At 37.3% G+C, this 72,089-nt stretch overlaps 1 protein-coding gene and 1 long non-coding RNA gene across 2 annotated transcripts; both read left to right on the top strand.

The window, feature by feature from the left end:
• Positions 1-41,080: 41,080 nt before the first annotated feature.
• LOC101178681 lies at positions 41,081-57,269 on the top strand. Its single transcript, XR_004030594.1, has 4 exons — positions 41,081-41,147; positions 51,981-52,095; positions 56,687-56,783; positions 56,918-57,269. It is a non-coding gene; the product is annotated as an uncharacterized LOC101178681 (long non-coding RNA).
• LOC115830366 (E3 ubiquitin-protein ligase Topors-like) lies at positions 46,094-48,207 on the top strand. Its single transcript, XM_030814981.1, is given in 3 exon segments — positions 46,094-46,732; positions 46,734-47,504; positions 47,506-48,207. Coding segments are annotated over 3 exon segments (2,112 nt in total).
• Positions 57,270-72,089: the final 14,820 nt, after the last annotated feature.

Genomic DNA, 72,089 nt, shown 5'->3' with positions numbered 1-72,089 from the left:
AGGACAGGAAAAATGCCAAAAACCTCACATTGTAATTCTCAGAAAATTTTGCACAAAGTATGCATTCCAGAAGTGTACCTGTAACCTCAGACACACTCCTACGATGTATACTTCCTACGCCTGTATTGTTACCAGTATACTAGTGGGGCCAATGGCAGATAGATGTCAACAACAACAAAAATCAGCTTTTCTATATTGTGTACAGCTTTACTTGACTATGATTTTTGTCCTGGAATTTAAAAATACCCAATTCCAATCTATTCAAAATTAACAATTATGTGTATGTGACAGAAACACTGGTCTGAATGCTGTCATGGCTGTGCTATATTCCACCTTCTTCAGAGGCAGTCAGTTAAATAGATTCTCGATTAGGATTCCCTCTGGAATTAACCACCACAGTCTAGTTAATTGGTAAATAACTTAACATCCATCTTGCTCAGAACTCATATAGTAGATTTTCCAAGTTGCTACCAGTTGCTAAATGGTCTCTGGTAATTAAAAATCCTAGAAGAGACCAGCACTGTTTTATAACCGCATGCCTTTATTCATGGTGTGTTACTTAAACCTGGAATGTCTTTCTCCCTTTCTTTACCTGTCTATATTCTGCTGGTCCTTCAAGACTCTTCCCAGAGATCACATCCTCTAAAGCACCTTGCCAGAACCTCCTTCCAGTCTAGGTTAACTGTTGTTTTTGTTACTTATTTCTACTCTACCATGTCACATAAAAATAATCTACAACATGTTTGTTCCACCCAGTTTTTCAGGGCTAGGATTTTGTATCTCCAGGAAAAATCACACTCCATTCCTAATAGGTTCAGCATGTATTTTTGTACTATTATGTTCCATTTTGTTTAGATAATGCACAACAAACTGCAGTGGAAACTTCCTTGTAACTAGATATCCTTATTCACAGAGGAGACGTTTTACCATTCATTCAACAAACATTTATTCATCACCTACTTTGTGGTAAGCATTATAAAATGATTTGGGGACATCAACAATAAGTTAGCAGGTCTGATCCCTGCTGACTCAGTGTTCACAGCATATAGAAGCTAGGGACTGGACTCCTGTGCATACTGTGGGTAGAACTGTTACCAGAAAGGCTAATACTATGGCCCTGTTAGAGCTCTCCTTTAATCTCTATATACCTACATACGGCTTGAAGCCCACAGAACATTAAAGATCATTTCAACTGGGGTGTCAGCCAAAACTATGCTAGTTGTAGTGGTTAATATGTGTTATTTGCTTCATATAGGATATATATGTGTAGAAGCTGAGCACAAATTGGAAAATTCTAGAGATTATGAGTTCTCTTTTATACAATTTTGAACCGAGACCTGGGAGGGTACATAAGTTGTCTGAGGTCACAAGACAGGTTAGTGTACGAGCCAGAGGGTATCCCAGTTCTTTTTGGTTATCATTGTTATTTTTGGAACATTGCTTATGAATCATATTTGCCAGCTTACTTTTTTGTAAGAATAACTGGCTTTTGAAAAAAAAAATTGTCTTTCTTCTAGTATGGAAACGTGAACATCTTAAAACTTTCCAAAACACTTGTTCAATAAACAAGAGTATTAGCTATGAGTAAAACATAGATGGCACTAAATGTTTTACTTGCTGTCCAGGTTGTAGCTTAGGGTTTCCCAATTTCATCTACAAATTCATTCACCAATTATCATAATTAGTCAGATTTTAATTCTAAAGTGCTTACAAGGATAACTTTTACACCCAAAACTGAATAAACTGACGTTGCACCTCTCCATCTTGAGTCAGAATGAATTGCCTAAATAGAGAAAGTCCTAAAAGGTGGCTGTAATAGAAAGGTATACCATAAACAATATGTTTAGGATCAAATGATGAACAAGAAAAAAAGTAGTTGATAAAATGCAGAGATGAAACATTATGGGAAGCCAAGGTTATCTATTCTGAAACAAAAGCTCGTCACTTTAATGGTACATGAAATCTGAAGCTTTAGTCTCTAAGAGAGTAACTTTTATTAAGAACCTATTTTATGCCAGGCACTGCATGAAGCACTTTAATTCCAGCGCCATGTTTAATCCTCATGACAGCACTACGGTGCTAACATTTTTATTGCCATGCCTTGCCATGTAGGTTAGAGATCCACAAATTGAAGGGCTCAAAGAAACTGCACAACTTGTTCAGCTTATACAGCTAGCTGAAACCAGGCTTCAACCCAGGTTTGCTTGTCTCTAAAGCCTACCCTCTCCAATTTGAATCCTTGCATTTCTCATCAGAGAGATAGCCCTATTTCAGAAAAATATATAAGCCACTAAAAACAATGAAAACAAGCTTTCCACTTGGATACATACAAACACACACATATAGATGGACATGTATTATGGACATGTGTGCGTGCACACACACACACATACATACACACATATCTATGTGAAACCTTGAATCCTAATAACCAAAACAATTCCTACATAATTAATTATTTTCAACACTAAAATTTATTAGGAGAAATAATTCCTATGTAATTATATCTTGGAAATTATGGAGAAGCATAGCTTTATGAAACATAGTGACTTAATGTTACCAAATTGTAACTCATTTTCTCATTTCATTTGAAAAATAAAAATCTATTTATATTGGGTTGAGGACTTAGAAATTCATTTGTTTAAAGTTTGATAGAACTAAATTATTTTTCAGCAAGACAAATAACCTCTGTTAGAGAGTGATATTTGTTGCTGTACCGTGTTCTTTTTAAAAATATATATAGATTTTGATATTTGCCCCAAAAGTAGATATTGCCTTTAAGGAAAGGATGTTAAGACCCAGTGAAAAAGAAAGAATTGCACCAAAAGAAAAACTTAGCAACATGAGAAATTTATGTAGAAGGACGTCATTTTCCCCTAGAAGCTTTGATGATGTGATGTGCAAATGACAGTCTTTGACCATCATTGGCAGGAGAAGTCTGTCCTTCCTGAAAACCACCTAAGAGTGCTAAGTGGATATTTGCCTGCACAAAGGGAAGTGACCACGTAAAATTATTTCTTTTTCAATCTGTGTCACCTGTGTGCTACATGAGGCTCTCATAAAAACAGATGAAAGATATTAAGCTATAATGTACAAGAGTAGATATTTACTCATTTCAGCTCAGATGTGCTAAAGAATGTATTTTTAGTTGTTTTCCATAACTTAACTAATCACTAACTAGAACTGTTGTTCAATCTGATGACTTTAGGACAGGAGTGTAGGACCAAATGAGAGGTAAGACTCTAAGAGAAGATTTCAGTGCCATTAGCACTCATGCATTTTGGATTTAAACAGTCTATTTCTTGGTGAAGAGAGTAAATAATCAGTCAGCTCAAAGTGCAAACTCCCTACTAGGGATACACTCTTCTCCTATCTGAGCAAGAATGGACTCTGACTCCTTCATGCAATGAAGGTGTGGTTGTCTCTTCTGTGTGGGCTCCTAGTTGATTTAGTTCATCCTTTGTATCTCTGGCACTGGCCTCTTTTCCTATAGCATTTGGGGATAGTAAAACTGGTAGTGCCTAGCATATGGGCATGTGCTAGCGCCAGTGCATGGTGCTGCCATTGCCTTGGTTTGTAGGGTCTGTATTGCTGCATCTGGTCATCTCAACCACAGGAATCCTCAGATTCACCTGCTGCTCAGCACTCTTGAACCTCCCTAGTGTCCCCTGGATTTCCTTCTTGGATATTCTGCATGCTTCACAGCCTATGAGCAACTGAAAATACTATCTTTGCCATCAATCTAAATATGTCCCTCTGCATGTGCCATCGTAATTCCCCTACCACACTGAATCAATTACGACATGGGATGCAGGGCTTTTCTGGAAGGCTGGCAGTTCCCTCCCCAAACTAGGTCCCAGAGATGTCCGACACTTTCTCTAATCACTCCACCGTCCTTACCACCCTGTGCCACCACGTTGAGTAGTGAGGGATCGAGTTACTTAATGTTCTTTCTACTTCATTTTCTCTAAAATACAAATTTTAAAAATGCTACATCTAGATCTGTCACAGTGACTCACACCTGTAATCCCAGCACCTTGGGAGGCTGAGGCAGGAGGATCACTTGAAGCCAGGAGTTTGAGACCAGCCTGGGCAACATAGCAAGACTCCATGTCTATAATATGTATTATTACATATTTGCTACATAATAATACGTATTATAACTGCTACAGATTTTATTAGCAATCATTTTTATACTTTCTTGTAATTTGCGCACCTTCCTTTTTGAATCTACATTTTATTTTATATATAAGATATAACATAAACTACTTCATATCAGATAAATTATATTTCAAATAATATTCATAGTTTATAAAGTACACAATGATATCTGAGCCTCTATTTGTAAAAGGGACATTATAAGAAAAGGAAAATGGGGAGGAAAGATAAAAAAACTTCAGAGAGAGTGAATAGAATTATTTTCAGTATTTTAGAATAAGAAAATTGGATGCTATTTCACTCTAATAGTTTATATTGGTGGAATATCATCTATACTATCTTAGCATGAGTAAATGTCCCACCCAACAATCTGTTTTATTTTGTCTCTCTTGTACATATTGTAATTTTTATTAGGTTAAGTTTGTATGAGACCTTCAGGTTAAATCTGAGAATAAAAGAAAAATTAATTGAATGTGGCTATTTATGGAACATAATCAAGAGCTTGTTGAATCTGAAAAGATAAACAGTACACTCATAATTTCTAGAACAGCTACATCTTTCACGTAGCAACAATTGTCTCTCATAAATTGGTTTAATTGTGAAGGGTAGCTGGAAAGTTAAATGATAAAGCTAAATAGAATTCCAAGTGCTATTATTGATCACCAAATTAACACCAGATCCAATTTCTTCAAAAAGTTGTAATTAATCTTATTGCATTTAATTGCTGTCTTTTATTCATTATTAATCACTTGTAGTAAACCTGCCTTCACAAATGGGGAAGGCTGCACCTTAATTCTACTAAGCAGCAGCAGAAAGGCACACTCATTGCCTGGGTCTCCAAACTAAAGCAAATAATTTTATCACGTGAATCAGGATCCAGATACACTATAAACAGGGCAAACTAGGGTTCCTTTACTGCTAATTACATACAGCTCTTTAATTCTCGTAAATACCTTGGGGAATATATGCAAAGTGCACACATATTTTGGACAGGGGCACAATATCATCTGTGGTTTGAGGCAGAAAGAGAGGTGATGTTAAGAGGTACTGGAATTGACATATCACCGGAGTTAGCCTCTGGATGCAACCTAGGTGCACGTTGTTTTAATAAATGACACGTTAAGAAGTGAATAAAGTATGATTGTGAACACTTGTTTCTTTCAGGTAATCTAATGCCACCTTTGAGAAATAAGTGTTTTGTTGCTGTGGTTGAAAAGCAGATACTTAATAACAAAGAGTTATACATTGAGCAAATGTAGCAGCTCTGGCAAGATGGTAGACTCAGATAATATGAAAAAAACTTGCTAGTAACATCTAAAAATGCTGTATAAAACATAACTTTAAAAGAGATGAATTGCTGAGCTCAAAACAAAAAGAAAGAAGGGGTTGCTAGTTGACAGAAAAGAAGAGGAACTGAAAATCAGAATGTTAAGTGCACGGGCTGAACCACTGCATGGGGGCATGGGTATTAATGGCTAAACGGGATCAGGAGAGCCTCTGCGGCCAGCCAGGTAAAGAGTTAAAATTTCACTCTAATAGAATTGATAAGCAAGGTAATATGGGATTTTAAACTACAGTCTATTAATTCTGAGGGATACCACGTACATTTAGTGGCTCTTGTGTAAAAAGAAGAATTTAGAGAGGTGTTGACATGAAGCTGATCCTTGAAAGATTAAACAGGACTTCTATAAGAAAATAAAGGAAAAAAGACAATCTGAGGCGAAAAAATTCTACCCATAAGCAAAGAGGCATCAGTCAATTGCCAAAAAGAAAACTCTTAGAGATGAAAGATTTCTAAGGTGCTAATGGTTCTGACATTCTGGGGCACTATAATTTAATGCTGAAATTATGGGTTTCTAATGGTGTTATGAGAACTATGAGGCTTCCGCTATTTTTCCATGCTCTCATCGTGAATACCTGAATAGCTCCTTATCATTTCAAACAAATAGAACAATTTCCATTCAGGGAGTACGTTTTGTTTTTATTCCCTCAATTTCCTTTTGCTTGTGTTTACTATGTACCATTTCAGAGGTATTAAAACATTTAATGCTTGTATGAGCTTCATGTGTATGTGCATGTTGTCATCCTGTTTTAGAGATGAGTAAACTGTAGCTCAACTACAAAGTGGTTTGTTGTCATTTTCAGCTCTGCTGGCAGCTGATGGATCTTGCAATTCTAGAAAATAATTATTCCTTCCTGATATATTCAGTGGCGCCATGGTATCCATGGGGGATTGGTTCCAGGGCTCCCACGAAAACCAAAATCCTCATATGCTCAAATCCTTTACATAAAATGGTGTAGTATTTACATATATCCTGTGCATATCCTCTCATATACTTTAAATCATCTCCAGGTTAATTATAATTCCCAATACAATGTAAATGCTATGTAAATAATTGTTACACTGTGTTTTCAAAATGTGTATTCTATTGTTATTTTTTATTGTTTGGGGTTTTTTCCAAATATTTTTGATCCATAATTGATTGAATCCACAAATGTAGAACCCTGCAGATACTGAGGGCTGACTGTAGTGAGATATTTTATGGATGTCTTTTATTTATTATTATTATTTTTTTTTTACTTTTTTTGAGACGGAGTCTCGCTCTGTCGCCCAGGCTGGAGTACAGTGGCACGATCTCCGCTCACTGCAAGCTCTGCCTCCCAGGTTCACACCATTCTCCTGCCTCGGCCTCCTGAGTAGCTGGGACTACAGGCGCCTGCCACCACGCCTGGCAATTTTTTTGTATTTTTAGTAGAGATGGGATTTCACCGTGTTAGCCAGGATGGTCTCGATCTCCTGACCTTGTGATCCGCCTGCCTTGGCCTCCCAAAGTGCTGGGATTACAGGCATGAGCCACTGCACCCGGCCGATATTTTATTGATGTCTTATTGAGAATGAAATGGATTCTTACCTCTGTAAGTTGACACAAAGCTCCTATGAATACTTTGACCTTACAAGCCTGCACAATAACTACTGAAAGCCTTTCTAGAGCCATATGCTGCCATCACCAACTCTACCGATGGAGGGAATGTGTGTGGAGAAGAAACAGCATTAATTACCATTTTTGCCAAGTGCAAGCAATAATTGCTAGCATGCAGAGATAAACAATCATACAAAATAATAATTCAGAGTTACCGTCCTGATCCCAGCCTGCATATTCAGAACCTCCTTGCTCAACTCTTGCAATCCTGTTTCCACAAATATTTCCAGAAGAAATATTTGCCTATCAACATTCTATTCGTTGTAGTTACAGGCTGATATCCACCATGCTACTCTCTTGCTGTAGTTCCAGTTACTTTTTCTACTTCATTGATTATATTTCTTTTTAACAGGAATAATAACTAACATGTTTAGCACTGTGAAGTAAATACTCATATTTCTATTTTCAGATGAGTGTACTAAGGTACAAAATGCTTCAGTTTAATGGCCAAAGTCACTGATTTATTAAGAAAAATACTAAATTTTGAAATTAGGTTTTCTCACTCCAAATTGCACTACAAAATACAACTTTTGTGGAAGTAACAACGTAAACATTTACTTCTTGCTCAGCATTGCCTTATGCAGAAAAAGAAAAGAAAGAATCTAGCCCTGTTTCTTTTGTCTTGTTCTTTCACTGGTGTTTTTCTCCTTCTCCTACATAGTAAAAATCTAGCAATTTAATTTCACAAGAGAATACAGCTGATGGATATTTTGGGTCATTTTCACCTGGAAATAATATATACAAAATCACACAATTTTGTTCATGAAGTTTATCATCCAACAACAGACTATATTTACTCATGAGGCAAGTATATAAAACAAGTTCATATACTTGTTTTCTGTGAATGCCATTGATTGCAATAACAGACACAGCCTGATCTCTGTAGGAGATTGTACTAAAGGTTTGTTGGCTCATTCCTGCCTATTAAACCTCCCTTTTTCTGCTCTTACTAAATGGCTATTGTAGGAGTAGACAGATCTTTGAGGTCTTTTCCTTACAGGTACTACATTTGGTTTTCTGTAGTGGACCCCAGCTGATCTGATATGTGCTAGCCCAAGTATACTTTATGAATTAACTCTGAATACTCCGGGGAGAGAACAGCACACAAAAAAGAATGGGCTCCATCCTATAGGGGAATGGTACAGGCTTAAGTGCGTCTTCCCAAAATTCATGTTAAAGCCCTAAGACCCAGTACCCAAGAATGTGACCTTATTTGGAAATTGGGTTGATGCAGATCAGTTAGGATGAGATCATACTGAAATAGAAGGAACCTCTGATCCATTATGATTGTGTTCTTATAAAAGGGGCACATTTGAACATTAGAGACAAATGCTCAGGGAGAATATATGAAGACTGGAGTTTTGCTGCTGCAACCCAAGAAATTTCTAGAAACCAGCAGAGAGACTTAGAACAGATTCTCCTCTAATGCTTTCAAAGGGATCATAGCCCAATCAACATCTTGATTTCAAACTTCTGGCCACCAGAAATGTAGACAATACATTTCTGTTGTTCTAAGCCACCCAGTTTGTGGTACTTTGTCATGGAAACCATAGAAAACAAATATAGGATGTATAAAGGAGTTGATTACTAGAGTTTCTTTCTGGGCATATAGATGGTGCCTGGAAATGTCTCAATTATTCTAATTTGTTTGTAGGCCAGATACATCTCTCTCTCTCTCTCCTTTTTTTTTTTTTAGCTAGAGTTTTGCTCTTGTCGCCCAGGCTGGAGTGTAGTGGTGTGATCTCGGCTCACTGCAACCTCTGCCTCAGGTTCAAGTGATTCTCCTGCCTCAGCCTCCCGAGTAGATGGGATTACAGGTACCCACCACCACGTTTGGCTAATTTTTGTATTTTTAGTAGAGACAGGGTTTCACCATGTTGGCCAGGCTAGTCTTGAACCCCTGACCTCAGGTGATCCGCCCACCTTGGCCTCCCAAAGTGCTAGGATTACAGGCATGAGCCTCCGCACCCAGCCCAAAAGTATTCTTTAAATGAGACTTTTTATGATGATAAAAACATAATGGCTAATAGAATATTGACTTACCCTTGATACAATGATAAAAGTGAACGTTCATTAAGTGTTTTTTGTATGCCAGGCACTATGCGAAGCTCTATATGTGCTATGCCTTTTAACCCTTTCGAGAACTCAGATAAAGTATAAATTTTATTCCTGTTTTAGAAGCAAATAAACATAATTTCTGCTAAAAATTGCTGGCAGTGAATTAAAACCAAGTCTATCTGATGCCAAAGTTTATGCTCTTAACAACTTTACTAGAATTGATATGAATCACAAAATGTTTAGCAATAAACATGATAAATATAATTGCAGGCCTGTCCTACGTTAACTTTAATTTTCTCTTCTCTAGAATGTTTATAAAGCTTTAGCCATAATTGGCCAGCTTGAGATCACTTTGTGATCCATTTTCCAGTTTATACCATGTGCTAATCCATGGCATCTAGCACAAGGCCTAGCTCATGGTAAATCTCAAAATACGGTAAATGAATTAAGATTTAGATGAAGTATTATAACCGTTTTATATACATCTACAGAGACAGTGAAAAGGAATATTTATTCAGCACTTCCTGTATGTTAGTTACAGTACTGAAGATGTAAAGAGAAGAAATAGTCACTGCTGTCATTGTGCTTCATTTTGGAGCTGCATTGACCATTATAATAATCAGTAGCTACATGTGGCTATCGAGTACTTGAAAAGTGGCTGCCTCAAATTGAGATGTGCTCTAAGTGCAAAATGCACACTGGTTTCAAAGACTTCGTTTTATTAAAAAAAATAAAATATTCCAATAATTTATTATGTTAACAACAGGTTAAATAATATTTTGGACAAGCTGGATTAAATAAAATTTATTATTAAAATTATTACATTTTATTATGAAAATTAATTTTACCTGTTTCTTTTTTACTTTTTTTGACATGGCTACCAGAAAATGTAAATTTTACATATGGCTTATATTGTATTTCTATTGGGCAGTGATGTTCTAGAGGACAGGAGAGACACATTAATGGATAATTGTAATCAAGGCTAAAATTTCTGATTCAGATATGCAAAGATCCTATGGGAACACAAAAGAAGGACTTCCAAATCAGAAAGCAGGGTTCAGTAGGACTCCCCATAGAAAATAACATTTGCTACAAAATTAGCCAGGGCTTGCTGGAGAGCAGCTGTAATCCCAGCTACTCAGGGGGCTGAGGCAGGAGAATCTCTTGAAATCAATTGCAGGAGGAATTGGGAGGAAAGGGAGGAAAGGGAGGAAAGGGAGGAAGAAAGGAAGAAAAAAGAAAGTGATACTTGCATTTTTGTCTTCTTTCCTTCCTGCTTTCTTGCTTTCTCTCGTTTCCGTTTGTTCCTTATACATTATACCAGCTTTTTCCCCCATAAACCTTCCTATTTAAGTACAAATATGTACATAAAATTGAACAAATCATAACACCACTGCTGATAAATTCCTTCAAAGGGCCTATACCTCTGTAACCAGCACCTAGACCAAGAAATGGAAAACATAGTGTCCTAGAAGTTCCTCATGCTTCCCAGTGTCCACACCACCAAAAGTAAACAATTTCATTGACTTCTCACATCAGAGATTAGTCTGGCATATCAATAAAATTGTGCATTATGTATAACCCTCTTTTTTTTGACAGTGGTCCAGCCGTTGGACATCAGCTATACCATCCTTTTGTTTAAATAAAAGTGAACAACCAAGAATCACTAACATATATGAGAGAGAAAGAGAGCAGTACTAAGGAGAAAAGACAAACAAAAGTTTTTAAGGGAACAAAATAATTTAGGGAAAAGATAAGAGATGTAATGATCTCATATTCCACTAATAGAATTACCATAAGGAGAAAACAAGGAAAACTAAGAGGAGGAAATTATCAAAAACATAATGGAAGAAAATTTCCCAGAAGTAGAGGACATGAGTCTTAAGACTGAAAAGGCCCATCAAGTGTTCAGTCCAATAAATGAATAAAGATATACACATAGCCTTAACTTTTTAAAACTGTAGGCTATCAAAGATAAAGAGATGACTCTAAAAGCATCCAGAGAAAAATAACAAGTCACTTATAAAGGGATAAGAAACAGTGGCTTCAGTCTGGCATCAGCAAAAGTGGATGTCTACTAGAGAATGATATAATAGTGATGTCTAAAAGTTCTGAAGAAAAGTTATTTTCCACCCAGAGGTGGAAATTATTCAACCAATAATACTTTCAGGCACACAAGGAATTTAAACTTTATCTATCATTAACATTTTGTAGAAGGTTATTTGATTGAATTCCATAAAAGGAGAGAGTAAATCAATGCATTGGAAGATTAGGTAATCCAGGAAAGAGTAAATTCATTATAGGAAAGCAAAGCAAAGAAGTCCCCTATTTGTAGCTTATTAGCAGACCTAGAAGACAAATAATCTAGGCTGTGACAAAATGATGATGCGCTGTTAAGAAAAAAAAAAAAAAAAAAACAAGAAACAAACCTCCCAAAACAGAAACAACGTAATATAATAAAAAGTATGACTAAAAATGGAAAGTAATTAAGAATGGTATAAAGACAAATAATATAAAGATAAAACAAAGTCATCATTCAAATATTAAGCAAATTGAAATTTGATAAGATTTTAAGCAATTATTTGGAGGTAAGAAATAGTAATCCATTGGGTCTGATGCTAGTAACAGTCTCCCATATGTAGTACAGAGGTCATGATATTGGTTTCAAAGAGAAGAAAAGTAATGCTAACACACTCCATGGTCGGATTATACTCAAAAAATTTTAAAATAACTCAGGCGATGTCTTCTAACTTTTAGAGTCAACCTACAAACAAAGCAAAGACGTCTAGGATCTGGTTGCAAAACAGAATATGAATATTAACTGACAATATAAAAATAAAAGTGAAGCTGATGTAAGTTGAGAAGTGATAGCTGGAAGAGGTGTGGGTTGGATGCAAGTGGAGGAAAGAGCAGTGATGTTAATATCTTCCAATTAGAAAGCAAGAAACCAAGGGAGACTGATGAAAATTGATGGAAACAATTACATAGATCATTAATAAAATAATTAAAATAACAACATGATTATCTAGCAGAAAGAAGGAAGGTAGAGGATGGATATAGGGTAATTGACCTAAAATCTCATCATTCATATTGAAAAGGCAGTTGAGTTATTTATATATTAATTCAAATAATAGTAACTAACTCTAGCTGAGTAGCAGAAAGAAGTTTGTTAAGAGTATTAGGAAACAGGCATAATTGAGGAGATAGTAATATAACCAAGTTTGGGATTCCAGGAACAATGTCTAATACCACAAAGCAAAACTAATCTAATGAGGAAATTTCTATCATGGTGACTGCCTCACTGAATACTAAAGAAAACCAGCATTACTGATGCCTTCAAAGCTCCCCACTCCATTCCACTGCTGTGCCAACCCACACAACTGAAAAACTGATGCCCATTTCCTCAAGTCACTTAATTCCAAATCAAGCTCTCATACTGCTGAGTCAGACTGGGTAAAATGAAGTCACATATTTGTCCCCTAGCATGTCCCATGCCTGCAAAGGCTGGGGGACTGAGATTTCTTATTTTTATCTTGTAGGATTCTTATGCCTGGAAGTTCACCAGACATAGTAAGGGTATCAAGGTGTTGCACAATCAGAAAATTGAAAAAATGCAGTCAAAAGTTGATTTTTTTTTTTTTTTTTGAGATGGAGTTTCGCTCTTGTCGCCCAGGCTGGAGTGCAGTGGTGCGATCAATTTCTGCTCACTGCAACCTCCACCTCCCGGGTTCAAGCGGTTCTCCTGCCTCAGCCTCCTGAGTAGCTGGGATTATAGGTGCCCGCCACCATGCCTGGCTAATTTTTTATATTTTTAGTAGAGACAGGGTTTCACCATGTTGGGCAGGCTGGTCTCGAACTCCTGACCTCAGGTGATCCGCCCGCATCAGCCTCCCAAAGTGCTGGGATTACAAGTGTGAGCCACCCACGCCTGGCCAAAAGTTGATAAACTAAAACAAACAAACAAACAAACAAAAAAAAAAAAAAAACAGTATAAGCAGATAAGCTTTGAGATGGGCACCAGGAGAAATAAAAAGCAGACATAATATAAACAGCTTGCATCCAGGATAGTGAAACAGAGGGTAGAAAGGAAAGTAACAGACAACTTTTTATAATAATCTCTTCAACTGAACTTGTCATGATCACCAGACTTGCATTTGATAACAGTAAAAATTGAAAAAAAAAAAAAAAGAAAGAGCAAAGATGAGGACACATGCTTAGACAGTAAACTAGTACATGATGGAGTTGGAAATGAAACCAAGTTTTTCCTTTAAATACTCACGGGGTACGATTTAACTTAATGTGACAGATAAGGTGGACTTTAAGTAGAGCTCTTCAATGCTAAATGATTTCTTAATTTTAGAGAATATTGAGAAAGCCTGCATTTGTGTGAGAGCCTGAAGAAACAATGGTGACAGGGAACGAAGGAGTTTGAAATAAAAACAAAAGGCCAGACATTTTCAGTTTTAAAGAAAATGTCAACTAGGATAAATAAATATAGAGTTCTGAGGAAATTGTCAGTGGAGTATGAACTAAGCAACCTTGTGAAGAAGAGTTTCTACAGCTAGAATTGCTGTCTCTTCTGGCTGGAATTTCTGTCTGTTCTGGAGAGCAGTTGACTCATGGCAGACATTTTGTTTGGTTGAGCCTTCTGATGGGACAAGGTTCAGGATATACTGGTAAGCAGATATTTTGAATACCATCTTCTGTGTTTGGAGTCATTTGCCTTTTAAGTAGCATATTCATATTATAATTATTTATTGATATATAACCTACAGTTAAGGGCAAAAATCTTTGGTACATAGCAATATTAATTTTTACATATATAAACAACCTCATAACCACCATTCACATCAAGATTTTGAATATTTCCAGTATCTCAGAAGTATCCTCATGCTCTTCCCAGTCAGTACCCCTCAAAGGTAACCACTACTCTGACCACTATTACTGTAGATGAGTTTTCTGGCTTTTGAATGTGTAAATGCAACCATACACCAAAGAACTTTTGGTGTCTGACTTCATTCACTCATCACATCTGTGAGATTAATTAGTGTTATTGCATGTATTAGTAGTTCATTCTTTTTTATTGCTGTGTAATAGTCCATTGTCTGGGTATACCTGAATCAATTTACCTATTGTTGATGGATATTTGGATGGTTTCCAGTTTTTGCCTATTATAAACAAAACTGTTATGAACATTCTTGTACAAGCCTTATTGTGCTGGATATTTATCCAGGGGTAGAATTTCTGTGTCACAGGGTATATGTATGTTTAGATTTGATAGTCACATGTACATATATTGTGTCACTGCCTTCTTCAAAACAATATACCCCTTTCTCACTGATATTCTCTTTTCTAGGCTCACATCAAATTAATAAACTTTCTTATGTTATCATCCACATAGAACTTTCTTTTTATATATTTGGCACTCTATTCCCCTTTCCCCCTTTTGCTTTCCCCTCCACTCTTTAACTTCTATTTTTTCCAACATCCATGTTTTCTTGCTATGAAAAAGTAAAAATAATCATTTTCTGCCTTTTTGCCCTATTTTTACAATGAGGCAAGTTTTTCAGTGATGAGTTCAACTATTACTCAAATGGTTGAATGTCTGGCTAGAACCTTTTATAATTTGTGAATTTTATAATAAAGCAAGGATGTTATTCTGTTGTCAATATTCACCCTTAATGGTAAAGAAAGCCCTTAGGACATAAATTCAAGGTGTAGGATTTCTTTTAGGTAATATTTTTCTATTTACATATTGAAAAACTATAGACATTGGGTTTCGACATTAGAAAATGTATATTTTTTAAAATATTAAAACATAAATATTATTTATTAACTATAAATAATTTTTTAGATTAAAATTGGACATCAAATCCTTAAGCAATTACATCTAGATTGGTATTTATTATTAAAAGGAGCCCTTTCCCAGTGCATTCCTGATCATTATTTTATATATCTAATGGTGGTGGCAGGGAGGTGAAAGGCTAGAAGCATTTTGACAGGTACTAGTGACACTGGGAGGTAGAGTCATAGGATAGATAGAAAGACAAATAACATTCTTTCAAGCCTCCCAGTCCTCTAAGGTGAAATAGGGTTGGAGACTTTGAGTAAGCCAGTAGAGCTCACAGAAAGTTTGGGAGTCTGTTCTGCATGGTTCCATTAGGACTGAGCAGGAAGATATGTTTGTAGATATATTTCTGAGACTATTGCTCTGGGATTCATGTGAAGGTAACACTTAATGGTGCTACATAGCAAATCTTGGGTATACTTTATGATGAGAGATTTCATTTCAGCTCTGGCTACAAGCTGGAAATGGCTCTTCCTGCCTCAAATTATTTAAAGCCATCTCCCCATTATAACAAGTATACATGAGAAAGGACTGCTATGCCAGAGAAGACCAGTAGTTAGGACAATGGTTGATGTCTTCTACAGAGCATGTTGGAGGAAAGCAAATCTCTTTAAAAGTCAACTTGTAAATGTTCAGAATGAAGGAAAACACTACTGTAAGCAAGTACACAGGAAAAAGACTAAGACTAAGAACTCACTTTCATGGGCTTAGAAACAATGCAAATTATGTTGAACAAAGTAAGTTATTGTTACCTCACATACTGTATTAAATGCAAAACAAATTAATGAAAGTACCTCTTTTATTTTGCACTTCTATCAACTGCATTGGTAATTGTTATTTTAGACTGCAGTTTTTGTCTTGCTTTTATGTTGGAATTTGGATCTGTGTCATCTTACATTTGTATCATTAATCTTGCAATTAAAATATGTAATATGAGAACTTTTAAGAAATTGTTTGGTTTGGCTTTCTTGTTTTGGTAATTTGCAATAGAGAATAAACAGTGTTCACCAACCCCAGTAACTGTACCACTAGTTCAGAAGTTCCCTCTGCTTGGCTAATTGCTATCAACATTTTAGAGTTAATACTGAATTTAAATTTTCCTATAATCAGAGTCTATTACTAGACATCATTTTGAAAAATAAAAATGGAGATAATAAATATGAAAATTTTCATTTTTTAATAATTTATTTTATTTTTATAGATTCAAGGGTTTGTCTGCCCAGGTTTGGTACATGAATTTATTGCATAATGGTGAGGTTTGGGCTTCATTCTACCAAAAAGGTAATTTTTCAACCCTCAGCAGCCCCTCCTACCCACCTCACTTTTGGAATCCCCAGTGTCTGTTATTTCCCTCTGTATTTCCATGTGTACTCATTGTTTAGCTGCCACTTATAGATGAGAACATGTGGTATTTGATTTTTTGGTTGTGAGGTTATTTCACTTTGGATAATGGCCTCTAGTTCCATCCATGTTGCTGCAAAAGACATGATTTCATTGTTTTCCATGGCTGTGTAGTATTCCATGGTTTATCTATATGACATTTTCTTTATCTGATCATACATTGATGGACACTTAGGTTGATTCCATATCTTTGCAATTGTGAACAGTGTAGTGATAGACACATGAGTGCAGTGTATTTTTGATATAGTGACTTCTTTGAGTAGATCCCCAGTAGTGTAGTAGAATTGCTAGATTAAATGGTAGATCTACTTTTAGTTATTTGAAAAATCTCCATAATGTTTTCCATCTAGGTTGTACTAATTTACATTCCCACCAACAATGTATAAGCATTCCCTTTTCTCCTCATTCTCACCAACATCTGTTACTTTCTGACTTTTTAATAATAGCCATTCTGCCTGGTGTGAGATGGTATCTCATTGTGGTTTTAATTTGCATCTCCGATGATTAGTGATGTTGAATGCTTTTTATATGTTTGTTGGCTGCTTGTATATCTTCCTTTGAGAAGTGTCTGTTCATGTCTTTTGCCCACTTTTTAATGGGATTATTTGTTTTGTTCTTATTGAGTTGTTTTAGTTCCTTGTAGATTCTGGATATTATTTCTTTGCTGGATGCATAGTTTACAAATACTTTCTCTCATTTTGTAGGTTGTGTGTTTACTTTTGATTATTTCTTGTGCTGTACTGAAGCTCTTTCATTTAATTAAGTCCCATTTATCTTTTTTTGTTTTTACTGCATTTGATTTTGAGGACTTGGTCATAAATTCTTTGCCTAGACCAATGTCCAGAAGAGTTTTCCTTAGGTTTCTTTTGGGACTTTTATAGTTTCAGGTCTTGCATTTAATCCTTTATTCAATCTCGAGTTAATTTTTGTATATGGTGGGAGATAGAGGTCTAGCTTCATTCTTCTGCATATGGCTATCCAATTTTCCCAGCATCCTTTATTAAATAGGGGTGTCATTCCTCCATGGTATATTTTTGTCAGCTTGTTGAAGATCAGTTGGTTGTAGGCATGTGGCTTTATTTCTGGTCTCTATTCTGTTCCATTAATCTATGTGTCTGTTTCTTTCCCAGTACCATGCTGTTTTGGTTACTATAGCTTTGTAGTATAGTTTGAAGTCAAGTAATGTGATACCTCCAGCTTTGTTCTTTTTATTTCAGGATTGCTTTGGCTATTCAGGCCCCCCTTTTTTTTTTTTTTGGTTCTATAAAAGTTTTAGGAAGTTTTTTCTAATTCTGTGAAAACTGACATTGGTAATTTAATAGGAATTTTGTTGAACTGTATATTGCTTTGAGCAATATGGTCATTTTCACAATACTGAGTTTTCAAATCCATGAGCATGGGATTTTTTCAATTTCTTTGTGCTATCAGTGATTTTTTTTTTTAGTGTTTTGTAGGTTCTCCTTGTAGAGAACTTGACTCCTTGGTTAACTGTATTCCTAGATATTTTATTCTTTGTGGTTATTGTAAATGGAATTGAGTTCTTGATTTGGCTGTCAGCTTGAAGAAAGTCATCTTCTTAATGGCAAAATTATTAAGTATTTTCAAAGAATATTCATAGTATTTATTTCAAAAAAATCAGAATACTTTCTCTACGCTATGATTCAATAATGGCTTTTTTTTTTTTTTTCTTTTTTTGGAGATGGAGTCTTGCTCTGTTACCCAGGCTGGAGTGCAGTGGTGCAATCTCAGCTCACTACAACCTCTGCCTCCTGGGTTCAAGTGATTCTCCTGCCTCAGCCTCCAGAGTAGCTGGGATTACAGGCCCACGCCACCACATCCAGCTAATTTTGTATTTTTTGTAGAGACAGGGTTTCACCACGTTGGCCAGGCTGATCTCAAACTTCTGACCTCAGGTGATCTACCTGCCTCGACCTCCAAAGTGCTAGGATTACAAGCATGAGCCACCATGCCCAGCCCAATAACGGCATTTTTAAGAAATCTTCCATTATTAAAAATCACATAAAAAAAGATTCAGGTAAAGAAAAGTTTAGAACTAGAAGTTTTCAGGATTATAATTGCCGGTAGCTTCAGAATAATGCAAGTAATACAAATTTGATTCCTTAATTACATAATCAATATCAAAACTTATTCAAGCTATGAAAACTTGCAGGAGAAATTCCTGTACTTCAAAAAGCATCTGGCCACTCTTCCTTCTCATTCCCTTGCATTCCCATTACTTTGATAGACAGCTAATGAATCTTGCCCAGACCTGTCTTTTACAAAGAACAGAATATAGTAAACTCAATATATTAGCAACATTCTAGGTGTTATATGCATATGAAAGATTTTACTTTTTTGCCTCTATGAGCTGAGACAGGACTAAAACTAATAAGACAATTTATATTTGAAACAGTGAAGTTCTTGGTTTGAGCTTTATATCAGTACAGATCAGAATCCAGGCCTCTCTGGCTTTGTTCAGTAGACTAATAGGGCAGCCCACCAGGAGTCTTTGCATAGGGACCAGAAGGTGCTAGGGTGCAGGAATCAGTTAGGAGAATGAATAAAATGGAATACATTCAAGCAATGGATTATAATTCCAGTTAAAATAAACAATATGTATCAACGTGGATGCATCTCAAAAATCCAACACTGAGCATAAAAAAGCACGTTGAAAAAGAACAGAGCAGAAGTATGATGCTAGTTGTTTAAAATTTAAAAACAAAATACCACATATTGTTTATGGACTTTTCTAAACAATAATACGTGTTGTTTATATTTTTTTAAATTATGGCCTAGTAAATACCCATTTTAAGAGAGTGATTTTCTCTAAGCACAAGTGCAAACTGGATGGGAGGAATGAGATATCAAATGTATCTATAGTTATCCCAGCCATTAGGAAAAAAAAACTGGAAAAAAATCATAGTTTTTTAAAATCACAGATTTAAAGCATAACATTTCCTCAGTGAGTACTAACAACCTTAATAATGTAGGTCTCTAAACAGTCAGGCAAAGTACAATAATTAGGGTCATTGGCTGTTTGGCACAACAGCTTAAAGGTCTAAAGGCAAAGCAAATGCAATGAAAGCAAAATATATGTTTGAAAGGAAAATATCTTGGGCCCTCAAAATCACTAAGGAAAATTCAAGCTGGAAACTGCTTAGGGCAAACCTGCCCCCCATTCTATTCAAAGCTGTCCCTCTGCTCACTGAGATACGTGCATATCTGATTGCCTCCTTTGGAAAGGCTAATCAGAAACTCAAAAGAATACAAGGCTTTTTGTCTCACCCATCTGTGACCTGGAAGCTCCCTCCCTACTTCCAGTCTTCCTGCCTTTGCTTCAGGTTGTCCCACCTTTTCAGACCAAACCAATGTACTTCTTACACATATTGATCCATGTCTCATGTTTCCCTAAAATGTATAAAATCAAGCTGTACCCCAACCACCTTGGGCACCATGTTATCAGGACTTCCTGAGGCTGTGTCACGGGCATGTCCTCAACCTTGGCACAATAAACTTTCTAAATTAACTGGGACCTTTCTCAGTTTTTCTGGTTTCACACATGGGAACCAAAATGTTTTTAACTTTTCTGAACAACTTTGAAAAATACAAAACACTCATTGCCAATATGATTGAATATTGAAGGGTAATTTAAAATTATTGCAGAGAAAGATTAGATAAGATGCCCCTGGGGTTGTTTGTGAATTTTAATAGAATTTAGAGATGAAATAAATGTAGAAATGATCTAGTCCTATGGTGTGCCCTGACACTTAGGAATTTAAAAAGTAAGTAATGGAGATGAGGGTGGGAGAGGAATGGAGCAGTTTATTAATTTTTTGCAACAAACCAAAATGCTGAATGAAATTTTTCACTTGAAACTGCCTTTGCAAAATTATACCAGTGAGATAAATCGAACATAACTTACTTCATGTTGCTTCTAACTTCACAAGTGTAGAAAGTAGAAAAGTTCCTCTTCAAAGCTCATCTTGGTTTAACAATAAAATATCAGAAACTAGGAAAAATAGCTTCTTTCTCTAAAGCCTCCTATCAACTATTAGTTCTTACAGGTTAGCTCAGTTAATTGCTTTGGCTTACTCAGGCATAACTGGACAGGCCCAGGCAAGTCTTAGCTCATAGCTTATGCCCCTTCCTTATTTGGAAATGTTACTGCTTCCTTAAACTTTTTGTAAGCAACTTCCTCTTCTTTTTTGTTCTCCCTTGCATTTACCTATTTAGGAAAGTTTTAGGTTGTTAGCAAATTGGGTAGATTGTGAGGTCCAGCTCCAGCCAACAGATGCAGAACATAGCAGTAAGGACGACCCAAATGCATAAGGGATAAATATGTTTGTTTTTCCTTTGCTCAATGTACTCTTGTGGCAAGACTGCTGGTTAGTGTACCCTTTCTGCAGAAAGTAAAAATGGCCTTGCTGAGAAAATTACATTTATGTTCAAGTGCTATTTCTTTGCGGCACTGGGGAACAAGCATTTTGCATTTCTAACAACAAGCTAATGATCTTTGCTCATTTCTGTGCATAGGCCAAGTTAACTATGGGAAACATTTAACTCACAGTTTATCTGAGGAATTTAGTTTATAGTTTAACTTTAAGCCAAGGTGGATAATACTCATTTTCCAAAGGTAATGCCCTCCCTATTTAGGGACTAAAACTGCCTCTGTAAAACAAATAAAAGCCCACAAGGTTAAAATTATAGTAGTGGCCTGGATGCTGTTAAGATACAGGAATAGTTAAATAGTAACCAGTCATTGTTTCATAGCTTGCTTTAACTTCCCCAATTGTGAAACCTAAGACTCGTCATTACAATATTTTTCAGACTTTGCATTGTGATGAACCGATTCCACTGGGACTGGCGACTTCTACCCAGGAACTGACTTAGTGCATGAAGACAGTTTTGGCATCCCTGTGATTTTATCCCCAGCCCTGCCAATCAGTAGAACCCCTTTCCTAGCCCTCTGCCCACCAAACAATTCTTAAGAACCCAAGTCTCCAAATTCTAGGGGAGGTGGATTTGAGAAATATCTCCTATGTATCTCACTCGCCTGCCTTGCAACTATTAAATTCTTTCTTTGCTGCAACACCTGCTGTCTCCAGGTATTGTTTTTTTCTGAGCAGCAAGAAAGAAAACACCAACTAGTTTGTAACACATTCACCTATGAAAATAAATTTCCACTTTTCTTTGATTTTGCCTGAAATTATAGTAATTCTATGTGGCATTAGTGATTAGCTCATGCTAATTAAAAGATCAATTTATTTATGTTTGATCAATAAACTTTAAGGAAATGATTATTCTATAACACAGTGTCCATGGCAATAAAAATTTTCAAAACATTGATTTATATAAAAAGTAAGAGAAAGGGCTCTTGGTAATAAAAAGGATGAGAAAATGTACATAGTGTAGTAACTTTTCAGAAGCTGGAAATCTAGAAGTTTGAATGGTCAGGTCTCATAGCTGGGGAAGAGGAGACATTAACTGGTTTTCTAGTCCAGGACACTTTGCATGCTAATATATTATTGTCTTTGTTGTTGAAAGAGAAAATGAGACAGAAATTTCCTAGACTGACATGAATTTCAAGTAATAAATAACTGAAAATGCAGTATTTCCAAAAAGAAACAAATTGGTAGAGATGTGGGTACTCTATCAACTGGGAAAGGCTATTAAGATAGTTACAGAGAAAGCAAAATTGAAAGGAAAGTAACATTTATTGAGTACTTACTTTGTATACATGATGATTCTTCTAATACTTCATTTACCTTAACTCTCTCAATTTATTATTATTATTCTCATTTCACAAATGAGAAATATAAAGTTCACCAGGATTAAGTAGTTTGCTTGTTATCATGTGGGAAGTTCTGGGCCAGCATTTGAAGTCAGTTCTCTTTCTAGACCTTCATGGATGGTGAATGAGCCAAGGTTGTTAAGATAACATGGCCTCAATCATTTTTTTTTTTTTAGCTAATTTGTTCCATGGACCCTTTTTGAGCAGTCTGGTGAAGATTACGGAGTCGTTTTCGGAATCATGCTTTTATGTGCATACAATAAGATTATGTTTAGATTACTTTATACATCATTTTGTGCATACATAATTCCTACAAAGGAATGAGTCCCTAGAGGAAAGAAATGAAAGGAATGGTGGTCTCTATGAGACGGTAAGAATCAGAATTTCTCCAAAAGATTTTAAAAATAAAAGTGAGGAAATGTGAAAGGAAAATAAATCTTGGGGCCCCAAAAATCACTAAGCTAAAGGAAAAAGTCAAGCTGGGAACTGCTTAGGACAAACCTGCCTCCCATTCTATTCAAAGTCATGCCTCTGCTCACTAAAATGAACGCACAGCCAACTGGCTCCTTTGGAAAGGCTAATCAGAATCTCAAAAGAATGCAACCATTTGTCTCTCAAATGTCTCTACCTGTGACCTGGAAGCCCCCTCCCTGCTTAAGTTGTCCTGCCTTTCCAGGCGGAACCAATGTACATCTTATACATATTGATTGATGTCTCATATCTTCCTAAAATATATAAAATCAAGCTGTGCCCCAGCCACCTTAGGGCACATTTCGCCAGGACTTTCTGAGGCTGTGTCATGGGTCCATGTTCTCTGTGATACCTTACTTTGTTTTAATATGAACAGACTCTCCCTTAGCTGAGAAAGCCGGACGGACTCCATTTGGCTCCTTCATTTGCAAGACATCAGGGCTCCTTACCCACCCCCTTCCTCAAGGACTTAACTTGTGCAAGCTGACTCCCAGCACATAAAAGAGTGCAATTAACTGATAAGGTACTGTGGCAAGCTACGTCCACAGTTCCCAGGAATTCGCACGGGTGATAGTACCCTAAGCCTCCGCGTTTGTGTCCGGTAGATAGCACCCAGAGCCCCCACACCTATCACCTTGTGATGAATTTAAAGCCCCTGCACCTGGAACTGTTTTCCTGTAACCATTTGTCTTTTTAACTTTTTTGCCTGTTTTTACTTCTGTGAGATTGCTTCAGCTCGATTCCCCCTCCCTTTCCAAACCAAAGTATAAAAGAAAACCTAGCCCCTTCTTTGGGGCCGAGAGAATTTTGAGCGCTAGCCATCTCTCGGTCGCCGGCTAATAAAGGACTCCTGAGTTAGTCTCAAAGTGTGGCGTTTCTCTATAACTCGCTTGGTTACAACTTCTCAATCTTGGCAAAATAAACTTTGTAAATTACCTGAGACCTGTCTCAGATATTCAGGGTTCATCTTTCTCAGTGACAGGATCTGATGGGGAAACTGAAATATCATAAGCCCCAGAAATGTATGCATATGTGCTGCAGTAAATTAAATCTAGAGTAACCCCCATGAGACCTTCACTCAACTCCCCACCAACTGGCTCCTTCAGGTTTCATCCCAGTGTTCTACTTTGGTCCTTTTTTGTATCCTGGACATTTTGCCATCAGAACAGTTAACACTTTATATGGAATCTATTTCTTTAAAAATGTGCCTTTCCCACCAAAATGGGAAACTCTCAAGGGCAAAGATGATTATTGATTTGCCTGTGTATCTGGGTGCCTACCACAGTACTTAACCCATATCAGACACACAATACATATATTTTTAATTAGTCTGTATTTGTTCAGTTTCTTTTTCCATCAAAACAAACTCCCTGAACAATAATCCTTTAATATTGCCTGTTGTATATTTTATACCCACCAAAGGCATTACATTAGGAACCCTCATGGATGGAGTTCAGAGTCTACAAGATCCCTGGGTATATGCACAAAATGTTAGGTGTATACAAAAAGGAAAAATATCTGTTTCAGCAATGCCCCCTTGTGAATAGAGCATTCTGAGCATCTCTTACTCAACTGCTGGTAGGAATGTTACACATATACTTAGACAGTGTTGACAAGATGAAGGTTCAAACTCACATGGAGCAGAATAAAAGATGGCAGCAGTTTATTTTCGAGAAGCAATTGGATATCTTAATCATGTCACTCTTGAATGGCCACAGTTACTTTTTCCATAATAAAATGTCTAATTGCTTTGGGTTCCAGTCTCCATTTTCAAGCTGGTCTGGGGCATTAGTGTCTGCCTCCATTAGCCTTTGCTGGAAGTTATTTGTATGATACTTTTGGTGCCAGCTGCATTACAAAAATGTTCATGGCCAGTATTTTGGCCCGTGATAATTGCATGCTTTCAATGTTAGAACTGCCAAGCTGTTAATTAGCTTGATGTAAGGACTACATATCCACTTTTTATTCTCATTTTGATCTGCCAGCATTATCTTCTTCCTAAGTAGATTTCTGCAAAAGTGTTTGAAAAGTGCTTGTTTTCACAAAATAATCATGCTATATTGAGTTATGAACAGATGCCTGTTAAGAGAGCTGATTTAGTCCATTACTCAAAGCATGAACCAAAACATCATTGGTGCACAGAGAATTTATGGGAAATCCACTTTTGCCACGCTCTGACAACAGCACAGCAAATCAAGGTAGTACTCTGGGATTAAAACAATTCCACTATTCATAGAACTTTGATATCTAATGGTTCCTTGATTAGCAGAGAAAAGCTACACATAACAAAAATCAAGTCTAATAGAGAAAAGGAAGCTAAGCTGCTTACGACCACACTGCAGACTTACTGATTTTTCTTTTGTTTCCATTTGTCTATTTTAAGATGTTGATAGTGTTAGGTAAAAGTTTGACCATACAACCCTGCCTCACGTGGGATTAGGATTTCTAATGCATGTCCGTTCTTTTATCACCCATTTTACTGATAGATTATAAGATTCTGGACTGAGTTTGCCAAGTTGGCTGCTAGGCAAATAATCATTAAAATTGAAAATGGCTCTGACAGAAGAGTCTTTGAGCACATTTGAAACTCAGGGATGGCTGGAGCTCCACATGGTATGATAGCCTCTATTCTGAAGGAGACAATCTATACAGCATAATGCCTAAAGTAGGTAACAATGAATGCTATATATTATATTTTATAATATAATCCTCATCAATGATTATGAAAATAGAAATAACAATGATAATATGATTGTCGCTGATAAAAAAAAGAGAGTGTAATGCCTGATTCTCAGATTTAATTATTGTTAGATTTCATGGCAGAGAGCATTGTACAGTATAGTCAAGTGGGTTTGGACATAAAGGATGTCAGTAGTCTTGAGTTCTAGACCTGTTTATCACACTCATTTCTATGGCCACAAGAAAGTCAAATAATTTCTGTGTGTCAGTTTTGTCAATCACAAAACAGGGATAGGAATGAGGATTAACTGTAACTGGACACAAGGAAGCTTACGGAGGCCGGGCGCGGTGGCTCACGCTTGTAATCCCGGCACTTTGGGAGGCCGAGGCGGGCGGATCACGAGGTCAGGAGATCGAGACCACGGTGAAACCCCGTCTCTACTAAAAAATACAAAAAATTAGCCGGGCGTGGTGGCGGGCGCCTATAGTCCCAGCTACTCGGAGAGGCTGAGGCAGGAGAATGGCGTGAACCCGGGAGGCGGAGCTTGCAGTGAGCCAAGATTGCGCCACTGCACTCCAGCCTGGGCGATAGAGCGAGACTCCGTCTCAATAAAAAAAAAAAAAAAGAAATGCTCTAAAAGTGAATTGTGGTCATCATTGTGCAACTTGGTCCATTTACTAAAATGTATTGAATTATACACTTCAAATGGGTAAAATTTTATGGCATGTAAATTATCTCAGTGAATTTGTTAAAAAGATGAAGGTGTTTGTTCATTCTTTCACCAAAGGTAGGACATATTCTATTATCAAAAAGCTCACAATCTGAAATAGCAGATAAACAAATCAATTTGCAGTTATTATTAAACAAATAAATTTGCAATTATTATTTCTTTCCCCATAATATAACATTAATTTGGTGCCAGGCACATTTCTTTGTTTGGCCAACTCTTCATTCTTAAGCATGTATTTCTAGCTCCTTTGAAAGTCCTTTCCTGAACGTTTGAGGTTGTTGCCTGCCTTTCCTCTGTAACTATCATTAACACCTTGTGTTTTTATGCACATTACCATTGAGAAGCCTCTGATTATCTGCACACCTTCTACGACAAGGGAAATAGATCATCAGAGGTCACATATCCATTAAGTGGTGGAGCTGAGGTTCAGACCAAAGCCTTTTGGGCTCCAGAGTATGTGTCTTCATAGCCAGTATCCCAGCATCTTCGCATTTATTAATTATGTTTTATATCATCTCTGCTTTATCAATTCACCTGTCTTTTTGGTTCCTATTTCAGGATCATTTGCTTTTACTTTTATTTCACCTTTGTTTCTGTATTTTTGTTGTGCACTTTTCTTAAATTCTTATATTTAAAAAATATTAATTCCTTAATTCACTTTTTTTCTGATTTGGCAATTAAAGCTTGTAAGGCAATTTACTTATCTTTCAGTGTAGTTTGGCCACAATTTTAAGTTTTAATATAGAGTTAATTGTGATTAATTTGATGAGTAGTATCCACAGTGAGATATACACATATTTTTAATTTAATTCTTGATTATAGTCACAACTCTCCATTTCTATCTTTTATTGGCATCATGAGCAGATTTTATATTGTTTTGTATTATTAAAATTCAGTTCAGTTATATATATATTAGGTCATTCTAATGGAAACTTGGTAGGAAGAAGAGTAAAATACATCAACTCAAATAATGATTTTGTGAAAGCGACAGGACATATCAACATAAGAAGAACCTTTCATGGAAAAGGGCATGCAAAACTATTCAAAATATACTGTGTTTAGTATGTTCTAGCTTGCTGTATGAAATTGATAGGAGTATCCATTAAATAAGATGTTTTTGAGGGAAAACATGCAAGTTATTCAAAATAAATTCTGATCACATTCTAGATCAGTGTTCTGCAGGTGTTTTCTGCAAAGAGACAAATTGTGAATATTTTCAACTTTGCGAGCCATATGGTCTCTGTAGCAGCTACTCAACTCTGCCCTTGTAGCAGGAAAGCAGCTATAGAAAATAAACAAACAAACAGATGTGGCTATGTTCCAATATAACATTATTTACCATAATAGGGAAATAAGATTTGACCTGAAGGCATAGTTTAATAGCCTTGTTCTAGATTATTATATATGCAAGTGACATGAATATTAACAAAGGAAAGAATATTTGAGGGAGGGGAAAGGCACAAAATTATTCCAAATAAGCGAGTGCTGATTCTGTTCAATTCATTTCCCTTTGAATTGATGGGACTCTAGGACCTTGAATCCACTGACATTGAAAGATTTACTTCCCACTTAACTCCCTGACCATGAAAGAATACCAGCAATGTCATTTGCATCTTTAGTGAAGCCTGAAAAATTTATGACATTGGGAAAAAAGTACATTCCTTAGAAAACAGTGGGGCAAACTCAGCTTTGAGCAGAAATAGTACTGACCATTCTGAATGGAAGATAGAACCTAAGAAGGGCAAGTAGGAAATATTGTCTGTATTGAAACTAATAACTGGATTCACAGACAATAGTTGGTTAGTTAGACGGAAGAAGATTCAAGGATATGAACCCCTGCCTCTCTTGTTTCTGTATTTCTAACCAAATATGGCTTGTGTTTCATCAACTGTCATGGTGAAGTGCCCATTCCCAAGTAAGCAGATGACTTTAAAATGTTTGGATATTATCTAAGCTATACTGAATTCACATGGACACCAAGGTGGTCATATGAGGGTAGAATTCACTGACCCCCATATTTCACATCTTGCATCTATTTTCTTAACAATATATCTTGACACTATTAATGATGCCGCAGAGGTGTAGCCTGATTGAAATGTGGATCCATGCTTGGTTTGATGTCGCTGTTAGTACCCTCTGAGCAAGTATGATAAATAGGTTTTGTGTTTCCTTAGGTGCCTCTCCATGTAAATTGATGACTCCTGCCCAGGGGAATGATCTGGGCCTGAAAACACAAAGAGAGATTAGTTTAAGTGTGACAAGGCCATAATCTGTAACAAGGAATGTCTATCATAGTCACAAAAGAGAACCACAGTGCCAGGAAGACCCTCTCTGCTTGGAAAAGTTCCCCTGCTCTGTGGCTGACAGTTCAGGTCTCCTTAGCTCAACTCCACTTGTTCCCTCCAAAAAACCCTTTTCTATTTAAATTTGACAAAATAATTACTGTTACCATTTGGCTTTGAATGACTCAATTATGGCTGCAGTCACTTGGTTTAGTAATTACTAAAATTATGGTTTGGGCTTAAAGCCAGTTTTATCTTTCCTCTCTTCCCCATGGAAGCAGGGAGAGGCACTTTTATAGGGAAATAGATCGTCATTCAGGAGCCAGGTTGTAACAATTCATTTTAAATGACCTCAGTCTACCGGAAGATAAAACTGAACAGCCTGGCTGAGAATAGGGCTACATTTTTTTTTTGCTCTTTAAGAAACCTGGCAACCTGAAACTGTATGCTTGATTTTCATGGATAATACCAGTCTCTGTGAAGAAGCAAAAATTCTATTTTTCCATTTTGCTCTTGCTCTTATGCTAACCATGTTAGAATTTGTTATTCACTGGCTTTATTTAATCTATGGTGTTTTGGTTTAACTAAAGCAAACATTCTGGGTTCTTAACATGTTCCTAGGCTGGTTTTGGAGAGAAAAAACCTTGGGAGGCATGTAGATTTTAGAAATTATAAGGGCACAGTTTTATGTGGTTTGGAAGCTTTATCAGAGTTTTATTGATGAGTTTACCAAGTATATGATAGATAATGTTTTGTCATGTAAAGAACACTCACAAGTTTCAAATTCTTGCTGTCATTTTTATTGTATGTAACCTTGGCTACATCACTATATTTTATTAACATTGGTTTCTTTATCTCTAAATGGCAACCGATCCAAGATATTTCCCTCATGGAGTGTTTGCAAGACTCTGATGAAGTACCAAAAAAGTTAATTAATTAAATGAAATAAACAAAAAACAAATGCAATAAATAGAAAACAGTTAAAAATATGATAGCTATTAATCCAACTATATCAATAATTACTTTAAATGTGAAGGGTCTAAATATACCAATAATAAAAGACAGAGACTATCAGAGTAGTCTACACTCTACAAGAAACCCATTTTAAGTATAAATATTTAGATTAAAAGTAAAAGGATGGAAAATGATATACCATGCTAACACTAATCAAAAGACAGCTGAAGTAGCTATATTAAATTTAAACAATGCAGATTGCAGAACAAGAAAAATTATCAGAGATAAAGAGGGATATTATATAATGATAAAGGGGTAAATTCTTCAATAAGATATGCATTTAACAACAGAGCATCAAACTACATAAAGTAAAAACACATAGAACTGCAAGGAGAAAAAGAAAAATGCACTATTATAGTTGGAAACTTCAATACCACTCTTCTTTCAGTAATTGATAGATCAGGCAGGCAGAAAATCAGTAAGGTTATGGCTGACCTAAGCCACACTATCAATCAACTTGATCTAATTGATACTTATAGATGCTTCACCCAACAATAGCAGATTGTACATGCTTCTCAAGAGCACATGGAACATTCAACAAGATAAACCATACTCTGACCCATAAAACACACCTTAAAAAAAAAAAAAAAAAAAAAAAAAACAAATTTAAAAGTATAGAGATCAAAGAATGTATGCTCTCAGACCACAGTGCAATTGAACTAGAAATCAGTAACAATAAGATAACTGGAAAATCCCCAAATATGTGGAAAATGAGAAATCATAAGAAATATAGAATGGGAACAAAGCATTCACCCAGGAAGTTGTAGTCCATTTTCTTTGGTGTGTTGGTAAAGGGGGTACCTTGGTGAGAGAAGCCATATTCTGTTGTTAGATAAAAAGGGGAAAATACCATGTTTGGGTTGAAGTTTCATTGCTCTCCCTGAGAATTAAGTTAGTAAGAATTTTCTTGTATTCTTTTGCAGAAACTGACTTTGTCCACAAATATAGTTAATCCTTATTATTTGTGGATTCTGTATTTACAAATTTGTCCACATCCCAGAATTTATTTGTAACCTCCAAATCAATAATTGTGACGTTTTCATGGTCATCTATGGACATGTGCAGAGTGGCAAAAAATTTGACTCACCAGGGTACATATTCGCAGCTGAAACAGAACAAGGTGACATTCTGCCTTCTTGTTTCAGTTCTCATACTGTAATTAAGTGTCCTGTCCATGGTCTATTCATGCAGTGTGACAGGTCCCCCACCAGGTCATTTAAAGGCGTATGTCTGCTGTCTTATCCCTGAAGGCTGAACAGTGAGCCAAGACCGTGGTGCCCACCCAAGAAGCAGGTATTTCTGAGAACCCAACATCCCAGAGAATATCTGAGAACCTATCAAGAAAGTCTCCTCACTCAAACACAGCAGGCAAAGAGCCAGGAAATGAGCTTGAAAGCATTTTAGAGATGGGTGGTGCTACAGATCTCTAGAGCTGTCCTGCCACCATCCAGGAGTGCCCTGTATGTAAGTCCTATTAAACTCATCTACTCACCAAGCTGGACTTATCCAACTCACTCTGTGGTCTCTCAGCAACTTTCAAGTTTGGGGGGAGGAGAGGAAGTTGAGTCCCATGTTTTTCTCATAACAAGTTAGTGCCATGTTTTTTGCATTTTTATGCTTTTTTGTTAAAGATTTTGCTCTTTCAAATGGCCTCCAAATATAGTTCTGAAATGTTGTCTGTTTTTCCTAAGTGCAAGAGAAATCATACATAATGTGCCTTCAGAGAAAACACATGTGTTTGATGAAGTTAGTTCAGGCATAAGTTATAGTGCTGCTGGCTGTGAGTTCAATGTTAATGAATCAACAACATATATAAGACATAATTTCTTCAAACAGACCCAGATAAAACAAGATATATATTGTTCTATTGATGAAAATGTTACCAGAGACCCAAGGGAACCCAACCCCTATTTCCCCTAGGAGCAGTGGTTCAGTAGTTGCTTAATTTAGTGTTTGTGACATTATAGAACATAACTACCATGAATAATAAGAACCAAATGAAAGTACAGTTGTTGATGCCTACTATGTACTAGATTTAGACTTTGTGCTACTTATAGAAAAATTATTAAACAAGTACATATGAGGCCTTCCTATATGCCTGACTGATTCTAAGCAATGCGGACACAGTGGTATATAAACCAAAGACTCTACCCTTCTTTCCTCATGAAGCTTATATTCGAATAAAGGCAGAGAAAAAAAATAGACACATAGTTGGTGGTAAGTGCTATGAAGGACCTTCCATATTCTAGTACATATGAAGTAAATAAAACACAGAGAAGTTAACTAAGTTGCCTATCAAAAACAAATACAAATAAAAGATGTCAAAATTCAAGCTTAGATTTTCTGGCTTCAAATCTCATGCTCTTTCAACTATTTTGCACTTGATCATTCCCATGAATTCACGTACCAGAGCTTTGTGGTAGGAGAACTGCTCCAGCTCCAGTAGGGAAAACGATCTCAAAACACAATAATTTTATGCTTTGGAATAGTAGTTTTCAACTGCGGGGCAATTCTTTCCTGCCGGGACATTTGACAATCTCTGAAGATATTTTTTGTTGTCATACTGGGGTAGAGAAAGTACTAAAAACATCTAGTGGGTAGATAATAGGGATGGTACTTAACAATCTATTGTGCATAGAAAATAATAATCTGGCCTTAATAGTGCTCAGGTGGGGAAACTCTGCTCTAAAACCACATGACTTTAAAAAAGCCAGAAGAGCCAGACTTCCAAGTATCTAGCTAAGGACTCAAGTGGAATAATGAAGAATCTGATCTCTGGCTATCACTGATTAGATTGCTTATTAAGCATCATCTTGTCATTGTTATCTTAAGATCTTCCTAAGCCACTGGAAATATCTCACTTTGGATGCCAGTGTATCCCTCTCCCAACAACCCTTTCCCTTCTAAGCTGGTTCATAGTTTGGGGAACTTAGGAATTGAAGAAGTAAAAATAAGAAAAGGAAAGGAAGAAAGTGGTGGAGGGAAAAAAAATGAAGAGACAGACTGAAATATAAGCATCTCAAAGAGAACTCAGCCAACAGGTACATGAAAAAAATTCTCAACATCACTAATCCTCAAGGAAATGCAAATCAAAACCACAATGAGATATCATCTTACCCTAGTTAGAGTGGCTATTACCAAAAAGTCAAAAAAATAACAAATGCTAGTGAGGATACAGAGAAAAGGGAACTTTCATATATTATTAGTAGGAATGTAAATTAGTACAGCCATTATGGAAATCAGTATGGGGGTTTTACAAAAAACTAAAAATAGAACTACCATGTGATCCAGCAATCTCACCGCTGGGTATGCATCCACAGAAAAGGAAATCAGTATACAAAAAAAGAAGTTTGCACTCCCAAATTTACTGTGGCACTACTCACAATAGACAAGATAAGGAATCAACAGATGAATGGATAGAGAAAATGTGGTATACATACACAAAATGGAATATTACCCAGACATAAAAAAGGAATAAAATCCTGTCATTTACAGCAACATGGATGAAACTAGAGATCATTATGTTAAGTGAAATAATCCAGGCACAGAAAGAAAATATCACACGTCCTCAGTCATATGTGGAAGCTAAAAGAATTGGTTTCATGAAGATAGAGACTAGAATAATAATTACTAGAAGCTTGGAAGAATGTGGGTGGGGGTTTGTGAAGAGAGATTGGTTAATAGTTACAAACATGCAGTTAGAAGGAATAAATTCTAGGATTTGCATAGCACAGTAGGATAACTAAAGTTACAATAATATATTGTATATTTCAAAATAAGCAGATTTGAAATGTTCCCAACACAAAGAAATAATATTTGAGGTGATGAATATCCCAAATACTCTGATTTGATCATTAGAGATAATATGCATGTATTAAAATATGACAAGTACCCCATAAGTATGTATTAATTACTATGTATGAATAAAAAAGAGAAACTTTAATGTCCCTCCCTTATGATTTTTCTTTTGTTTTTCCCTCTCATTCTCCTTACAGCTCTACCCACTCCTTCTTTATTTTATTTTATTTTATTTTATTTTATTTTATTTTATTATTATTATGCTTTAAGTTTTAGGGTACATGTGCACAGTGTGCAGGTTTGTTACATATGTATACATGTGCCATGTTGGTGTGCTGCACCCATTAACTTGTCATTTAGCATTAGGTATATCTCCTAATGCTATCCCTCCCCGTCCCCCACCCCACAACAGGCCCTGGTGTGTGATGTTCCCCTTACTGTGTCCATGTGTTCTCATTGTTCGGTTCCCACCTATGAGTGAGAACATGCGGTGTTTGGTTTTTTGTCCTTGCGATAGTTTGCTGAGAATGATGGTTTCCAGCTTCATTCATTTCCCTACAAAGGACATGAACTCATCATTTTTTATGGCTGCATAGTATTCCATAGTGTATATGTGCCACATTTTCTTAATCCAGTCTATCATTGTTGCATATTTGGTTTGGTTCCAAGTCTTTGCTACTGTAAATAGTGCCGCAATAAACATACGTGTGCATGTGTCTTTATAGCAGCATGATTTATAATACTTTGGGTATATACCCAGTAATGGGACGGCTGGGTCAAATGGTATTTCTAGTTCTAGATCCCTGAAGAATCGTCACACTGACTTCCACAAAGGTTGAACTAGTTTACAGTCCCACCAACAGTGTAAAAGAGTTCCTATTTCTCCACATCCTCTCCAGCACCTGTTGTTTCCTGACTTTTGAATGATGGCCATTCTAACTGGTGTGAGATGGTATCTCATTGTTGTTTTGATTTGCACTTCTCTGATGGCCAGTGATGATGAGCATTTTTGCATGTGTTTTTTGTCTGCATAAATGTCTTCTTTTGAGAAGTGTCTGTTCATGTCCTTTGCCCACTTTTTCATGGGGTTGTTTGTTTTTTTCTTGTAAATTTGTTTGAGTTCATTGTAGATTCTGGATATTAGCCCTCTGTCAGATGAGTAGGTTGTGAAAGTTTTCTCCCATTTTGTAGGTTGCCTGTTCACTCTGATGGTAATTTCTTTTGCTGTGCAGAAGCTCTTTAGTTTAATTAGATCCCATTTCTCAATTTTGGCTTTTGTTGCCATTGCTTTTGGTGTTTTAGACATGAAGTCCTTGCCCACGCCTATGTCCTGAGTGGTAATGCCTAGGCTTTCTTCTAGGGTTTTTATGGTTTTAGGTCTAACATGTAAGTCTTTAATCCATCTTGAATTAATTTTTGTATAAGGTGTAAGGAAGGGATCCAGTTTCAGCTTTCTACAAATGGCTAGCCAGTTTTCCCAGCATCATTTATTAAATAGGGAATCCTTTCCCCATTGCTTGTTTTTGTCAGGTTTGTCAAAGATCAGATAGTTGTAGATATGCGGCATCATTTCTGAGGGCTCTGTTCTGTTCCATTGATCTATATCTCTGTTGTGGTACCAGTACCATGCTGTTTGGTTACTGTAGTCTTGTAGTATAGTTTGAAGTCAGGTAGCGTGATGCCTCCAGCTTTGTTCTTTTGGCTTAGGATTGACTTGGTGATGCAGGCTCTTTTTTGGTTCCATATGAACTTTAAAGTAGTTATTTCCAATTCTGTGAAGAAAGTCATTGGTAGCTTGATGGGGATGGCATTGAATCTATAAATTACCTTGGGCAGTATGGCCATTTTCACAATATTGATTCTTCCAACCCATGAGCATGGAATGTTCTTCCATTTGTTTGTATCCTCTTTTATTTCATTGAGCAGTGGTTTGTAGTTCTCCTTGAAGAGATCCTTCACGTCCCTTGTAAGTTGGATTCCTAGGTATTTTATTCTCTTTGAAGCAATTGTGAATGGGAGTTCATTCATGATTTGGCTCTCTATTTGTCTGTTATTGGTGTATAAGAATGCTTGTGATTTTTGTACATTGATTTTCTATCCTGAGACTTTGCTGAAGTTGCTTATCAGTTTAAGGAGATTTTGGGCTGAGACAATGGGGTTTTCTAGATATACAATCATGTCATCTGCAAACAGGGACAGTTTGACTTTCTCTTTTCCTAACTGAATACCCTTTATTTCCTTCTCCTGCCTGATTGCCCTGGCCAGAACTTCCAACACTATGTTGAATAGCAGTGGTGAGAGAGGGCATCCCTGTCTTGTGCCAGTTTTCAAAGGGAATGCTTCCAGTTTTTGCCCATTCAGTATGATATTGGCTGTGGGTTTGTCATAGATAGCTCTTATTATTTTGAGATACGTCCCATCAATACCTAATTTATTGAGAGTTTTTAGCATGAGGCATTGTTGAATTTTGTCAAAGGCCTTTTCTGCATCTATCCAGATAATCATGTAGTTTTTGTCTTTGGTTCTGTTTATATGCTGGATTACATTTACTGATTTGCATATGTTGAACCAGCCCTGCATCCCAGGGATGAAGCCCAGTTGATCATGGTGGATAAGCTTTTTGATGTGCTGCTGGATTCGGTTTGCCAGTATTTTATTGAGGATTTTTGCATCAATGTTCATCAAGGGTATTGGTCTAAAAGTCTCTTTTTTGGTTGTGTCTCTGGCTGGCTTTGGTATCAGGATGATGCTGGCCTCATAAAATGAGTTAGGGAGGATTCCCTCTTTTTCTATTGATTGAAATAGTTTCAGAAGGAATGGTACCAGTTCCTCCTTGTACCTCTGGTAGAATTTGGCTGTGAATCCATCAGGTCCTGGACTCTTTTTGGTTGGTAAGCTATTGATTATTGCCACAATTTCAGAACCTGTTATTGGTCTATTCAGAGATTCAACTTCTTCCTGGTGTAGTCTTGGGAGGGTGTATTTGTCGAGGAATTTATCCATTTCTTCTAGATTTTCTAGTTTATTTGCATAGAGGTGTCTGTAGTATTCTCTGATGGTAGATTATATTTCTGTGGTGATATCCGCTTTATCATTTTTTATTGCGTCTATTTGATTCTTCTCTCTTTTCTTCTTTATTAGTCTTGCAGCAGTCTATCAACTTTGTTGATCTTTTCAAAAAACCAGCTCCTGGATTTATTAATTTTTTTAAGGGTTTTTTGTGTCTCTATCTCCTTCATTTCTGCTCTGATCTTAGTTATTTCTTGCCTTCTGCTAGCTTTTGAATGTGTTTGCTCTTGCTTTTCTAGTTCTTTTAATTGTGATGTTAGGGTGTCAATTTTGGATCTTTCCTGCTTTCTCTTGTGGGCATTTAGTGCTATAAATTTCCCTCTACACACTGCTTTGAATGTGTCCCAGAGATTCTGGTATGTTGTGTCTTTGTTCTTGTTGGTTTCAAAGAACGTCTTTATTTCTGCCTTCATTTCGTTATGTACCCAGTAGTTGTTCAGGAGCAGGTTTTTCAGTTTCCATGTGGTTGAGCAGTTTTGAGTGAGTTTCTTAATCCTGAGTTCTAGTTTGATTGCACTGTGGTCTGAAAGACAGTTTGTTATAATTTCTGTTCTTTTACATTTGCTGAGGAGTGCTTTACTTCCAACTATGTGGTCAATTTTGGAATAGGTGTGGTGTGGTGCTGAAAAAAATGTATGTTCTGTTGATTTGGGGTGGAGAGTTCTGTAGATGTCTATTAGGTCTGCTTGGTGCAGAGCTGAGTTCAATTCCTGGGTATCCTTGTTAACTTTCTGTCTCGTTGATCTGTCTAATGTTGACAGTGGGGTGTTAAACTCTCCCATTATTATTGTGTGGGAGTCTAAGTCTCTTTGTAGGTCACTCAGGACTTCCTTTATGAATCTGGGTGCTCCTGTATTGGGTGCATATATATTTAGGATAGTTAGCTCTTCTTGTTGAATTGATCCCTTTACCATTATGTAATGGCCTTCTTTGTGTCTTTTGATCTTTGTTGGTTTAAAGCCTGTTTTATCAGAGACTAGGATTGCAACCCCTGCCTTTTTTTGTTTTCCATTTGCTTGGTAGATCTTCCTCCATCCTTCTATTTTGAGCCTACATGTGTCTCTGAATGTGAGATGGGTTTCCTGAATACAGCACACTGATGTGTCTTGACTCTTTATCCAATTTGCTAGTCTGTGTATTTTAATTGGAGCATTTAGTCCATTTACATTTAAAGTTAATATTGTTATGTGTGAATTTGATCATGTCATTATGATGTTAGCTGGTTATTTTGCTGCTTAGTTAATGCAGTTTCTTCCTGGCCTCGATGGTCTTTACAATTTGGCATGATTTTGCAGTGGTTGGTACCAGTTGTTCCTTTCCATGTTTAGTGCTTCCTTCAGGAGCTCTTTTAGGGCAGGCCTGGTGGTGACAAAATCTCTCAGCATTTGCTTGTCTGTAAAGTATTTTATTTCTCCTCCACTTATGAAGCATAGTTTGGCTGGATATGAAATTCTGGGTTGAAAATTCTTTTCTTTAAGAATGTTGAATATCAGCCCCCGCTCTCTTCTGGCTTGTAGAGTTTCTGCCAAGAGATCTGCTGTTAGTCTGATGGGCTTCCCTTTGTGGGTAACCCGACCTTTCTCTCTGGCTGCTCTTAACATTTTTTCCTTCATGTCAACTTTGGTGAATCTGACAATTATGTGTCTTGGAGTTGCTCTTCTCGAGGAGTATCTTTGTGTTGTTCTCTGTATTTCGTGAATCTGAATGTTGGCCTGCCTTGCTAGATTGGGGAAGTTCTCCTGGATAATATCCTGCAGAGTGTTTTCCAACTTGGTTCCATTCTCCCCGTCACTTTCAGGTACACCAATCAGACGTAGATTTGGTCTTTTCACATAGTCCCATATTTCTTGGAGGCTTTGTTCATTTCTTTTTATTCTTTTTTCTCTAAACTTCCCTTCTCACTTCATTTCATCTTCCATCACTGATACCCTTTCTTCCAGTTGATCGCATCAGCTCCTGAGGCTTCTGCATTCTTCACATAGTTCTTGAGCCTTGGCTTTCAGCTCCATCATCTCCTTTAAGCACTTCTCTGTATTGGTTATTCTAGTTATATATTTGTCTAAATTTTTTCAAAGTTTTTATCTTCTTTGCCTTTGGTTTGAATTTCTTCCTGTAGCTCAGAGTAGTTTGATTTTCTGAAGCCTTCTTCTCTCAACTCGTCAAAGTCATTCTCCATCTAGCTTTGTTCCATTGCTGGTGAGGAACTGCATTCCTTTGGAGGAGGAGAGGGGCTCTGCTTTTTAGAATTTTCAGTTTTTCTGCTCTGTTTTTTCCCCATCTTTGTGGTTTTATCTACTTTTGGTCTTTGATGATGTTGATGTACAGATGGGTTTTTGGTGTGGATGTCCTTTCTGTTTGTTAGTTTTCCTTCTAACAGACGGGGCCCTCAGCTGCAGGTCTGTTGGAGTTTGCTAGAGGTCCACTCCAGACGCTGTTTGCCTGGGTATCAGCAGTGGAGGGTGCAGAACAGCGGATTTTCATGAACCACGTATGCTGCTGCCTGATCATTCCTCTGGAAGTTTTGTCTCAGAGGAGTACCTGGCCGTGTGAGGTGTCAGTCTGCCCCTGCTTGGGGGTGCCTCCCAGTTAGGCTGCTCGGGCATCAGGGGTGAGGGACCCACTTGAGGAGGCAGTCTGCCCATTCTCAGATCTCCAGCTGTGTGCTGGGAGAACCACTACTCTCTTCAAAGCTGTCAGATGGGACATTTAAGTCTGCAGAGGTTACTGCTGACTTTTTGTTTGTCTGTGCCCTGACCCCAGAGGTGGAGCCTACAGATGCAGGCAGGCCTCCTTGAGCTATGGTGGGCTCCACCCAGTTCGAGCTTCCTGGCTGCTTTGTTTACATAAGCAAGCCTGGACAACGGTGGGCGCCCTTCCCCTAGCCTCACTGCCGCCTTGCAGTTTGATCTCAGACTGCTGTGCTAGCAATCAGCGAGACTCCGTGGGCGTAGGACCCTCTGAGCCAGGTGCAGGATATAATCTCCTGGTGTGCTGTTTTTTAAGCCCATCGGAAAAGCACAGTATTAGGGTGGGAGTGACCTGAATTTCCAGGTGCCCTGTGTCATCCCTTTCTTTGACAAGGAAAGGGAACTCCCTGACCCCTTGCACTTCCCGAGTGAGGTAATGTCTCACCCTGCTTTGGCTCGTGCATGGTGCACTGCACCCACTGTCCTGCACCCACTGTCTGGCACTCCCTAGTGAGATAAACTGGGTACCTCAGATGGAAATGCAGAAATCACCCGTCTTCTGCGTCGCTCACGCTGGGAGCTGTAGACCAGAGCTGTTCCTATTTGGTCATCTTGGCTCCCTCCCTACCCACTTCTTTCTTCGACAGATATTTACTGAGTATTTTTTACTGTGCTAGGCACTGTCTACGGGGGACTATTTCCTGAGTGCACTTTATTACTAATGAGTATTGTATTTTACAGAGTATTTTTACCACTTATTATCTTGTTTGAATTTTTCTGTTTTTTTTTTGAGACGGAGTCTCACTCTGTCACCCAGGCTGGAGTGCAGTGGCGAGGTCTCGGCTCACTGCAACCTCTGCCTCCTGGGTTCAAGCAATTCCCTGCCTCAGCCTCCTGAGTAGCTAGGACTACAGGCGCCCACCAACATGCAGTAATTTTTTTTTTTAAGTAGAGATGGGGTTTCACTATCTTGGCCAGGCTGGTCTCGAAATCCTGACCTCGTGATCCACCCGCCTTGGCCTCCCAAAGTGCTGGGATTATAGGCGTGAGCCACTGCGCCTGGCCTGAACCTTTCTATAAGCTTCATTTCACAGATAAGTAAGCTGAGATTCAGGGAGCATACGTGTATGTGCTGGGGGTACTGCTAGAACAAAAACTCATTTCTGTACTGTTCTTTCCCCTACATACTGCTGACATAGGTATGAAGATATGTGGTTCTATTTTGCGTAAAAGCTACAGGGGTAGCAGAATTGGTATCAATTTTGGGTTAAAAAAAATCACACGAACCACAATTTTTATAAAAGATGATGTACTGTCTTGGGCATTCTCAATGAAGCACACTAAAAATAACATTAAAATGTCTGTTCTATTGAACTGTTGTTAGATGCCAAGCACTAACACAGAGTAGCTCATATAATCCCTCCAAATATCCTGTGAGCTAAATTGGTTTTGTTCTGGATCTGAGGTTGAATAACTTGGGTAAGCATGACTAAACTTCAAGGGAGCTTATCAGTCATAAAAGCAACAGAAAAGAAAAATGTTCTATTTTGAGTGACCTTCCAATTGTGTTTTTTGTATTAACTGGTACTTAGCCATGGATGAGTAAAGCCCCTGAAAAAATAATCAACAAATTTGTATCATTGAGTCCAAAATGTTGGTACACAAACAGCCAAGATGTTGATTAACCCACCTCGCTTACATGCTAACAGGTTTATTCGTATCTTTCATTTAAAGAGAAAGTGACAATTTTCTTATTAAATAATTTGAATTCAAATATTAATAGGACACCAGCGACTTTTACTTTGGAGAATTCATTCATCAGGAAAAGTGATATTCCACCAAGCACTGTTGCTGTCTTCTGAATCAGACTACTTGTTAGAACATTGGCTCTGATTGGTCTACTAAAACAAAGAGTTCTGGCAACCTCTAAGTCATGGATTTGAATCCCATTTTATTCAGGATTGCATCTTAAAGGCACTTGGGACAGTGCTGGGAAACAAAATATGCCAAGCTTCATGGAAATCTTAGAGCTCTCTCTTTGCCTAGACCATAGCAGAACTTGCCCTGTGTTCTAAATTCTCTCTCTAAGGGAAACAAAACAGAGGTGATCCACTACAACCAAATTAATCCAGCAAGCTGAGGCTCAAATCACCGTGGATACCTCCAAATCCTCCATGAGGTGAATTTGCCAAATAATGTAATTTCTGTCATTTTTACTTTCAAAGTGAATGAAGACTTGGTGAAAGCATTACCTTTGGAAAGGATGGCTTGAAACGTTAACGGAAGGGATGGAAGTTAAGCAATCAGCTTGGCTATATTTGCTTAAAAATTAATAATTCACTAAAACTGTTTAACTTGGAGGGATCTAGACACAGGCTATTTTTAATTTGGCAACCTATTATTAGCAGGAATTGGATTAGCTATCATAAAAATGAACTTGAAGGCAGTAGAAATGAAAATATTGGAAAAATAAAAGTTTTGGGAGTAGGCTTGCTCTTAATATTTGTGGGGGGTGAGGTAAAAGTACAAATGGAAAACCTCATTATCTGCATCCTGTCCCTTTTATATCTAGCATCATAAGTAGCTTCTTGCACTCCAGTCTCCATTGACAAATTCCATCCACTTACCTCATGTCCACCTCTCTAGTCTAGGTTTGTATATGTTGGCCATGTGGTCTGCCCTTGAGGATTGACCTAGAATGTGGTTAGTGCAGGCTGTAGAAGGACTGTTTAGGCAAGAAATTTAGGAGTTCTAGAAAACAGAAAGACCATCTATGGGGAAGAGGTAGTACAGATAGCCTAAACTTTTGGTTTCATCAGCTCCTCCCCTCTGTGAAAGGGCACAGATGGAAGAGGTCCTAAGGTAGTTCCAAACTGAGGAGGCCAGGACAGAGACCCCAGTTGCTAGGGTCAGAGGGTTGTGTTGTGTGGGGCCATAAAGTAACTGCCTTCACATGTGAGAGGCTCTCATAGTTTGGTGGAAGGGATTAGTGTGGCTAGGGAGAAGAATGAGAAATTAGAGCCAGGACACCGTTTGGGCTAGTAAGTTGAAGTTATATAACAAGAGATTTTTAGCTAGCAGCAAGGAAAACTTCTCTCTCCCCAGACCAAGCTGCAGTGAAATGGAATGAACCATGTCTAAGAATACCTAAAGTTGTGAGGAAGAATTGGAACAGAAACCAGGTAACAATCTGCCATGGGGTTATATAAGAGATTTCTGCACTAGTTAGATGTGAAGTAGACAAGAGTTTTGTAAACCTAAACTCCACGGCGACCCTAATAATTTAGTGGAGCTGTATTGGAGAACCATGCATGGGGTGAGGTGGGCAGTGCTGAGGAAGTTGGGGGCTAGAGATAGGACTGAGTTATGTTTAACATGTCCCACAGTATGATTTTATTACAAGAGTTCTTTGCCTTCAAAAGCCTTGAAAACTACTACACAATATGATCTCTGAAGTTCTTTCCAACTCTAGTATTCTATGAGTTTAAAAACTAGAAGTTTTCCAGGTGTGGTGGCTCACACCTGTGATCTCAGCACTTTGGAAGGCCGAGGCAGGCAGATCACTTGAGGTCAGGAGTTCGAGAACAGCCTGGCCAACATGGTGAAACCCTGTCTCTACTAAAAATACAAAAATTAGCCAGGCATGGTGGCAGGCGCCTATAATCCCAGCTACTCATGAGGTAGAGGCAGGAGAATCGTTTGAACCTGGGAGGCAGGGGATGCAGTGAGCCAAGATGGTGCCACTGCACTCCAGCCTAGGTGAAAGAGTGAGACTCCGTCTCAAAAAATAAAAATAAAAATAAAAAACTAGAAGTAGATTCCATCGTGGAAAAATGTCACAGATAATGAGAAGTCAGACTAAATGAAAAATATTAATTATATAAAAATGTGAGCAATTTTTCATCAAACATGCCAGCCCAAAATGCTCAAAATGTGTAGACTAAGATTTCAAGATGTATTTTATGTGATATATGATTTTATTTTTAGCTAGTTTTTTAATTAGGAAAAAAATACGTGTGAATGGTTTTAAAAATTATATTGTGAGTATAAGTTGAAAACTATTTGTAAGCTTTGTTCTCCTGTCCTTACATCAAATTCAACCACCTATATCTATATTGGCATCTTTTGTATAGCCGTCCGGAAATTGTCTGTGTATACTCAAACTTATGCTGTGTATATCCTTCTTGAATTAAAAATGTAATTAAATATTAAATAATATAAAAGATTTGTAACATATATAAGTTTTAAATAGTAACAATGAAGTAATGCATAATACCCACCCCCTTGGCTAAGGAATAGAACACATCTACCACCTTTGAAGACCTCTGCATTTCTCTTCTTGATGGCATTTATCTCCCTAACACCTGGTGGGAAACACTGTCTTCATTTCAGGGTTCGTCATTTCCATTGCTTTCTTTACAAATTGTTTTGCCCCATAAGAATGTCCATTTAAATTTTACATTTATTATTTTAAAATTTACATATGAAATTCTATTTTATTCATTATTCAATTTGCTTATTTTATTTTTATATTGAATTTCATTGATGTTTTCCTCTTTAATTCCACTGTCTCTCCTTATTACAAGTTTGAATATAGCCCATTTCTATTATTTTAGTGGTTATTGTAGACATTTTAATGTACGTATTTTAGTGTCTAAATTTAATACATATCTTAAGCTTTCTTCATAATAAAACAAAAACTTTAAAATGTTTTGAGTTCAATTACTCACCTTCCAACTTTTATTTTTTTCATATTAGAGCTTTATTTTTGTTTTAATCCCACAATATAGACATTTATAATATTGTTTTATATGTCTTGCTTAGATTGATCCATATGTTTACCATTTTTGTTTATCATTTTGTATTTCATCTCATCAATTCCTTCCGTAGTCATTTTTGTATAATTTTCCTTCTGAACTACATCTTTCATATGTTCTTTTAGAAAGGGTTGGTTGGTCTTTAACTTTTTTGGGGTTTAGTTTCTCACAAATGTCTTTCTCTCAAAATTCCAATTTTGACCTAATCCGTGAAAGGCACTTTCATTGGATATATATTTCCAGGAAGATAAGTTTGCTTTAATCAGTACTTTGGAGATATATTCTTTTTTTGTTTGATTTATATGATTACAACTGGGCAGTCACTTCATCTTTGGTGTACAACAGTTTTACTTTGATCTATTTTAGAGGGGATTTCTTTTTAGTTATTATACTTGGAATTTATCATAATCTGAAACTGATGATTTACATATTTTACACTTTCCAGAAAGCTGTTAAATAGATCTGTTTGAATATCATCTTTCCTTCATTTTCTCTATTATTTCCTAAAAATCTTAAACAGTCTGTATTAAAAGTCGTCTTTATCTTCCAAATTTCCATCTCTTTTTCTCTCTGTGATGCATTCTATGCATTCTTTCACGTCTGCATCTTAATACACTAATAACTCTCTTCATCTATGTCTATTTTGTGTTTATTTCATCCATTCATTTTAAAATTTCAATATTTATATTTTTATTTCTTGAAATCCTATCTGGTTATGTTTGAAATCCCTTATGTCATGTTTTATACACTCTTTTGATAACACTTTCAAAACACCTTTATTTGTTTGAACATATTCAGTGTATCATTTTGCAATTCTTTTAGGAGCCAAATTTGCTCTCTGTTATTTCTGTGGACTAATGCATATGATGACCAATTTTTTTTTGTTGGTGGTGATTTTTGATTGTGAACTAATTTATGGGAAATGTGTCAGGAGACCTGGGTTTAAGCTGCATTCCTCCAGAGAAAATTTTGGTTTGCCTATACCAGTTGCCTGGGATCAGTATGGAACTCAAAATAAATTATCCCCTTGAGATTTTTAAGAAAACTGATTGTTTAAATTTAGTCTGCAAACACACTTACTTGTTTCTAGTTACAGCTGTTCTAAGATTTCTTGTTGACTCTTTTGTGGGGTGGTTTTTTTTTTTTCAAATTCGCCTTTTTGTGAGGCTGTAAACATTTGGATACACAGATTTAGGGAGGGGTTTCCTATTAAATATTTATCCCTCAACAGAGTCCATTCTTTGTCTCTGATCATCTACAACTATCAGTTCTATCGGAATTAAAGCTCAAGAACACCAGATATGGGTAACTAGCAGTATTAGAACTCACTTCCTTTTCTGGATTCCTATTTATCTCTGGTTCTTTAATGTACATGCACGCACACACACACTCACATATATGTGTGTGTGTGTATATACATAATTATTATAGCTAGCATTATTTTGTTATTCCTAATAGAAAAATTTTTCATGTTTCGAGTTCACAATACTAACAGAAATTAATGCTTACTGTTTAAGAGTTTATAACAGTCTTTCATACTTCTATATAAACTTTTTCACTTAAAAATGTAATAGCATTAGGAGATATACCTAATGCTAAATGACGAGTTAATGGGTGCAGCACACCAACATGGCACATGTATACATATGTAACAAACCTGCACATTGTGCACATGTACCCTAAAACTTAAAGTATAATAAAAAAAAGAAAAAAATGTATTCAGCAATCTTCTTATATTAACATGTACTTTGCCTCATGTTTTGAATGGCTGCATAATATTAAATAATATGAATGAAATATCATTTATTTAACAAGTCCCCTACTGATGGATATTTAAGTTGTTTTCAGTTTCTTGTTATTACAAAAACAAAGTCTATATATATATATATATATATATATATATACACACACACACATATATATATAAGTTACATATATTTATGGTTCCAACAGCTAGATTAAATTTATAGAATTAGAATTGCTAGGTCAAATAATATGGTATTTAAATTTTGATGTTTATTTCTAATTTGCTGTTCAGAGTTTGCAACAACTAATTTGAGACAGAAATTAAAATCTATGCCTGTATCCCCATTGCCTTATCTACATTGGGTTTTATGAGCATATTATTATTACTCTGAGGAATAGTTTGTTTCTTAACTTTATTCTAGCATTTATTCCATGGAGATAAAATGTATTATGAAAACATGAATGCAGTGCTTTTAAAAGACATTTTTCATGGCAAGTGAGGAATTGATTTGAGCCAATTTTTCTCATATTCAACTGTGAAATATAATCCAATATAACAGCAATGTCATTAGATCTCTCATCTGACTGTGAGTGTCCTAATTGTTGGGAGGGTCCTCAGAATGAGTCTGATTGGAACCCCTGTTCCAACGAGAGTGGTAATGGCTCTTTACATTCAAGATCAAGGAAGAAATCCATGCTTTCTTCTAGCATGCAGTGCTTTCCTTCTCAGTGTTGTCCCACCAAGACAGAGAGTGGTAACAAAGATTCAGCAGTTCTTCCCTCAGACGAGGAAAGCTATGTGGAGTCTTCTCAAAACGATCATCTAATTTTGAGCCTTGAGGATATCAAAAGGAAAATCAAGCCATTGAGAGAGTGGACTATCCATGAGTTACTGAGGGAGTTTGGGGATAGTGGGAAGTTCCAACCAGACTCCATGTCCCTGAGCTACTTTAGAGATCAGGTGGTTATGAAGCCCAGAAGAGCTCTGTATTATTCTGGAATTTGGGTGACGCATATTCGAGGCTATAAACCTCAAAAGCACTTTACAGCTAATTATTTTAAAAGAAACCCTGGTTGCCTACACCTGCTGGTTCCCTGGCTGACACGGGAACTAACAGCTGTTTTTGGAGATTATGGCTACACAGTGAAGAACATCCTAACGACCATCCTCCATCACATGACAGAATGTGACTTGGACAGTGAGTGAGTCCTTCACTCACCTCCTGGAACCTTATCTCTTACAACACACACACCATTTCCTACATGAGTTTATTAGTTTTGTTCATTCACCTTACAACATGGAGACCTATGACCAGTGAGCCATCTATCAATGCTCTCCTGCTTCACCATGTGTAAACAAGAAGCCCCTTGTATCAGCTCCTGTTTCACCTCTGCCTAAGGATCACACTCTACTGATATCTCAACATAATACAAAGCAGTCTAAAAATACCCAGGGTCAATGGAATAAAGAGGAGAGGCCCGTGTCAGGCTTGAAACAGTTTCCAAATGGTAACCCTTCCTTGAAGAAATCTGAAATCCCACCAGTCTGTGATAAAACAGTAAGCAAAACCTGTGGTGGAATCGACGACAAAGCAGAATCAGGTGACCACAAAAGCATCATTTCTATGAATAATATACTCCAGAAGTGGGCTACTCCAAGGGAAAGGTGCCCAGGCTTACTGAATTGCAAAAAAAAAGTTCAAGAGAAAAAGACAGAAGGGATAAAGTTGTTTCCTGATCATGTCCACGATCTGGGAAAGGGTGACACAACTGCACACACCTTCAGTATCCCAGCAATTTCTAATCAGGTGCAACCACAGAAATATAGTTTAAGAGAAAGAAAGGGTTTGAGCCTTGGCCAGAAGATAAACTTTCAGAAAAAAGAAGAAGAAAATAACAAATACTCAGATTCTTCACCAAAGACCTTTCAAAGATTGTCCAGAGAAAGATCCTTGAAAAGTTGCAAATCCAGAGAGAGAGAGAGACCCATCTTGGAGTTGCATTTCAGAAAATGCCTTTTCTCCTAAGAGAGATGACAGGAAACTGAGTTCTTTCAGAAAAAAGAGGATGAAGTGTAGACAACCCTCCCAATTTGTAGAAATTGGTTCACACTCCAGGAGAAGAATCCAAAGACGATCAAGGTCCAATACTCACAGATCCAAATCCTGGTGTGTTGGATCTAGAAAGAGATTGGTAAGCAGAGAATCAAGTAATCTCTCTCTGAGAGGAAGTCACAGAAGTGAACACTTCACCCAGAATATATGCTGTGAGCCCTCAAAAGAAAAGCATGCCCATGGCAATGAATCAGACTATGGGAGGCCATCTTCAACCACAGTCCAATACATGAAGCTTTCTTCAACTGCTGGGAAGAGATGCAAGTGTCCTTCTAAAAGTGAAGGTGCTTCCCAAGCAGGAAGATGCTGTAACAGTCCCACATGCCTACAGCTCCGGAAACACAGATCCCCAAGTAAACAGGAGATAAAGCAAGAAACTACATTTCCTAGAGCTGGAAAAACCAGAGCAGTTAGGCACAGAAAAACCAAATGCCATTATTTAGACATACACACCACAGAGGACGTCAGTGATGAATTGGGCAATCTGGATGATATAAGACAGAAGAGTGGTCTGAGTGTGCACCCTCCTGCAGGAGGCAAATCCACCAAAAACAGCATTTGAATCTTCAGAATATTCATTGGGTCATGAAAGAATACAAAAGAGACATACTATCAGAAACATAGGTGCAAATTGTTTTAAAAGTCGTATCAGTCTACTAAACTAGCCACCAAGCTAGTTATTCATACATTCAAAGAGTATGAATATAATCTAAAAACATTACTGAAAAGATTTATCACATCGCTTTATAACTGAAAGTAAAAGCCTGGTTATTAAATTCAAAGTTGACTTTGGAGACAAATGCAAATCATTAAATTGGTCATATATGTAAATATTTCTCCCTACTTTTTTCTTATGAAATCAATTATTAAAATATTTGATTTATTTTTTGTTCCTAGATTTAACTGTAAAGATTGACTGTTCAAAGTTCTGAACACCCTGAAGATTATACTAACAATAAAAGTATAAGTTTCCTAACACAAATTATTCATAAGTATGTTACTAAACACATATGTTATTGTATTAGTTTGTTCTCACACTGCTATAAAGAACTGCCTGAGACTGGATAATTTATCAAGGAAAGAGGTTTAATTGACTCACAATTCAGCATGCCTGGGGAGGCCTCAGGAAACTTACAATCATGGCAGAAGGGGAAGCAAACACATCCTTCTTCACATGGCTGCAGGAGAGAGAAGTGCAGAGCAAAGGTGGGGAATGCCCCTTATAAAACCATCAGATCTCATGAGAACTCACTCACTGTCATGAGCACATCATGGGGGCACTGCCCCCATGATATATTCACCTCCCACAAGGTCCCTCCCCCAACATGTGGGAATTACAATTTGGATTACAATTCAAGATAAAATTTGGATGGGGACACAGAGCCAGATCATATCAGTTGTTTAAAAAATATTAATATCTATTGAGGTCTATTAAGTTTTAGACCTAATGCATTTTTAGTCCCTGGAAAATAAAGGCAGGGTCGTTGTCTTAAGGTATAGGCATTGCCTTAAAGTATTTCACAGCCTAGTTAGCAAAACAGATGTAAATAAATAGGTAAAAATGAGCATTTATGGAATTTTTGGCACACCTTTTATGATCACCCTCTCTCAAAAACTGCACCTCCACATGCCCTGACATCCAGATGTCTTCATTAGATGCCACTTTTTTTTCTTTTAGATAACTCTGATTCTCCATCTATAGTACCATCATAGCTCAGTGATGGTGATTAAGCCAAGCTAATCAGTATTTTGCCCCTCTGGCCACACAATATAGTATTTCCCCGGTATTTCTCAAACTGGTTCTGAGCAAAAGGGTCATTCTTTTTCCCTGTTAGCACATGGTGAGAAATTTAAAGTTTAGATATTAAGTTGGTGCAAAAGTATTTGCAGTTTTTGCCATTAAAAGTAATGACAAAAATTACTTTTGCACCAACCTAATACTATCAAGAGCTGTATTTCTCAATATGAGAAAGTCACTTTGAGGTAAGACAGGAGAAAGCTAACAGAGTAAAGTGAGACAAGTCAGGTAAAGAGAGTCTTGGAAGTAGGACTTGGATCTTCTAGAACCTGAGCTGTCATTCTATCTTTTATGTGGTTGTATTATTTTAACCCTCCCTAAGTATTGTGTCAGTACATTTCCTGTATGCCTTCTTTATTAAATCAGGATTTTATTCACTTTCAATCAAGCAAGGCACTGGGAATTGGCACAATGGAAGTCTGTTAGAGAGTGAACAGGGAGCAATAATTGTCTTGGGGAAGTTTCTGAAGACTTTTTGGAAGTCATATATGGGTATGGTCCTAAAGAGTGAGTAGGAGTTTACCAGGTGAATTTATTGGCAAGGGCTATCAAGAAAAAGGAAAGACTTGAAGAAAAGGAAGAAAAATGAAATTTTCTAGAACTGCACTTCTAATATAGCTGGAAAATGCTGAGAGATATGCTGAGAAGGGAAGCTGATGCCACGTTGTAAACAGGCATGAAACCAGGCTGAGTCTACAGCAGTCACAAAGCACCTTAAGTTAGCACAGGACTCAAAATTCAAATTTGTTATATTTAAACAGTATTTTATTTACTTTCTTAACTTTTGAAAAAGAACAAAGACGTTTCTAAAGAAATCTTAGAAAACACATGTAACAGAAATATATGTGTTCCAGTAAATTTAGTTGTAAACATTGACATATTTCCTTTTTTTGGTATGTAACCTCTTATCAAATTAGGTGAGTTTTCTACTATCAACCATTAGCTAAACCCTTCATGGTAGAGACTCATGGAAATATATGCAAAGCCCTGAAATTAGAAAAAAACAGGAAATCAATTATAGTAGTTCAGAATACTACAATTTAGCAGCAGTTTATAAAAAAGAAAGTAAAACTGTTATTGTAGTCAAAAGTATACTTATGAGCCGGTAATGCTAGGCTGCATTTGAAGATGTAGAGAATTTCTCTTGGTAGAGAAAAGCAAAGTAGACATATCAATGTCTTCAAATACACAAATGATTGTTCTCTAGGAAAGTGTATTTTTCTAAATAATTTGGAGAGCAAATCTGGCTTCTTTTAAGGGTAAAGTTTCAGGAAGGTGATTCTGCTTAATCAAAGAAAGCCTTTCCTATTAGACTAGTCATATGGTTCCTTTAAGAGTGGGAAAGAGGCCAACAGAGAAAAGGAATTCTCATCCTTAGAAGTGTTCATGCTTGGCTGGATTCCAATAATGTGAAAAGTTTGACTGGATGTTTTCTAAATTCCAGTCTATCTCAAAGATGTCAAGACTCATTAAAGAGTCAAATGAATTTTCTAATGAATCAAAAATGTCATACCCTTAAATATGGAAACATCATTTCACGGATGGGAATATATATTTAATGACAACACAGTAACAATAACAAATATTGAAAGTTTACTATTTATGATATACACACACACATACAAATTCTATGAGGCAGTACTTTCATCCACATTTTATCAATGAGGAAAGCTAGTAAATTTAGTGGTTTGAACTCAAACCTACATGGACCCAACTCGAGTAAATGATCTTAAACCACAACCTGGTACTACCTACTTTTTAGTTGTTGTTGCCATTTTTATTTATCTATCTTTCACATCCTCTGGTGAACACATTCACAAACACTATGTCGTTTTACTATTACAAAAAGTGAGTAAGGTTGGCTTAATTACGCTCATCTTCTCAACAAGGAAAATGCGTTTCAAAGAGATTATATCATAACAAGCAACAGAGCTGAGAGTAAAACTGTAGTTCTAACTGCCCATGCTTTGCGTTTTTATAGCTTCTTCTGGTTGACCGAGTTTTTCAAATCTAACTCAGAAATACTTACAACCGTTAAACACCTAGTCCTCTCTGCTACTGAGAGCACTTTTTCATTCAAAATCCAGAATACTAACATAATCGTACAGGATGAGGTGCCAAAGGGTCACTTCTATTTACTTATAAGAATAAAAACCAATTCCTCTTTTCCAAGTTCACCCTGAATTGTCCTTTTGATGCCAAAGGGTTCATCTCAGCCAGCTGGGAGTAGGCAGGTGACTGATTTTCAATACATATGCCTCAGTTCACACAATATCTTCTATGGCATGTGAGTCAGCTGAAACCGTGGAGGTCCAGGGCAAGTTTTTATCTCTGTCCTTGACTCCCTAGTGCTCTTTGAGTGATACTCCTTGAGGTATATTTTATCTGTCTAATAAAAAGCAGGTAAAGAGAAATGAGATGTCTGAAGATACTTGAAAGTCATTGTCAGGAGTGAATATAAAAATGAATGAATTATTAATACTTACAGCTTTCCATTGTGCATTTTTTAACTAATGAGAATTTATCAATCCCCACAGATACATTTTAGAGAAGGCTTTCCACCTGTGCACAGTGGAACACTTACAGTATCCTCCTAACTTCTTTCCCTGGTTCTGGGCTCTCTTTTCCTGACTCTGGGCTCTCTTTCCCCAGGTAATAATCCACACTGCTACTGTCATTCTATTATTATTATTTTTTTTTTAAGACGGAGTCTAGCTCTGTCACCCAGGCTGGAGTGCAGTGGCGCAGTCTCAGCTCACTGCAAGCTCCGCCTCCTGGGTTCACGCCATTCTCCTGCCTCAGCCTCTGGAGTAGCTGGGACTACAGGCACCCGCCACCACGCCTGGCTAATTTTTGTATATTTAGTAGAGACGGGGTTTCACCGTGTTAGCCAGGATGGTCTCGATCTCCTGACCTCGTGATCCGCCCGCCTCGGCCTCCCAAAGTGCTGGGATTACAGGTGTGAGCCACTGTGCCCGGCTCTGTCATTCTAGTATTACACATTTATTTATGTAATTTGCCTGCCTGTATATATATATATATATATATATATATATCATGCACAGGAACACACCGTTATCTGCACACATCATCTCTTACCAATAAAATAGATTATAACTTCCTTGTCTTAAACAAAATGCATCTCCATCACAACACTTACTCCAGTGTCTTCCATGTTGTTGTTCAATAAACATATTTTCTCTAATTGGTTTGGTATTATTGAACCGTATGATATTGGATAAGCTAACTTCTCTGCAATTCAGTTATCACCTCAGTTAAATGTAATTTGTTCAGGCCCTTTTTGAACCACTGATCTGATGTTCTGTAAAACAATGCTACTGCCTTGCATCTGAGCTTTCCTCACCATTCTCCATGCCAGTGGCTTTGACTGGGCTCATCTTTCATACTCATCTGGACTTTTTTGTCACATTATTAGGGTCTATAGTGGATTTTAAGTGGTTTACTGGCCTGTAATACAATTTGGACTTAGAAACACTCTGCTAGAGGATCTCTAGATTTCGTTCCATTTTGAATATGCTATAAATCTTCAATTTTTGATTTAATTAAGTTAGTCACATCAAAGTGACTATCGACCTACTGGAAGTATTTTACAACTAAGGACTGATAAGAAATTTTGTCACATTATTAAGTGCTCCAATGTAAAATTTTAGAACATTGTATAGAAATGCTGTCATGTGCAGTTTTGTCTCATTGGCATATGGTTTATTAACATAAATTAGAAAGTATCTGAACACAGCTTCAACAGTTTCAGTAGTGTTCAAAGTATAAAGCTGCATAGCGGGTTGACAGGTATATTTTTATATTAGGCTTCCTAACAAACAAATATATTATAAATATTTTGTATATTAAATATTACATAAAATCATATTTTGAGATATGAGGATTGTGCATATATACTTATTGTTTATATATACTTATAATTCAGAAGAATAGGTGCATAAATGCAAGGCAGTGATCAACCACTCCCCTGATTAACCCTTCAATACTTTCCCAGTCTCTACTGTAGCAGATTCTTTGCTTTTTTTCTTTTTAATTTAAAATGCAGCAATACCAGTAGCAAGTCAGTTTCTGAATCAGCTCAGGCCATTGCGCATGTTCATGCTAACTTCTTAGCTTGCAAAGTCTTTGCTCCTCTGTTGTTTAGAGAACACTTTCTAGAATCCATTTAAGGGACACAATCTTTTCAAAGTTTTACTTTATATTTTCCCAACTGTCAAGCTTTTAGAAGTTTCTTTGTATCACTTTCTTTGTACCCTCAAACTTCCTTTTCTTTCTTTCTTTTTTAATTGAGACAGGGTCTCATTCTGTCATCCAGGCTGGAGTGCAGTAATGTGAGTACGGCTCACTGCAGCCTTGACCTCCTGGACTCAAGTGATTCTCCTGTCTCAGCCTCCAAAGTAGCTGGAACTACAGGAATGTGCCACCACACCTGGCTAATTTTTGTGTTTTTTGTAAAGATGGGACTTCGCCATGTTGCCAGGCTGGTCTTGAACTCCTGGGCTCAAACAATTTGCCTGCCTTGGCTTCCCAAAGTGTTAGGATTTCAGACATGAACCACCGTGCCCAGTCTGTGCCCCTGAACTTCTATTGTAAAACCAAAAATACTTATTTTGCCATTTTTATCTTACATGTCTGAATTTACTCTCCCCATACCCCTCCCTTAAGAATGAGAACTTCTTCAAGAAAAGGACCAGCCTAGCACATAGTAAGTGCTTAGTTAATGCTGACTGGAAAAATGGATGATGAAGGATACAGAAAAAAATTTACATATGAATTGAATAGGATCAGTGGTTGTAGGAGGCATCATGAGGAAATAGTGACTCAAGAAGGACCCTTGCCGTGAAATCCAATGTGATTCATTTCAGTCACTCTTCTGTATTAGAACCTAAAAGTCAATCAACTGTGCCCAGGCAAAGTAAAGCCCAAGGAGATTCTAAAGGATGCCCTTAGATAGATAATCACTTACAGGTTAACATGAAAGTCTTTGTGTACTATATCAAAAGATACTTGCCACTTGATAAAAATTCAGAATCAAGGGCCCCAACCCAAACCAGAAATTGAATTTTAATATTATCCCCTGGAGATTTATATGCAGAATATTTTGAGAAGCACTTCCTTAAAATAACAGTTTTAGGACTGAATGCCAGCCATAAATTATTTTTCTACCAAAGTTTTTAAATACAAGTTTGTTATGTAGTAGCCAACAATGGCGACTATAATAAATAAGATTTCAGGTCAAACAAAAATTTGAGGTTGACAGTACTGTAAATAGAATCTAATTAATAAATTTAAATAGTTATTCCTTATTTATTACTACTTGAATGAGTTTCTTTTTAGAAAAAATATACATACACCATATAACTTTTATATTATATGTGTAAAAACAGATGGACTATTCCATACATGAAATAGACATCAATGGATATACCAAGGCAGAAATGCATTGGTAGAGCATGTTTATGAGGTCCATTAAGATTTTGTAAAGCATTTATAGAAGCAGAATAGCATAGTGGCTAAAAGCACAAACTCCAGGGATAGACGGCCTGGAGTTAAATCCTTACTTTGTGCTTATTAAGTACATGACCTTGGTCAAGTTTTGGAACCTCTATTGCTCAATGTCCTCATCTATAGAATGGAGATAACAATAGTGTCTGACCCAAAGCGTGGTTATGAGTGTTCAATAAAGTGTAAAATTCTTTAAAAATTCTTAAAACACTGCCTGGCACATAGTGGTATATATATACACACATACATACATACATTTACATGTGGCGAAGAGGAGACAGAGTGAGAAAGAGTATAAGCAAGCTATTATTACTATTGTCATTATTAAAGGTTTACCATATGAGAAAACACAGGTTGGTCTGAACACAAGAATTAACCCACCACAAATTAAGTGTATTAACTGAGTGTATTTACATATGAATTGAATAGGATCAGTGGTTGTAGGAGGCAGAATTCTCCAGATAAGAAAAACCAGTAGGATATACATGGATATATAAGAGGAAATTTATTATGGGAATTAGCTCATATAATTTTGAAGTCTGACAAGTCCCACATTATGCCATTTACAAGTGGGAAACCCAGGAAATTCAGTGGTGTAATTCAGTGAAACTTCAAAGGCCTGACAACCAGAGGAGATGATGGTCTAACTTCCCTGTCCCAAACCAAAAGCCTGAGAATCGGGGAGTGGGTGCTGGTGAAAGTCTCAGAGTCCAAAGGCCAAAGAACCAAGACATCCCATGGCCAAAGGCAAGGGATGATGGACGTCCCAGGCCAAGGAGGGAAGAGAATTTTCCCTTTCTCTGCCTTTTTGTTGTGTTCCAGCCTCAACAGATTGGATGATGCCTGCTCACATTGGTGAGGTAGATCTTCTTTACTCAGTCTATCAAGTCAAATGTTAATCTCCTCTTTTGGAAACCTGCCCCTGCCAGACATACCCAGAAATCAGCCATCTGGGTACCCCTTAGACCATTCAAGGTGACACCAAAATTTACCAACACAAAGAGGCAGAGAAAAGAGGAGGGCACATGTGAAATTGTGAAGTAATGAGCATGATTGGAGCTCAGAGCATGAACAATCAGGAAATGCAAGACATTCAGGAGAGTCAGGCTACCTTCAAGGACACAGATGCAGGGAAGAGGAAGAAACCAGCAACTATGAGCCTATACCATGTGCCAGGAACAGTGACATCAGCCTTTAAATATAGTCGATGGTTTACTCTTCAACTCACTGATGAGATCCGTATTGTTTACTTCATATCACAAATGTGAAAACTCAGGTGCACAGAAGCTAAATGAAATGTTAGAGAACAAGAAACAGTGGGCTGGGCACAGTGGCTCATGCCTGTAATTCTAGGACTTTGGGAGGCCCATGTGGGTGGATCACTTGAGCCCAGGAGTTCAAGACTAGCCTGGGCAACATGGGGAAACCCCATCTCTACAAAAACTTCAAAAATTAGCTGGGTGTGGTTGCACACGCCTGTAAGTCCCAGCTACTATCGAGGCTGAGGTGGGAGGAGGATTGAGCTTGGAAAGTCAAGCCTGCAGTGAGTCATGAGCATGTCACTGCACTCCAGCCTGGGTGACAGAGCAAGAGCTTGACTCTCAACCCCCAAAAATGAAAGGTGACAGAGCTTGACTTAAACACAGGACTGGTTAGATTTTACAATCCTATACCTCACACTTACCTAAGTAAATCCTTTTTTTTTTTTTTTTTTTAGTTAGCCAGTGGGTAATGAGTTAATCCTTTCCAACATGACTAACCTCTTTAATGAAATGAAGTTGATGAAGATGAGGAGGAAGATCATTGTGATAACGGTGAGCAACACTGGTGTAGTGCTTACTGTGTGCCCAGCACTATTCTGAACATATTGCTTGTGTTACCTTTTTTAATCCTACCAAAAACTCTATGAGGTGGGTATATTATTGTTATCATAATTCCTATTTTATAGATAAAAATATCAAGGCACAGAGGACTTAAGAAATGTACCCTAGGTAACATGGGTAATAACAGAGGAAGAAAGGAAGAGGAAGAAACCAGCAATTAATGAACGTAGACAATGTGCCAGGAACAGTGACATCAACCTTTAAATATATTAGCTGGTTTAATCTTCTGGGCTCTGACCCCAAGCGTAGAGCCAATTCCCTGTTCTTTACCATCACACTGTACTGTTTCCTTGTAAAACGAGAACAACAAAATGTTGGTGGAGAGGCAATGAATTCATGTTTTTGAGGATCTATTGTGTATTAGAGCACAAGCCCCCATATTTAATTCTAATCACTAAAATGTGAAGTGAGAAGAAGTTTTGATGTGAGACTTTAGACAATTGGGAAACAAAATGGGCTATATAAATGGGAGAAATAGAAGACCCTGAAAATATCCATGTTTCAGTTGAGTTTGAATTAACAAAAAATGAAACTCTTAACCAGGAATCAGCAAAAAGGTTATGTAAGGGGCCAGATAATAAATATTTTAAGCTTTGGGAAAATATACTGTCTGTCACAACTTGCCACCTCTGCTGTTGTAGCATGAAAATGGCCAGAGATGATACATAAGTGAAACGGTTTGGCTGAATACTAATAAAACTTTATTTACAAAACAGGTAGTGGGCCAGATTTGGCCCAAAGCCCATAGTTCTCAGACCCCTGTTCCTAATTTTCAGGTAATCAAAAGAGCACAACGCTTTTCTTTTATGGTTACCAGGCAGTACGATTCATGAGAAAGGAAATATGGTGTTATTTAGGATTCTGTTTCTTAAAAGTTGAAATCACAGTGATGAAACCTGAAGAGTTGCTGAAATATGTAAGAGCAAAGCTACAAGGGGCTGACTCTGCCAGTGATCTATTTTTGGAAAGGCAAAATATTTTAAGGATGTGGATGCTTTGCTTTATGCCCCAAGTTAAAGGTAAAGCATGAATCATTCCACCAGCACTAAACCCTGGAGATCTTAAAATTATGAAAATAAGGTAAAGTTATTTTCTTCAAAAATAGCTTCTAAAGTGAGGTGTCAGATTGAGATCACAAATTGTGTTCTTCACTTTTTTCTTCTCTGCTTCTCATCCTATCACCAGGGATGTATACTACCTCTATGATGAAAAATTATGGTCATTTTTTCTCGAAAGATATATTGCATCCACATGTGGGCCAAGTGATTTAATCTTGATTAGTGCTGTCTGAAGGCTTGTCAGATGGGTTAGCAATTGGTCATGTATTTCACAGCACTGCTATTAAATCTACTGGGAATTAACATGTTAAATCCATAATCATGCTTTATTGCCTGTATAATCCTGGGTTAACTGAGAAAGAAGTTGATTCATTTTTCACATGTTCACCAAAGTGAAGTCATATTTTTCCCTTAACTAGTAATTAACCTTTATGGCTTTATTAACTGCTTTATTAAATTTAAATGAAATGTTTATTGGAAAGAGTTCATGGGAAGTGTAAACCACAATGACATTGTGGCCCTGGTGATGTCCTGTTTCTTGGAACTTCTCTATTAAAAATGTTCATATTACAAGTAGCCCATTTTTTATCACAAGGTACTAGTGCTTGTAACTTAATAGGCAGTGTCGTATAACAAAAACAGCAATGGCTTTGGAGTCACACAGACCTGATCACTTACAAGCTGTGTGACCTTAAGCAAGTTACACAATATCTCTGAGCCTCAGTTTCCTTACATGTAACTTAGGAATAATAATAGCTAATTCAGACCATTGGTAATAAAAGAGGTGAATGAATTAGTAGGGAAGATTAGAGAGGTAGCTAATTTACAAGAAGTAATTTTTATCAGTCTGTTTTTGGTTAGAACAAGATTTTTGTATTGCGCTCATATAGAAGAGAGAGAAAACTGGAGGCCATAGAATAGTGTCTGTTTCTAAATTCTCCCCAACTTTCCTCAGCCCCACGGACTAGACATGAACCCTATGAAGAGACAATCTGTGATATAGACTGCTAATATATTTTATTAAGAGTCTTCAGAACTGCCACTAGTCTAAATAGTCCCCTTGTACAAGTGAAACAAAGGTGCCCCTTGGGGCAGAGATAACCCTGTGGACACATGGCTTGACAAGCAGATGAGGTTTTGTGCAAAGATGATGGGCTGAGGCTCATAGCTTGGTAAGCAGAGAATGGGTTTGGTGTCACCTCCCCTAGGCTCTCCGCAGGGTGCTCTTGCTTAGATCCCAAAACACATCCGCACATGGTACTCTGAACCCCAGAGTTTTAACTTGGCACCTGATTATCCAGTCAAGACAAATTTCCCAGTCTCTGTCCCAGATAGGTGTGGTTATGTGAATTAGTTACAGGCAGAGGGATGTGTACGGAAGTGAAGTCTATAATAGCTTCCAGTGATCTCCTTAAGCAAAGATTCCCTTTTTCCTCTGTCTGGGAAATGGTAACAAGGTAGCCATTTTGGATACAAAGATAAAAGCCATATTTTGAGGATGGCAAGAGCTAATTCATTAAACTGGGTGAGACAGAACAACTAACATCAGCCCCAGGCTTCTCACTTCTAGAAAACACATCGACAGAAATAAACTTTTATCATGCTGAAGCCAAAATGTGTTGGAATCTTTTTGTTATATCATTCTAGCTCATATTCTACTTAATATGGGGCTTTTAGACCTGAGTTAAAGGAGTATTTTTATGAGGGTCTGATTTCCAGTGACACAAGTAATGTTGTTTGGATGCCAGGTGAAAAGGGATGATGAAGTGTACAAGGGAGAATGTGCAATGCTTTGGCACCAGAGACAGTGCCTAGAAAAACTGCAGAAGAGCAGTGATTGTGAGTATAATACATGATAGGAGATGACAGATGCCCAAGAACCTGGGCATTGCAGCGACTCTACGCAGCTGAACTGACACACAGATCTTCTTACGGACTCCCTGTTACGCATAGTGAGAGCAATGTCACAGGTGCCTAAGATCTGTACAGCAGATAATGGCAAAAAGCAGACATTTTGGGCCATTATTGTTACTCTGACCCCACCGGTACTCACATGCTGATAGGACTTTGAGTCAATCAGGGACCAATCAGGAAAATAGAAATCGCATTATTTATTTCAAACAGAGGTATTTTGATAGAGGATATTTGTGTCAAACTGTTTGAAGTGTTGAGGAAGATAAAGGAAAGGTGGAGTAACACAGAGATTGGAAACTACAGGAAGGTCCTAGGATTGTAGGGACAAAAAAGAGGAAATGATACTAATAAACCCAGGTGAGTACTCACTACTGATGGTGGTGGTGGAGACCACTACAATGATTGCAACTGCTTCTCCTAGAACTATTGACTTCTCTGGGGCTTGTAAATCCTAGCAGACATTGCCTGTGACCCATTACTACTCTTGCTAGAAACTACAAAGGCCACTGGAGATCAAAGTTTCCTGATGCTACAAGATGGTGAGAGGAGAGAGAGAGAGAGAGAAGACAGAGAGAAACCTTCAGAAACTAGGGTTGTTTGATTCTCTTGTATATTCTCAATACTAATTTTTTTTTCAGATGAGTAGCTTGCAAATATTTTCTCCCATTCAACATGTTGTCTCTTCACTCTGTTGATCATTTCCTTTGCTTTCATGGCCTGTGCTTTTGTAGTCTTAGCCATAAAATCTTTGCCTAGACCAATATCCTGAAGTCTTTTCACTCTATTTTTTTTTTCTAGTAGTTTTACAGTTTGGGGTATTATGTTTAAGTCTTCAATCTATTTTGAGTTGATTTTTGTATATGGTGAGAAATAGGGCCAAGAACTCAAACAACTTAACAGCAAATATATATATATTTATATATATTTCCCATTAAAAAGTAGGCAAAGGACCCAAATAGACATTTCTCAAAAGAAGATGGGAGTGGCCAACAGGCGTATTTTAAAAATGCTCAACATCACTAATCATCTGGGAAATGCAAATAAAAAACACAGTGAGGTATTATCTTCCCCCAGTTAGAATGGCTATAATCACAAAGACAAAAAATAATAAATGCTGGTGAGAATGTAGAGAGAAGGGAACTTTTACACACTGTTCATGAGAATGTAAATTAGTACAGCCATTATGGAAAACAGTGTGGGGTTTCTCAAAAAACTAAAACTAGAACTGCTCTATGATCTGGCAATCCCACTACTGAGTATTTATTCAAAGGAAATGAAATCAGTATATCGAAGGGATGCCTGCACCCCAAGTTTATTATGACACTATTCACAATAGCCAAAATATAAAATCAACCTAAGTATCCATCAACAAATGAATATATAAAGAAAATATGGTATATATGCACAATGGAATAATATTCAGACATAAAAATAATGAAATTCTGTTATTTGCAGCATCATGGATGAAACTGAAGGCCATTATGTTAAGTGGAATGTTCCAGGCACAGAAAGTTAAATATTGCATGTTCTCACTCATATATGCAAGTGAAAAAAGTTGATCTCATGGAGGGAGACAGTAGAATGATGGTTCCAAAAGGCTGGAAGGGTGGAAGAGGGTGGATGAAGAGAGGTTGGTTAATGCATAAAAACATACAGTTAGGAGGAATAAATTCTAGTGTCCAACAGCATAGTAGGGTGAGTATAGTTAACAACAATTTATTGTGTATTTCAAAATAACCAGAAGAGAAGGTTTGAAATGTTCCTAACACAAAGAAATGATAAATATTTGAGGTGATGAATATCCTAAATACCGAGTTCATGGTTGTATGCATACAGCAAAATAGCACATGTATCCCATAAATAGCTAAAATTATGAATTGCTAAAAATAAAGTTAAGGTTGGAATATGTATTCATTTTATAAAGGGAATTCTCACATTAATGGGGAGAAATTAGAGGCCAGAGAGGCCAGAAGCAGGGAAACCAGATTGGAGGTTGTGCCATCCCAGAAGTGTCTAGAACAATGCAGGGCAGATGATGAACCTCTAATTTGTGTATGTGATCAGGAAATTAAATATAAACCTTTCTGTTTCTTCAGCATCTAATACTAACTTCTATCTTCCTTTTAAATATACACCAGAGTAAGTTCATGGCACATAAACAACTCTTTAAGCAGAGAATAATATCATACTGTACCTGACATATACTCCCATTGCTCCACATTTTGTAAATTTTTCATAGCAGGAAGTTTATTTCATAGCAAATTATGAAACACTGAATTAAACATAAACCTGAATGCTGAAGGAATAACAGCAGCATGTCAAAATTTCCTCTGCTCTTGGTTAAATTTTAATAAAATTTGCTGGCCTTCAGACATGGTCACTTAAGGCTTGTCACTGAATAATTCTAATAAATGAATGATATACATACTCAAATAAATATTTTTAAATCTACTAATTTTTGTGGGAACATTGATGCCTATTTACTGCACTTTGAAATTATTTTTTTTTCTCAAATGGTCATTCTGTCTCAGGTTTTGATACTTTTGGTACACAAATTTCATCTCCATTCTTTCCATGGACCGGTACCTCTGAAGCCTAGCTCATATGAAGACTAAGGAATCTTGCTTATTGGGACTGCAATGACTATTTAACTATGACAGAGCAGGCCCATAAGATCTGACCCTATTTTTATCTCCTCATACAAATGATGGAGCTTCATTTATCACATCATTTCAAAATGATGCCTTTTACACCTGACTGGTTTTCCTCGGGTCAATATTACTGACAAATGACTATCTCCTTCAATACCAACCGGTGATAACTCTTAATGTGTCTTATACTTGCAAAAGATTAATCTAAACTCAGGTGTACTTGAAAGCCAGAAGTCACACCAAAGAGTATTTCTAAGTTTCTTGAATGCCCCACACTCTGCTACATTCAAAATATGCAAACTATGTAAGATAATAATTACCATTCTTTGAATGCCTGGCAATAGGCTGAGCATTTTACACACATTATTTCAGTTAGTCCTCTCAATTATGCTGAGAGGTAAGTATTTTCATGCCTGTTTTATAAAGGAGGAGACAGAGAGTTGGTGACTGTAAGCAATTTGCCAGGGATTACAGAAATAGTGAACAGTAGAACTGGGATTCAAACTTAGGTCTGACTAAACCCAATACACATGTTACCTGGCATAATCTCAGAAAATATCACAGTCTTTTAGGGTTAATCATCTCCTTTAGGGCATTAAAAAAAAAGACCCACGTGGCCATTTTATTATTGATACCTTCTCATGGGCCTCTATCTACACACACAAATTTTAATGGACATACCTTGCCCAAGCAAATACACAATCAGCAAAGCACTGGCCTTTATCTGCACTGATGAGTCTGCCATTTGCAGTGTTCCCATGTCTCTCTAATCTCATCCATGGCTTTTACCTTATATGTGTGAGTGTCCTCTAGACCCTTCCCCTGCATATCTTTTGGCATCAGATCAGCCTTCACTACAACAGGGGATCAGGCAGTGAGGCTCCAAGGCCCCTTGACCCTTCTCTGTCCCATACTGGCACCCTTGAGCCCCTTGATTTCCTCACTCTACAAACCCCAAGATACTCAGATTTCCACTTCTAGGGCCTGCTGCACCCAATAGAGTAAGAATCAGTCTGCCAAGCTCCCCTCTTTTCACACTACCTGCAAGTATAAACCACCAGGCCTTTTGTGTGTGTGTTTCAGAGATGTTAACACTTAATTTAAAACAGGGAAAGATACAAATAAGCAAGGAGAAGAGACAGAAGTGCAAAAGTATGTTATTGCTTCTGACTCCATTAAGTTGGGGAGCATTCATCTTAAAATCGCTGATTATGCTCAATCCTACCTAAATAACTGATGACTCTTCCATGTCAACATGAGAAAGTTCAAACTCCTGACTAGGGCTTTTAAGGCCTCATACAATGTGTTCCCTGCTGTGCTGTCCATTACCAGCTCTTATGACCCTTATCTGTTTATCTCACCTCCAGACCCAGAACACTGCAATCCATGATCCTTTACACTTACCTTCTGTGCACCTGCTATTGCCCCTGCCAGACTGACTGCTTCCCTACCCAGACCAGGAAAATGCCACTGTCCTGCAAATATCAGCTCCTATTTCATTTCCCCATGAAACATTCCCCGATTCCCTCAGGCATCATGAATGGCACTTTCCATTCTGTTCACCTGACAGTGCTTTGTGCCTGACTCTCTTCCAGGCCCTTGTCTCACTGCATTATAATCATGGTTATGTGCCTGTGTCACCTGCTTGAATTAGATGTTATTAATGGCAGAGACTATATTTTGTTGACCTCTCAGTCCCTTAGCACTTCCTGAAAGTGCCTGGATTTTGCTCCCCACATTTTCTGAATACATAAATGAATAAGTATATGGATAAAGGAATCAATATGCTTGAGACGAGGGCAAGTTATTATCATAACCGTGCGCCATGCATCCCAAGGCTAGAAAGGTGAATGACAGTTATAACAATTCCTGTATTTATAATGTCCCTATTCACATCACATTGCTACAGGAGTTTAGCATTTTATACCAATTTTTTTCTACCTAAGAATGTAGAAGAATTGTTCTTTCCCATCAAGGAGAGGCAGTGTGTCAGTCTTATGTGAGTCCTGTGACCAAGCAGTTTCCTCCACGAAGTGATTGCATGTCAGCTGGTGACATATTATGGCAGGCGTCACTGCAAGCAGCTCCCTTTGGCACAGAAGAGAGTTAATGAAGGGATAGGAGAACATCTCGAAAGATTCAGGCAGCCTGGCTGGGAGCTGGGATGCAAGAGAAACAGAGGCCTTCCTCTCAAGCACATGGAATGGGGTACATTTGTGGACTTGGAGGGGAGCAAGGTTATCAGAGAGGCCTTCTGTCGCCACCTTCTCAAGTTGCTACAGGCACTTGTATGTGGAGATTTTCTCTTTTTTCTCCACGTTCTGAAGCAGGAAGCCAAGGTATTCCTAGAGATCATTTTAGTGTCAGGACCATCAAAGATGGGTGCCTGTCCTCATCTGTTTTGGGGGAAAAGGAAGAAATGGAATGTGGAAAAAAGGTGGACGTTCTCTGATCTTTTGAGGTCTATTTTTCTGAGAAAGGATTCTCTCTCCTTCTACTTTCTAATCTTCAGGTAATATGATACCTCCTATCTGGAAAATAAAGGTGCTCCACTGATGAGAACATTTATATCTGTATTTGGTATTATTCAAGATTAAGATATGGGTCCAGCTCTCAAGAAAAAACGTAGAGAAACATGAGCTAATCAATGATGACTCCATGATAAGCATGCTTTACGGAGCACATGAGAACAGGGCACTATAAGGACATGCTGGGGGACTTCTAATCATTCTCTCTATGGTTAAATTAAAGCATCCTGGGGGAAGCAGGACCTGAGCTATGAAAAATCATCAGAAGTTTAATAGACTGAAAAGAGTAAAAAAGGCTTTCAGGTCAAGTGAGCAACATACGTGAAGGTAGGGAGCAACACAATGTCTCTTTTGGGAATTATAACCTGACATGACTGACAATACACATTGGGAAGTAGAGAATGGGAAAAAATGATGCAGGAGAGTTAGGTTCAGGCAAGGGTGTGATGGGCTTTGTGAGCAATGATGAAAAGCCGAGACTTTATATTAAAGCTCCAGGTGGGCAGCCGAGGGCCACATTCCAAGAGGCCAAATCAATTAAGAAGATGCGGCCATGAAGAACCTAGTAGACAGAGCTCTTTCTTTCCATATCTGATTCCCAGTAAGGAATGCAAGGGGTTGGGTTTCCTTAGGCTCTCACAGCAGAAATCAGCAGCCTATGCACTATGAGAACAAGTGTCTCAAGTAGCCAGAGGTAAAGCTACTAGGAGCTTGGAGAGGATATAGCTAATTGCTTATACATTTTTTTTCTTTTTTTTTTTTTTAGATGGAGTCTCACTCTGTCACCCAGGCTGGAGTGCAAGGGCGAGATCTCAGCTCACTGCAACCTCTGCCTCCCAGGTTCAAGCACTTCTCCTGCCTCACCCTCCTGAGTAGCTGGGATTACAGGCACATGCCACCATACCCAGCTAATTTTTGTATTTTTAGTAGAGATAGGGGTTTCACCATGTTAATCAGACTGGTCTCAAACTCCTGACCTCGTGGTCCACCCAACTCAGCCTCCCAAAATGCTAGGATTACAGGCGTGAGCCACCGTGCCCAGCCTTGCTTATGCTTTTAATCAAATCATTTCACTTCCATGAGCCACCACTTTCCTTTTTTTTAAACCTGCAATGTAGATATAACAATGTCATTCCCACAGCCTTTTTGAGTATTAAGTAAAAGAACACATGGGAACAGTGAGAAGTGCCTAACACAAAATCTAACACATATTCAATGCTCAAAAAATTGGTCAAACTTAGATTGTGACATATTTAGAACTTTACACCAACACTCACCAACAGAACTTCCTGTGATGATGGAAATATTTTATATTTGTGTATTGTAGTATTATATTGCATTGTAGCCACTAGCAACATGTGACTATCAGGCACTTGAAATGTGGCTACTGCAACCAGATAACTGAATTATTAATTTTATTTCATTTTAATTTGTTTAAATTTAAGTAGACACATATGGCAAAGTGCTAGTATACTGGAAAACACAGCTTTATTTTCTACAAATTCTTTACATAAATAAAATATTTTGTTCTAAAAATATTTTTAAAGCCCATAAGTTTGTTGATTACCAATTTTGATAACCTAAAAATAATTATAGTATCTGTACTTAGTATTCTACTCTATTTACCAGCCTGATTTTGAAATATCTTTGATAAAATTTTTTAAATCATGAGAATAACTTTGATTTTGACATATATTATAAAATAGATGAATACTGGCCGGACACAGTGGCTCACGCCTGTAATCCTGGCACTTTGGGAGTTTGAGGCGGGCGGATCACCTGAGATCAGGAATTCAAGACCATCCTGGTCAACATGGTAAAACCTCCTCTCTACTAAAAATACAAAAACTAGCCAGGTGTGATGGCAGGTACCTGCAATCCCAGCCACGCGGGAGGCTGAGGTGTGTGCTTGAACCCGAGAGATAGAGGTTGCAGTGAGCCAAGATCGCGCCATTGCATTCCGGCCTGGGAAACAAGAGTGAAACTCAATCTCAAAAAAATAAAAATAGATGAATACTATAATTAATTTTAAAAAGAAGATTACATAACAGCATATATAAAGTGATACCATTTTTTTTTTAAATATATATGTGAAAATTGTAACACTTTATCACAGGAATACAAAATTATATGTGATATTTTTTATCTCCTCTCTGAGTGTTTTGTATAGCTGAATCTCTTTCAATGAATAGAGGTTAATTTTATAATTTGAACTATTTTGCTTTTGTTTCAAAAATAAAAATGCGCTAACTAAAAAGATTCTGGAAAACAGAATAAGAATGTATTCACAGAAAGACAGCCTATGTTTATGTCTCCATTTAAGGCATTTAATCTTTTATTTCTATCATAAGTAAAGGACTAGCCCATCCTGATTAAAGTTAAGGAAGGCTGGGGATGGTGGCTCACGCCTGTAATCCCAGCACTTTGGGAGGCCAAGGTGGGTGGATCACGAGGTCAGGAGATCAAGACCATGCTGGCTAATACGGTGAAACCCCGTCTCTACTAAAAATACAAAAAATTAGCCGGGCGTGGTGGCGGGCGCCTGTAGTCCCAGCTACTCGGGAGGCTGAGGCAGGAGAATGGCGTGAATCCGGGAGGCAGAGCTTGCAGTGAGCCGAGATCACGCCACTGCACTCCAGCCTGGGCGACAGAGCCAGACTCCGTCTCAAAAAAAAAAAAAAAAAGTTAAGGAAAAGGGAGTTGAAGCTGCTTGTCTCAGATTCATTCACTTCCTTTATCAAGAACATGCTATTAAGAAAAAGCAAATAAGTCAGGTCACCCTGTCCAAATTTGTTAACATGATAATTAGACCTCTTGGCAAATAATCTAATAATATTTGCTGAGATAAGTGTCTTTAACTATTGGGCATTCTTAACAGGATGTCTCCAGTTATGTACAATAGAAATTAAACCCAGAATCTCTGGGTTTATTAGTATGACCCCCCAACCCCTTGGAAAATGGCATGTAAGCTGAGGTAAATAAAATATGAGGAAACATCAAAAAGTTCATGAAAAAATGCAATTAAAAGCTAAAAGGTGTATATAAACTTTATTCCTCAACATAAGCGCCATCAATATTTTTGTAAGCAATGAAAGCAGCCACTTACTACATTCCTAAAGAATTGAGGGTCCTGTGAACGTAACCAAGTCAATGCAGTCTTTACATTATTAATTACAGAAAGCTGAGTGCCTCTTAAAGATTTTTTAAGATTAGGAAACTAAAAGTCAGAGGACCAAAATCAAGACTGTAAGGTGGATGCCTAATGATTTCCATTGAAACTCTTGCAAAATTGTCTTTGTTTGATGAAAGGAATGAGCAGGAACACTGTTGTAGTGAAGTGGGACTCTCTGGTGAAGCTTTCTCAGGGGTTTTCTGCTAAAGCTTTGGCTAACTTTCTCAAAATCCTGTCATTATAAGCAGACGTTACTATTCTTTTGCCCTCCAGAAGGTCAACAAGCAAAATGCCTTGAGCATCCCCAAAAATCTGTTGCCATGATCTTTTGACCAGTTGCTTTTGCTTTGACTGGACCACTTCCATCACCCCTTGGTAGCCATTGCTTTAATTGTGCTTTGTCCTAATGCCATGTTTCAACTCCCCGTACAATTCTTTGAAGAAATGCTTCATGATCTTGATCCCCCTTGTTTAAAATTTCCCTGGAAAGGAGCTACAGGCCATTATTCTAAGTGAATTAACTCAGGAATGGAAAATCAAATATGATATATTTTCATTTATAAATGAGAGCTAAGCTATGGGTATGCAAGGGCATACAGAGTGATATAATGAATTATGAATACTCAGAAAGGGGAGCATTTGGAGGATAGAGGGAGAAAAAACTACATATTGGATATAATGTAAACCACCTGGGTGACAGGCACACTAAAATCTCAAACTTCACCTATACAATTCACCCATGTAACCAAAAACCATTTGTATCCTGAAAGCTATTGAAATAAAAAATATATATTAAAAAAAAAAGAAAGCTCTGCTCTCATCTCCAGCTCATCTGGGCACGATGATTTTGGAACTCACAGATTATTAAAGTTTGCTCAACTTTAATTTTTCAGTCAGAATTGGGCAAGCTGAACCATTGAGATGTCTACAGTGCTGACTATTATTTTGCTGTTAATTTTTGATGCTCTTCAATTAGGCCATGAACAAAATGAATTTGTTTCTAGAAAATTGATGTGGATCATCAGGTCAGCAGATGAAACCTGCTGCAGGTTCCATCTTTGACATCATCACATTCCTTCTTAAAATGAATTATCCACTTGTAAACTGCTGATTCCTTTGGGGCATTGTCCCCATAAACCCTTCATAGAGCATTAATGATTTCATCATTCTTCCACCCAAGCTTCACCATAAATTTGATGTTTGTTTTTCCCTCAATTTTAGCTCTGATAGGGGCTCTTTCCAGACTGATGTCTTATTTTTCTCAGTGCCTCAAACTAGATCTTCTTCAGACATGTCATAAAAAGTTAATACTAATTTATTATGGTGCAAACAATTTGTAGCAATCAATGCACAGATTTTTCATAATATACATTTCCCAAGAACTTTTCGAAGACACTTTATAGAATGTTTTGTAAACAATTAATAACTGCTTCTCACTTTATGATTCAATAACCTATGTATCTTACTCACAGACCTTGTCTACTCTGAGCCAGAGACTATGTGTCCAGTGCAGGAGGAAGACCTGGGGCATAGTCCTCAGAAGCCCAGACCTCTCCCAGTTTTGTCTTAGCCTCTTGAATGCCCATATTCTTGAAATTATTGGTAATGTTTGATACTCTGAAAAATCTCTGGTTTATGTGAGTCTGACAATCAGATTATTTGCATTGACTCAAAGCTTATACAAACATCATTTATTGTCAGCTCCAGTGAATTCTATTCCCTGCATAGAAGAGAGACATATGTAAAAAGAGCAAAGATCTCCACTTTTCCAAAAGTTCTTCCCTTCCTTTTTGGTAGCCTTACTAGTGCAGAGGCAAGTATTTGCTATAGTAACAACAACAGCAATAAAATAATAGATTCTTTTGTTCATACTCTGCCCTAACAAAAAGAATTTAAGATGCCTACCTTAATTGTGTACATTCAACATTTAATTAATTAATTGTGGTTTTCTTATCACACTATGTGTTCCTCAAGGCCGAGGGGTATGCTCATTTTATATCCTTAGCAGGTATGCGAAAAAAACATTTTTGTTTGCCAGTGTGTTTCTCTCTATTAAATTTAACCCGGTATACCCGACCATTTCCAGATTTTCTTAGATTTTTTTGAGTAAATGTAGAATTTTAACCCAATACATTTAGCATTTGAGCTCAGTCAAGTCTACGTTTTATGCTCCCACCTCTCTCTCTTTCCGGGTGCCATCCCAATGCAGTGGGCTTACATGTATCATGACAAAGGGAAAAAGAGGTAGTCTATTGTCATTCTGTGTCCTTTACATCTTAGACTGAGGTGTCTTCCCTATTCCCCATGCACCCGCTCCTGCACCTCCCATGTTGGTGTCTGCTAAATGATTTTGGATTTGTCATTATGTTTATTCACCAGATCTATGCATCCTTACCCCAGCCCTGGGGATACTTGCTGCACACTTGCCCTCTCTCAGACATTTCTGTTCCCCTCTGAGAAGTACAGAAATCTTTTGAATGTTTGCCCATTTGCCATACCCAGGTGTTTAATATTCCCTGAAACTGCTCTCAGACCCATCCATTTAAGTAGCTGACTCAGCGGATACTCCATCTTTCAGCACCTCATGAAGCTTCTCCATGGAGTTGGAATTTTGCCCTGGCCACCATTTGAAAGGTGAAGCACATACTTGGGCTTATTTTCTCAGGTTGCTAATTCTCTTATTCGTGCTTGATGCAGGAATTATAGTAAAGCACAGGACTTCACTTCCTATAGAACCATACCAGCATCTACTTGTATTGCTTTTCTATGTCAGTTTCCTGTATCATTATATCTCTTCAGTTAAACTTCACCACCTTCCATGCGAGAGAAGTACTTCTTACATTACAAAGTATAGTAGTAGCAAGTCATTTCGTCTTTTACTATTGATATTCCAAGCCAAGTTTTTGAAATGCATCTCAAGAAAACCTGTAATCTCTCAAAAAGCCCAGGTCCTATAATTCAAAGTTATGTCAGACTTCAAGTCCGTATCTTGGCCCTGAGTTTGAAAAAAAATCACACCTTTACAACAAACCTAAATAAGTTTTTTTTTTTTTTTTTTTGCTTTCCCTGGGATTTTGACTTTCCTTTTCTAAGGTGATATAAAGAAGAAAGCAATGAGATAATAAGGGTCACAGAGTGAATGGAATGAATGGGTACTCTATTTTTGCAGCAACAAAAAGTAAAATTTCCCTTCACATTGCGAAACTGTGTCTTGTCTTACGTCTTCAGTGCTCAGAATAGTTTGATATATGGAAGATAAATAGTAAATATCTGCGAGACCATTTAGTATCTAAAAACAATCCTTTGAGTTAGCCAAGGAAGAGAATACTATCACTCTTACTTTACAGGTGTATAATTAGAAGCTGAAAGTCACTGGCAGAACCAAAATTGGAGCATAGATATTCACACCAAGTCCAGTACTCATTCCTTCATACCACCGCTGCTCTTTGAGCCCTTGCATTTCAAATATTCCATGTCCTCTAAAGTGTTGACATACAAAGTTTTTTACCATGACTCATACTAAGAAATACATTTTACACAGTAATAAAGTAGCCACATACTTGTATGTATAATGCATAAAACTGACACTAAAGTTTTATGAAGTATTATTCTTATAACTGCTATGCACTTCTATATTCTCTGTTTTTTTCTCCTGTTCTGTTTTACTTCATTTAAAACAATGCTGGTCATGATCCAGTAAAGTGACTTCATGATCTACTAATGGAAGATGGAAAACACTATACGAAAACATTACTTTTTCTCTATCTCCCATCTCCCACAAAAAAGAGATTCAAGGCCAATTTTACTACAGGAAAATACCAGAAACCCAGGCTGAGACTTGATTTATGTATTTTATCTCAATACCAAAGTTTTTATAATCCCAAACAAAATTTCATGAAAACTCCTGTAACACT

The sequence above is a fragment of the Nomascus leucogenys genome, chromosome 1a, assembly GCF_006542625.1.
Source record: "Nomascus leucogenys isolate Asia chromosome 1a, Asia_NLE_v1, whole genome shotgun sequence".
In the NCBI taxonomy this organism is placed as follows: Eukaryota; Metazoa; Chordata; class Mammalia; order Primates; family Hylobatidae; genus Nomascus; species Nomascus leucogenys.
Note: the sequence above shows the minus strand (reverse complement) of the source record. Positions and strands in the feature narration are given on the sequence as shown.